The sequence below is a fragment of the Centropristis striata genome, chromosome 13 (genome assembly GCF_030273125.1).
Source record: "Centropristis striata isolate RG_2023a ecotype Rhode Island chromosome 13, C.striata_1.0, whole genome shotgun sequence".
Classification (NCBI taxonomy): Eukaryota; Metazoa; Chordata; class Actinopteri; order Perciformes; family Serranidae; genus Centropristis; species Centropristis striata.
In genome coordinates, this window is record NC_081529.1 from 36,762,732 (window position 1) to 36,834,820 (window position 72,089).

The following is a 72,089-nucleotide window of genomic DNA, read 5'->3' on the forward strand; positions in this document are numbered from 1 at the left end:
AAAAGCAGTGCGACAATAAATAAAATATATATAAAATATAAAAATATACAATATAAACATGAACATAAATAGGCAAGTAAATATAAAGGAAAAAAATGTATGATATAATGTAAACAGGTAAGAAAGGGAGGTGAGGTGCACAGTCTTCAATTCAATTCAGTTTTCCAGAAGCAGATATGATGCTCTGCAGTGTTCATAAATATATTGCACATTGAAGGACAATTTATTGCACAAATTATTGCACATTGCCAAGTATAGTATATTTAAACTAGAAAATTTCCTCTGGGGAAATTGTGAAAGGGCCACTACTGCCGGTGTGTGTACACTATGATGAGATTCTTCAGAGATTTATAACAATTAATACTAGTAATGTTATGATACTATATTATATACAAGGAGCACACCTACAACAAGCATTCCTTTACAAGTATTTATTTATACAGCAACCTATGACCTTTAACCTCAAAATGTGTGTGAGTGTGTGTGTGTATGAAACATGTGTATCTGGTGGAGTGTGCGCGCTTATGTGCACATTTGTGTGTGTGTGTGTAACTAAAATCACATAAAGTTACGTGTGTGTGCGTGTGTGTGCGTGTGTGTGTGTGTGTATCTGTAAGTGTCTTCACATCAAAGGATCAAAGGGGTGGGGTCGGAACAGTGACAGCAGAGGTGGACAGACTGGAATTTCTGGCCTCGAACAAAAAGCATTTTTGGCAAAACCATAATACCTATCATTGATCCGACTTCACTTTGAGCGTCCTGAGTTCTTCCTGAACATCTACATATGTGTTTTTGTGAAGAAAAGTGAAGAAATAGCTTTGTTAGAGCGATCTGAAAGCGATCACAGAAATCTTCCTGCGTTTTTAATATGGGACCCAATGAGGCTGTTGGTGGTGTTGGTGGATCATCTGTGCGTCCTACGCCCAAACTATAACTCTGACAGCTTTACCAGAGGATTGTGAGGGAGAAGACTAATTTTACTACGTTTCTATGTATAAATTATTTCTGTAGAGTGGAATTTGCGGCCTGGAGCGCAGTTTTCAAATTTATTTTTTGACAGTTTTTTCTCTCCCTCTACACTCTGGTGATGATGTCACACACTGTGACACGAACATTCCGTGCAATACACACCCATTATAATCTCAGAATTTCTCCAAAAATGATCATGGTCATTGAACAGGGATTGATAAAAAACTATATGACCTATCGAAACGTGGATTAATACACCGATACAAAAGACTTGTGTCTACTGTTTAAAGTTTAAATGGAGTCTCTAGGTGAAATTATGCCGGAGAAGTAGACGTTTGAAAATCTCCAATTATTGTTCTTTTTTGCTCATTTTTTTCTGCCGTCCCATTCATTTCAATGCAAAATTTTGGGCAGTTTTTTGCGATTTGCATCGCGAAAAATTCGTATTCCGTAGAGAAAAATAATAGCACACCGATCCCGATCAAACCGCACGTTTTGATATATAATTTGTAGCAGGACGAAATTGTGTCCGGAAGAATAAAGAAATATTGCACAGTAATAAAGTCCGTATGAAAATCAGTGCATATGAGAGTTGAGGGTTGTTATTGCTTTTGGGAAGAAACTGTTTTTGAAACGGTTTGTTTTTGACTTGATGCACCTGTAGCGCCTCCCTGAGGACAACAGGTCAAAGGTCACAGCCAGGCTGGAGTTGTCCTTAGTCTAGTATTTGATACAGGAGTTTTTGAGACCTCTTCATCAACAGCGTGAGATTTGTTTTACTGAAAAACCAGATGTATACAACCAGATTCATGCAGTATCTGATAATCCACCAGGGATCAATAATTAATACATCAGTCATTTTTGTCAACTTTGAAAAAGTTAAAATAAGAAAAACTTTCAAATTGTTACTGATGCTTCAATAGGAGCATTTAATGGACTGATATAATGTAATATTAATCAATATTTCATTACTTAATTTATAGTAAAACAGTGTTTATAATGTAATTGATAATATCAGATTCATGCAGTAGCTGATAATCCACCAGGGATCAGGAATTAAACAGGCTTCTGATTAATTTGTGACCATAGATATCTATGGGAGCTCTCATAGATCTCTATGGCAGCTATTCTCAACCTTGGGGTCGGGACCCCAATTTGGGTCGCAAGATGATTTCTGGGGGTCGCCAAATCATTTTGGAAGTCAGCTCTGTCTCCACTGTGTTAAAGTGTTCATGTGTTAATGTTTTAGTCTTTTTGGTCTTTTTTTTGGGTCATTTTGATCATTTGATCATTTTCTGGTCAATTTGTGTCTTTTTTGGTAATTTTGTGTCTTTTTTTAGTCTCTTTGTGTCTTTTTTGGTCATTTAGTGTCTTCTTGGTCATTTTGTGTCTTTTTTTGTCATTTTGTTGTCATTTTGAGTCTTTTTTGGTCATTTTGTTTCCTTTTTTTGGTCACTTTGTTTCTTTTTTGGGTGATCTGAACTGTGCGTGTGAGATTCTGTTCAGTGAGCGGGGGTCGCGGACAACATGCTCACTGAACAGAATCTCACAAGCACAGTTCAGATCACCCAAAAAAGAAACAAAGTGACCAAATAAGACACAAATTGACCACAAAACGATCAAAAAAGACACAAAATGGTCAAAAAACACACAAAATGACCAAAAAATACACAAAATGACTAAAAAAAGGAAACAAAATGACCAAAAAATACACAAATTGACCACAAAATGACCAAAAAAAAGACACTTTAACACAGTGGAGACAGAGCTGACTTCCAAAATGATTTGGCGACCCCCAGAAATCATCTCGCGACCCCAATTGGGGTCCCGACCCCAAGGTTGAGAATAGCTGCTCTATGGGATCCGAAGACGGAGCTCTCATAGATCTCTATGGGATCCGAGGACGGAGCTCTCATAGATCTCTATGGGATCCGAGGACGGAGCTCTCATAGATCTCTATGGGAGCTCTCATAGATCTCTATGGGATCCGAGGACGGAGCTCTCATAGATCTCTATGGGAGCTCTCATAGATCTCTATGGGAGCCGAGGACGGAGCTCTCATAGATATCTATGGGAGCAGTGGTGACCATAGATATCTATGGGAGCCGAGGACGGAGCCTCTATGGGAGCTCTCATAGACCTCTATGGGAGCTCTCATAGAGGCTCCGTCCTCAGCTCCCATAGATATCTATGGGAGCTCTCATAGACCTCTATGGGAGCCGAGGACGGAGTCTCATAGAGGTCTGTGGGAGCTCTCATAGACCTCTATGGGAGCTCTCATAGACCTCTATGGGAGGCGGTGACCAACTCTTTTCCCATCATGCTTTGTGTCCGGTGTGAGGGGAAAAGGAAGATGGCGGCCATTGATGGACTAGTGCTGCTGTTGCGCATTTAAAACGGCAAAAAACCCGAAAACAAGCCGTTGGTAGTGAGTTTAAACGGTTGATTAGATGCACGTGGAGGCGGCGGGTTGTGTCTGAGGCTGCAGATTAGCGGACTACAGGTAAATCTGACCGGTAGTTAACACCCAGGTAACCCTGGACGGTAGCTCCTGTTAGCTCCAGGAAGCTAACTGACGCTAGCTGACCAACACCTGAACAGGCTGTTTATCTTTTAATACAGCAAATACAATCAAACCAGGGAAATAATAACAATAAAGATAGTGTCAGCTATAGTTATAAGGGTGTTTAATTTGACAGACTGCGACGTTCCGTTAGCTGAAGCGTCACCAGTGAGCTAACAGAGGCTAACAGGCTAACAGTAAAACAAGACACCGGTGTTGTGTCCTGACCGGTTACCGAGCTATCTGGTGCCCGGAACAGCTGTTTTCTGCCTCATTTAGCAGATTCATCACATATTTAATAAACATATACAGTCATAGAACAAATTATTAGACCGCCCTGGTTTTCTCCTTGCTTTTCTTGTTTAATTTAATGACAAAAACCCCCCACAAAATGACAAAAAATAGATGCAAAAATGACAACAATTGATGCAAAAATGATCCAAAAGGACACAAAATGACCAGAAATGACTCAAAATGACCAAAAATAGATGCAAAAATGATCAAAAAGGATACTAAATTACCAAAAATGACACAAAATGACCAAAAATAGATGCAAAAATGATCAAAAAGGATACTAAATTACCAAAAAAAGACACATGACAAAAAATAGATGCAAAAATGACCAAAATTGATGCAAAAATGATCCAAAAGGACACTAAATTACCAAAAATGACGCAAAATGTCCAAAAATAGATGCAAAAATGATCAAAAAGGATACTAAATTACAAAAAAAGACACAACATGACCAAAAATGACCAAAAATATGCATAAATGACCAAAAAGGACACTAAATTACAAAAAAAGACACAAAATACATGCAATAATGACAAACATGTATGCATAAATTACCAAAAAAGACCAAAAATAGATGCAAAAATGTTGAAAAAATGACACTAAATTATCGAAATAGAAACAAATTGACCAGCAAATAAAATCAAACCAGGGAAATAATTACAATAAAGATAGTGTTAGCTATAGTTACAGAGGTGTTTAATTTGACAGACTGCGACGTTCCGTTAGCTGAAGCGTCACCAGTGAGCTAACAGAGGCTAACAGAGGCTAACAGTAAAACAAGACACCGGTGTTGTGTGCTGACCGGTTACCGAGCTATCTGGTGCCCGGAACAGCTGTTTTCTGCCTCATTTAGCAGATTCATCACATATTTAATAAACATATACAGTCATAGAACAAATTATTAGACCGCCCCGGTTTTCTCCTTGCTTTTCTTGTTTAATTTAATGTCAAAAACCCCACAAAATGACAAAAAATAGATGCAGAAATGACCAAAAAGGACACAAAATGACAAAAATAAATGCAGAAATGACCATAAAGGACACAAAATGACAAAAAATAGATGCAAAAATGACAACAATTGATGCAAAAATGACCAAAAAGGACACAAAATGACAAAAATAAATGCAGAAATGACCATAAAGGACACAAAATGACAAAAAATAGATGCAAAAATGACAACAATTGATGCAAAAATGACCAAAAAGGACACAAAATGACCGAAAAGGACACAAAATGACCAAAATCGATGCAAAAATGATCCAAAAGGACACTAAATTACCAAAAATGACGCAAAATGTCCAAAAATAGATGCAAAAATGATCAAAAAGGATACTAAATTACAAAAAAAAGACACAACATGACCAAAAATAGATGCAAAAATGACCAAAAATATGCATAAATGACCAAAAAGGACACTAAATTACAAAAAAAGACACAAAATACATGCAAAAATGGCAAACATGTATGCATAAATAACCAAAAAAGACCAAAAATAGATGCAAAAATGTTGAAAAAATTACACTAAATTATCGAAATAGAAACAAATTGACCAAAAATCGAAGTAAAAATGATCAAAAAAGACATAAAATGATCAAAAATACAGTCATGGAAAAAATTATTAGTTTTCTTCGATTTCTTGTTCATTTTAATGGCTGGTACAACTAAAAGTACATTTGTTTGGACAAATATAATGATAACAACAAAAATAGCTGGTAAGAGTTTAATTTAAGAGCTGATATCTAGACATTTAACATGGTTTTATTGATTATAACCACAATCATTATCCAGAAATCCATGTTAAATGTCTACATATCACCTCTCAAATTAAATTCTTATCAGCTATTTTTTATTATATACATAAAAACCCTTATGTTTTATTATATTCTGTTAAATTACACATTTTTAAACAAATGTATATTCATTTTTATAAAGTTTTTATTAAATATTTATTGTATATAAGTGTGGGGGAAACCATGACATTTTTATCTGGACACATTACAGTAATGAATTTGTGAATCAAAAATATGTTTAAAAAGCTTCATGAGAATCACCTGTATAATGTCATAGAAAAAAATCATTAGACCGCCCTTGTTTTCTTGTTGCTTTCTTTTATTTTAATGTCTGGTACAACTTAAGGTACATTTGTTTGGACAAATATAATGATAACAACAAAATTAGCTGATAAGAGTTTAATTTAAGAGCTGATATCTAGACATTTAACCACATTTAACATGTTTTATTGATAATAACCAAAATCATTAACCATTGTGTCTTTTTATTGGTCATTACATGTCTTTTTATTGGTCAATTTGTGTCTTTTATGGTCATTTAACGTCTTTTTTGGTAATTTTGTGTCTTTTTATTGGTCATTTAACGTCTTTTTTTTGGTCGATTTGTGTCTTTTTTTGGTCATTATACATCTTTTTTGTACGTTTTGTGTCTTTTATGGTCATTTTACGTCTTTTTTGGTCAATTTGTTGTTTTCTGCAATGCATTTTAATGGCTGGTACAACCAAAGGTAAATTTGTTTGGACAAATATAATAATAACAAAAGAAATAGCTGATAAGAGTTTAATTTAAGAGCTGACATCTAGACATTTAACATGGTTTTCTTGATAATGATTTTGGTTATAATAAAAAAAAAACATGGAAAATGTCTAGATATCAGCTCTTCAATTTAACTCCTATCAGTTATTTTTGTTGTTATCATTATATTTGTCCAAACAAATGGACCTTTAGTTGTACCAGGCATTAAAATGAACAAGAAAACTAATATTTTTTTCCATGACTGTATATTTGATCATTTTGTGTATTTTTTGATCAGTTTTACTTCGATTTTTGGTCAATTTGTTTCTATTTCGATAATTTAGTGTCATTTTTTCAACATTTTTGCATCTATTTTTGGTCTTCTTGTGTCCTTTTTGGTCATTTATGCATACATTTTTGTCATTTTTGCATGTATTTTGTCATTTTGTGTCTTTTTTGGTAATTTAGTGTTTAATTTAACTTTTATGAGCTATTTCTGTTATTATATTTGTCCAAACAAATGTACCTTTAGTTGTAGTTGGCATGAACATTTATAAGATGCTGTGTTGAATTTGGACAACTTATTGTATAGGTTGTTAGGTGTTCTTTGACAAAGAGCAGATGAGTGATAATGTTGAATATTCTCACATTCTTGAAATGTTCACAAATGTTACCACAGGCTTCTTTTGCGTCCGTGACCCCAATATTTCCACTAAGATTTTCATTTTAAGATAAAAATCTTAATGTGTCCCGTTCTTTCTACTAGGTTAACTCCTGGATTTTCCATCACCGCCAACCTTCAGGACCCGCTGTCTGACTCCTGCGCCACCAGTTCTCCTGGTCCATGGACTTGACTCCGTCATCAGGCTTCAAGAGGAGGCCTACTGCCTCCTTTTCCCCCAGTGGAGTTAGAGAGATCGCCAGGAGCCCTCCGCCCTGCTCCCCCTCCTTATCCGTGTCCTCTCCTTCGTCTGATCCGTCGTCTCCCTTGTCTACATCCTCCTCTGTCTGCATCAACTCATCAGGTTACCAGAACCATGTGAAAGGTCAGACCACGGGGACGGAGGTGGCCAGGGTGTCCTCCACTTCTGCCTCTCTAGCAACCCAGTCCACACCTCCACCCAACACCACCTCCTCCGAACCCTTCCCTCACACTTCAGCACAGACGCATGTTGATTGTGACGAAGTGGGCATGAAAAGGGAGATGTACGATCCTTTCCATCCCACCGAGGGAGTGAAGGACGAGGACTGGGAAGGGGAGAAGTACGACCCCTTCGATCCCACCGGTTCTCCGGCGTCAGACGCCGATGATGGAGGTTGTGAAAAAGTGAGAGTGGGGAAGAGAAACGCTGAGAGAGGAGATGATGAAAAAGAGGAAGAACCTCCAGATTCAACGGACACCTTAGCTGACCTGCCGAGCTCCTGTCTGGCCACCCAGCTCCCACTGAGGAGGAGAGTGGACTGTAGCACGGCCAAATCTGGCGAGGAGAGGGAGTGTGGCGACTCGGATCACTCTGAGATCGAGGAGGGGGAGATAGTGGCTGCTGCCGACAAAGATGGAAGCACTAAGAGACCAGTTGGAGACATCCTTCCCCTGAATTCTCCCAGCGTCTCTTTTTTTGGTTCAAAGCCGGAGCGGATCCTGCGGGTGCTGGACGGGGACGGCTTTGTGTCTGTGCGTGCAGAAAGCAACTGGGAGGTGGACCGGGAGCCTGAAGACGAACCCGTGGTCGGTTTGGAGGATCTGAGAAGGAAGCTGGTCAGCAAGCGGAAGGAAAGATATCTCTCCTTCCCTGCTTCTTCCTCCCTCTCTCCTCAGCCAACGCCTCCTCCCTCCCATCCTCCAGCTTCTACTCCCTCGTCCTCTCTCACACTCCCGGTAGAACAAGACAACAAGAACCCCGGCAAATCCTCCAAGAGTTCCAAGGACGGCAACGGCCAGAAGAGCAAGGAGAAGAAGTCTGGGGAGAAGGAGGAGAGAAGAAAAAAGAGCAGGAAGGACAAAGATAGAGGACGGGAGAGGAGCAAAGACAGGGAGCGAAGACACAAGAGTGGGAAAGAGGTGACGGGAAGGGGGAGCAGCAGGAGCAGTAGCCGGAAGAGGAAGAAAAGGCAGCCCAGCAGTCCAGAGGCCTCACGGTCCTACAACTCCTTAGGAAGAGGAGGGCAGGCGAGACACTCCTTTTCAAGCCTAACTGAAGAGAAACACAAAGAAAGAGATAAAGACAGAGAGAGGGACAGAGACAGAGGAAGAGAGAGAGACAGAGAACAATATCGGGCGAGCAGCAACAGAAGAGACGAAAGAGATCGAGATTCTAGCTCCAGAAAGGACGAGAGGGAACGGAAGGGGAGGCAGCATCAGAGCAGCAGAGAGCGAGGCTTTTCAAAGAGGTCGAAACGAAGCAGGGAGAAGCGGGAAGGTGATCGAGACCGGCATCGTGAGAGGGAACGGCGGCGTGATGGTCGTCCCGTTGTCCCGCCGTCTATCCAAGACCTCAATGGGTCCGACCTCTTCGCCATCAAGAGAACTATAACGGTAACCACCACCACGACCACCACCACAGTACCCGGCTCCCCGAGACTCGCCTCAACATCTCCCTGCCGGCCAACGCAGGACTCTGACAAACCCCACAAGAAGAAGAAGAAGAGGAAATGGCACTCAGGTGGAGACATGGAGGACCAGGGGAGTTGTCACAGCCGATCACAGTCACTCTCACCCCCGAGGTATCATAGTTACGAGTCTGATCGCTTTTCAGACAAACTGGAGATTGACGTGTTGTCTTTGGATGGCGAGGCTTTGGACTCGGACTACCCGTCTTTGGAGGATACACCTCCTGCTGCCCTGCTTCCAGAGCCACCAATCCCTAGCCCCAAAACTAAAACTACCCTCAAGACTGGACAGCATCACCCGAAAAAGAAATCTCGAACATTAAAGAAATTCGGCCAGTTTGATTCCTCGTCCTCAAATAGAACCAAAAACAAATGCCTTTCCTCACTGACGGTCACTACAGGCTCAGCCTCCACCTCATCTGGAATCCCCTCAGCAAAGCAGGAAAGGAAGATGGGGAAGGACAAAGTCCGGGACAAAGGCAGCAGGAAGGATTTGGGCCACTCTGGCAAATCCAAGAAAGAGAGCGGCGGCAGTCGGAAAGGCAAGCTGCAGTCCAAAGTGTCCGTGCTGGTGCGTGAAGGCGTGAGCAGCACTACGGGCGCTTCGGTCGGCTCTGGAAAGCTGGGCATGGACCTCCTAGGGCCAGGAGGTTCAGGAGGAGGTGCTGGGGGCTCTGTGGTCGGGGGCTCAATTGCAGTAGTCTTCTGCAGGGACAATGAGAGCAGGTCTCCGTTTCTCAAACCTTGCTCGGAGCCACTATCGCTGGGAAACCGCAACAAAGATCTGTCCAGTTTGGGGAAGCGAAGCAGCTTAGTTGCACCGCCATCTTCTCTAACCAGCCCTGCAGGACTGAAATCTAAGAAAACAAAACCAAGCTCCATCACGTCCACCTCCTCGTCTGCCTCCTCCCCGTCTTCATCTCTGGCTACCAAGCGGCGCCGTCGCCTCGCCAAGAAGACGAGAGATAAAGGTGGAGTTGTAGGATTGACGAAGGAAGATGGCGGCCAAGCGGAAGGCTTGTCTGAGTCCTGGGGCGGAGCTTCTTTAGACGCTCAGTCGGCCATTGGAGACGGGAACAAGTTAGTCAGTCCACATACGAGCCAAGCGGGCCCTACACACTGTTCTTCCTCCTCTTCCTCGTCCTCCTCCTCCTCCACCAGTGTGCTCCCACCCTCTTCCTCGCCGCCCCACACCCCCCCCGCCCTCCATGGCTCCTCTGCGGGACACTAGGGACTCGTCTCCGGACTCTCAGACTGTGGACAGCAGCTGTAAGACCCCAGACCCGTCTTTCCTAGCGGAGGACTGTCCCACTCAGACCAGCCCCCCCACGCCGCCAGCGTCCAGTCCGTCCAGCCTGTCGACCCCCCAGGGACCCGGCCTCAACATCTCCCTGTCTACACCCGCTGCCAAGCCGCCTCCTCCTGACGATGCTCCTAAATCCCTGGCCTCGCCTCCCTGCTCCTCCTCCTCGACGGGCTGTGGTCTCACCTCCTTGTCGATGCCTCTGACCTCGTCAGACCCTTCCTCGGTGTCTTCCTCGTCGGCCAGTAAGCCTCCTCCTCCTCCCCCTCCAGCAGCTCCTGCCCTCCCCTGGAGTCTGCAGACCGGAGTGGACTGCACCACCGGAGGAGTCCTTGCATGTGAGTTCCTTCAAAAGATGTACAGAAATCTGCTGTATAATGAGCTTGAGACCAAGGTTTTAATAGTTGAGGATTTTTCATTAGTTTTAATTTCGTTGTGATTTTTTTTTTTCAGATTCCGTTTGTTTTAGTTAATTTTTAGAGTGAGTTTGCTAGTTTTAATTGGTTTTTATTTTTGGGAAAATGCTTAGTTTTAGTTTAGTTTTTATTAGTTGTAGTTGTTTTGTAATGGGGTATTTGTTGGGTGCCAGATTTAATAAGGACACAATAAATGTTGCGTTTTTGTCAATTATTTTTCTGGTAAATTTGTCACTTTCCCCCATACATTTGTCACTTTTTCTCTTAAATTTGACAATTTTCTTCTTGAAATTTGTCAATTTTTGTCGTGAATTCGTCACTTTTTTCTTGTAAATTCGTCACTTTTTTTCTTGTAAATCTATGACTTCTTTCTTGTAAATTCGTCACTTTTTTCTCATAAATTTGTAACTTTTTTCTCATAAATTCGTCACTTTTTTCTCATAAATATGTGCCTTTTTTCTTGTAAATTTGTGACTTTCTTGTAAATTTGTGACTTTTTTCTCATAAATTCGTCACTTTTTTCTCATTAATTCGTCACTTTTTCTTGTAAATTAGTCACTTTTTTCTCATAAATTTGTGCTTTTTTTAAATTAGTTTTAGTTTTTATTAGTTGTAGTTGTTTTGTAATGGGGTATTTGTTGGGTGCCAGATTAAAAAAAGTCACAATAAATGTTTATAACAACGTGATCCTGCCACGCGCTACGTCTTACTGGGGGAAACTCGTCAAGTCTCGGAGGAAGCATGAGTCCAGTTCAGGGCTCTCCCCAGACCAACGGGGACGAGGTGGCTCCCAGGATCATGATACAGGAAAAACTGGGTGATAAATAAAAAATGGGTTACAAAATCGTGGGATAAAAATTATTTTAAAAAAAAGAAGCCATCACCAGCGTCATGTTACTTCCATATAATACTGTCGTTATCCACATTGTGCAAATCCAGTGTTGCTCCGTCTGTGAAGACTTCAGTAGATCAGAAAAGCTTTATAAATGTCCTTGTGCTGAACTAACAGTCTTCATCATTCTTCTTCTTCTCAGTGACTGCTCTGCTCTTCAAAATGGAGGAGGCCAACATAGCCAGCAGAGCGAAGGCCCAGGAGTTCATCCAGGCCACCAGCCAGGTCAGAAAGTGACTCTTCATTTGTAATAAAAACTGTGCAGATAATGATATTTTAAATAACCCTATTTCCATTTTCATTTTTGTATTGATTTTTAAAAAAATATATATCACTGGGTTTTATGGATAAAAAAAAGAAATGCATTAATTATTTGTGACAGTCAGATATGTGAAGTTCTTCAATTCCAGCCTTTAAACACTTACAGCGAGCTGTAAAAGGGCTTTCAACAATGTTTAACGTAGCATTTAGGATGTTATTTTGTTGGGCTTTCTGCTAAATGTTTAGCAGTCGGTGGGGTTGCTATCAAGAACTGTGCTAGCTAGCATGGCTAGTGGGCTAAACAGCAGTTCATACATTAATAAATTATACATCGTTTACCATCATAAGCCAATTATCCTGTGCTAACGGCATCCTGTCTTCTCTGTTGGTTAGATTACTTTGCTGTGTGTTTATTAGAGGAGCAGCGGTACAGTAACCCACAGTACTAGGGCTGCAACTAATGGTTATTGAAACGATTAATCAGTTAGTTGTTTGGTCAATAAAATGTATAAAAATGTCAATGAGTGTTTCCCAAACCACAAGATGACGTCCTCAAATCTCTTGTTTTGTCCACAAACCAGAGTCTTTTTTAGTCATATTGTGTCTTTTTTAGTCATTTTGTGTCTTTTTTGGTAATTTTGTATCTTTTGTTGTGTGTTTTTTAGTTATTTTGTGACTTTTTTGGTCATTTTGTGTCATTTGTGTCTTTTTTGTGTCTTTTGTTGTGTATTTTTTAGTCATGTTGTGTCTTTTTTGTGTATTTTTTAGTCATTTTGTGTCTTTTTTGTGTCTTTTATTGTGTATTCAGAGTATTCAAAGAGATATTCAGTTTAATGTCATAAAGGAACAAAGAAACCAGAAATATTCACATTGAAGAAGCTGAAATAAGAGAATTTGGACTTATTGTCCTTTAAAAAAAACTGCTCAAACTAATTATTGGATTATCAGAATAGTTGACGATTAATTTAATAATTGATTATTGTTCATGTGTCTGGTGCAGATCCTGTCCCAAGCCAATCAGAGCCAGTCCCAGCAGCTGGCTCCTCCCTCCTCAGCCTCCTCCTCACAGATCCCTCCCCCTCCCTCTCTCCCTCCTCCTCCTGGCCGAAGCCCCGCCCAGTTCATCCTCCACAACTCCCTCCCATTGGTCGGCTGCACCAAGACTCCCCCGTCCCTGCTGCACCCCTCCATGGGGGGTGGCTGTGCTCAGACCCCGCCCTCCATCATGCCCGTGGGGCTGTCGGGGGTCACTGGGAGCTCTGGGGACCCTGGATGGGACAACGGGAGCAAAGACCCTGATAAGGTAACGCTGAGCTTCATTATTTTATCTCTACCAGTCTCATCAGCATCCACCCATGGGGCCAGGATTTGTTTTTTAAATGTATTTTTATGAAGTCATGTATTTTTCAGTATACTTAGAAAGAGAGAAAGAAAGGAAAGAAAAGGCCCAGATGGAAAAAATATACATACGTATAAATATTATTACACAGGGAGAGGACACAATAAATGTTGCGTTTTGTCAATTATTTTTCTGGTAAATTTGTCACTTTCCCCCATACATTTGTCACTTTTTCTCTTAAATTTGACAATTTTCTTCTTGAAATTTGTCAATTTTTGTCGTAAATTTGTCACTTTTTTCTTGTAAATTCGTCACTTTTTTCTTGTACATTTTTCACTTTTTTCTCATAAATTCATCACTTTTTTCTCGTAAATTTGTGACTTTTTTCTCATAAATTCGTCACTTTTTTCTTGTAAATTTGTCACTTTTTTCTCATAAATTTGTGATTTTTTAAAATTAGTTTTAGTTTTTATTAGTTGTAGTTGTTTTGTAATGGGGTATTTGTTGGGTGCCAGAAGGGAGACATGCCACAGGGAGAGAAGAATCATAGTAACAATGTGGACATTTCAAGAGGAAGGTCCAGGGTTTAGACAGATTTCAGTCATTTTTGCTCCATTTGTCCAAAGTCTGAAGCTTTGAAGTTTTGTTTTATTTTGCACAAATAAGACAAAAGACAAGGATAAAGAGATAACAACAAAACTGTCTATGCACTTTGTGTTTTTTATGCACACTGTTCATTGCACCTTATTTGTTTCATAGCACCAACATTTTTATACTGTATATTCATATTTATTCTGCACTGGAATTCTATTCTACTCCTTATACATACTCCTTCTTTAGACACTTTATATTTTATTGTATTTTTATATTTTATTGCTTGAAGTATGCCTAGGTTGTTCTTTTTTTTTAATTGTGTTGTTATTGTCTCTGTGTGTAATGCTGCTGATACACTGGAATTTCCCAGCTTGGGATAAATAAAATCTATCTATCTATCTATCTATCCATCTATCCATCTATCCATCCATCCATCCATCCATCCATCCATCCATCTATCTATCTATCTATCTATCTATCTATCTATCTATCTATCTATCTATCTATCTATCTATCTATCTATCTATCTATCTATCTATCTATCTATCTATCTATCTATCTATCTATCCATCCATCCATCCATCCATCCATCCATCCATCCATCCATCTATCCATCTATCCATCTATCCACCCACCCATCCATCCATCCATCCATCCATCCATCCAAAACGAAGGTGCAAGGTAGCGGCAAGAAACCCAAAATGGCTTATACAGGCCTCTACCTATATTACAATTCACAAGTTAAATTAAAACAAATAACTATCAAATAGAAAAAAATAATGACACATAAAAATGAAGTCTATCCTTCATATCAAAACGGGACAGAAACATTCTCAAACAACACTGAGAGAGCTCATCATGTAGGACAGTAGGGGGCGCTGTACGCAAGCAAAAAATAAAAAAAAATGAAACGGAGCACATTATTAGTTGTTATTAACTGCCTCCTGTCCATTTCCTCCAGAACGTAGTTAATTTGTCCATGCACAAGTTCAAGGAAAAAGTCAGTTTTTCCATAAATTAAGTCATAAATTTCTTTCACAATTCCGATCCATTCCTCTTTAGAAGGGAACTCTTTCCATAGTCATCTCCTTCTAATAGCTTTTTTACTGGCTACCAACATTATTTTAATCAAATATTTATCAGTAATGATTGTGGGGGAAATATTACCAAGATAAATTGTGCAAAAATCGTCATTAATCTCAAAACATACTCTTGAATTAATTTTCATGGGTTCGATATTGTTCAACAATCTCAACCAAAATGATTTGAACCTCTTTTACTTTAACATCTTGATACGCGAATACCAAGAAAACATTAATACCATTTTTAAACATAAATTTCTTACAGAAGCTGTAACTCCAACGATTCACATATTCATTTGTTTGACTGATTTTGTTTAAGTCGGGCGATTAAAAGTTCATGCTTTGTGATTTTAAATTTGATTTAAGCCAATTACATGTATCAATATTTGCTGTCAGAACCATTTAAAACATTTCAGAGCCTCTGCTAACCCGCCTGCATTCTCTGTTTTAATCTTGTTTAGCGTTTAACCTGTTAGTGAAATCACTCCTACAGATACATTTGTTTAATTTTATATATTTGTATTATTATTGTACCATTAATTTAACATGTCTGCTCCTTTAATTGTCCAGTACCTAAAGAAGCTGCATACCCAGGAGCGTGCAGTGGAGGAGGTGAAGCTCGCCATCAAACCTTATTATCAGCGCAAAGACATCAACAAGGACGAATACAAAGACATCCTGAGGAAAGCTGTTCATAAGGTCAGTCAGCACACCTTAAAGCAGGGGTCTTAAGCTCAAATTACCTGGGGGCTGCTGGAGGCAGTATCAAAATGATCAAAAAAAGACACAAAATGACAGAAAAACAACTAAATTACTTAAAAAAGACACAAAATGATCAAAAAAAAGACACAAAAATACAAAAAAGACACAAAAATACAAAAAAGACACAAAATGACAAAAAAGACACAAAATGACCAAAAAAAGACACAAAATGACAAAAAAAGACACAAAATGACAAAAAAAGACACAAAATGACCAAAAAAAAGACACAAAAATACAAAAAAGACACAAAATGACAAAAAAAGACACAAAATGACCAAAAAAAGACACAAAATGACAAAAAAAGACACAAAATGACAAAAAAAGACACAAAATGACCAAAAAAAGGGACACAGAATTACCAAAAAATAAACAAAAAAAGACAAAAAAAAAGACAAAATGACCCAAAAAAAGACACAAAATGACAGAAAAAACTAAATTAATCAAAGAAGAAACAAAATGACCAAAAAAAAAACAATTAAAGGACCTTCCACACACAACACGGTAAAGTGCCATTCATATAAAGCTCACATTAAACTTTCATATCAAAGTGAGGGCCACAAAATATCATCACGAGGGCCACAATTGGCCTGCGGGCCGCGAGTTTGAGACCCATGCCTTAAAGGGACATAAAGCACATGTTTACATCTCAAACAGTAAGAATATCATGAAAAAGTTCAATATTTGTTGTCAGTTATTTCAGGAAGTGAAACTCAAACATTATATAGATTCATTACACATAGAGTGAAATATTTCAAGCCTGTTTTTCTTGTAATTTCGATGATTCTGGCTTAGAGAGAATGAAAACACAAAACTCAGAGTCTCAGAAAAGTTTTGGGTTTTCATTCTCTCTAAGCCAGAATTATCAAAATTACAAGAAAAAACGAACAAATTTACAATAAAAAAAAAAAATCTCTATTTTACGATAAAAAAATAATAATCATATACGCATAATAAACATAATCACAAATTTAAGAGAAAAAAATACAAAATTATGAAAAGAAAATCTAAAATTTATGAGAAAAAGACAAATGTAAAAGGAAGAAATGACATGGGATAATGAAAACATAAAACTCAGAAAATGAGAATATTGTGAAGAAGTTTGAGATTTTTTTTCCTCGTAAATCTGTATATTTCTCATTAATTTTTAGATATTTTTTATCACAAATTTTTTTTTTTTTTTGTCTTCAATTTTTTTATTTTTTTCTTGTACATTTATTTATTTGAATTGTTTTTTTTGTTTGTTAAACCTGTATTTCAAGATTTGCCAAGATTGGGCCTTTTTTGTAAGACCTTACATTTAAGTATTTTTAATAAATATGCTTATAATAAAACATAATAGTCATCGTTTCAAAATTCCTGTCAACTTTTAACATTTTTTTTTTTTATAAAAACACGGTGGACCGCCGGTGGGCTTCTCTACCACCAGGATCAGAGCACATGGATGTGTTAGCAGAACCCACCACAGAATTTACAAAAAGACTGTCAAAATAAGACGCCTTAAATAAAACATAGAAGAACCTTTATTCTCCTTTATAATAATTCATTAAAATATGAAATGATTCAGATGGAATAGTGGCATTAGAATGTGGGAGAGGCACCAAATTTAGACTTTTAGGGCAAAAATGAGAAAAATTACTCTGTTTGGGTCCCCCATCATAATCCCAGTAAATCCTGATGGGAACACTGGTTCTAAAGTCTTGACAGACTGGACAGACAAGAAATCACCTACTCTCCTTTATAATAATTCATTAAAATATGCTGGAGGGGAAAAAAGACGAGTGAAGCTCAGATAATAATGTTGTAAATGTTGTTCGTACAGCACCAAACCTGGCTCACAAAGCATCAACAGAATATAAACTGGTGTATTTAATATTATAATATTAGATATTTAATAAAAACAGGCCAACTAATGACTCTGTGTGGATGTTTCAGATCTGCCACAGTCGCACCGGAGAGATCAACCCGGTCAAAGTGTCCAACCTGGTGAAGCTCTACGTCCAGAGATATAAATACTTCCGGAAACATGGACGCCGAGTGGACGAGGAGGACGACAGGGAGCTGCATTCCTCCGTCTAATTGTCCATTTTTATTATTTTTTGACATTTTTTTTGACTATTGTTTCAATAGCCCACCTTGTTTGTGCTTTTATGTGACCTTCTGGAAGCCTCTCCCTTTGTATCTACGATCTCACTGTAAATATGTCTCTCTCAAAAAAACCCCAAAATGTATTATGTATCCAGCGTTGAAGAGGTTGATGCTCTCATGCTCATCCGTGTGATCTAATACAGTCCAGTACACCAACCCTGCAATAAATACTGCCTTTGTGAAGCTTAGACTTTAACATTTGTTGGCCGTGGCCATTAGAAACGTTGCATTGGTGGCATTATTTGCAGGGCTATTTATTCACTCGGTGTTCATGTTATTTTGTCTACCCCTATGTTACTATGTGTGTATAAAGACATGTCAGTTATATACACCAGACTATGATGAACACTAGTGTGAAGACAGGATGAAGGTCCAGTACGTTGACCTGCTCAGTCTGTTGATTCTGCTGTCTGTTTATGTGCATGTGTGACTCAGAAAGTTGATAAATCTCTTTTATAGAATGACTTGACCAACAAAATATAAACGTTGCTTGAAAACCAGAATCCAACACAAAGACCTTGTTCATTTAGCTTTTTTCTTTTAAAGTTTTTTTTGTTATTTAAAATGTTTCAAGTAAAAGCCAAATTGAAAAGATAAGTCTTACGTTTGCTCTTAAAAATATAAACTGAACAATAAGCACTGAAGTACAGAATACAGACAGTTAACACAGATGAAAGACAATAATTCAGACCCTGCGGCAACCTCTGGGTCTGAGCCAGATGGCAACCTCCGGGGCAAAGCCAGGCGGCAACCCCCGGGGCAAAGCCAGGCGGCAACCTCCGGGGCAAAGCCAGGCGGCAACCTCCGGGGCAAAGCCAGGCGGCAACCTCCGGGTATGAGCCAGGTGGCAACCTCTGGGTCTAAGCCCTACGGCAACCTCTGGGTCTGAGCCCTACAGCAACCTCCGGGTATGAGCCAGGTGGCAACCTCTGGGTCTAAGCCCTACGGCAACCTCTGGGTCTAAGCCCTACGGCAACCTCTGGGTCTGAGCCCTACGGCAACCTTTGGGTCTGAGCCCTACAGCAACCTCCGGGTCTGAGCCCTACAGCAACCTCTGGGTCTGAGCCAGGCGGCAACCTCCGGGTCTAAGCCCTACGGCAACCTCTGGGTCTGAGCCCTACGGCAACCTTTGGGTCTGAGCCCTACAGCAACCTCCGGGTCTGAGCCCTACGGCAACCTCCGGGTCTGAGCCCTACGGCAACCTTTGGGTCTGAGCCCTACAGCAACCTTTGGGTCTGAGCCCTACAGCAACCTCCGGGTCTGAGCCCTACAGCAACCTCTGGGTCTGAGCCAGGCGGCAACCTCCGGGTCTGAGCCGGGTCTCGAGTCAGGAGCAGGAACCCAAAAGAGGAGATGCACTGCAAAAACCAACTGACAAAAAATAAGGAATAAATATCTAGAATTAAGCATATACATGCTCGAAACAAGTACAATTATCTGCCAGCGCAGGAAGTAAATGTTTCTTTGTAAGAATTCTTTAAATGAGTAAAAAATATCTAGACCCTAGAAAAACCAATAATAGCTTGAAATAAATACAAATATTCTTATTTTGAGCAATTGTGGCTTGAATAGCTTGACTGTAGTAACATTAAAATAAGGCAGAAATACTTGAAACTAGCACGTTTTGGTGATAGAAAATGCTTTTCAAATAACATTTAAACTACATGCAGCTAAAACTCTCAACTGGAGCCAATATTTGAGGTAAAAACTCATCATATTCAACAGTTGAATAGATTGAAAAGCATGAAAAAGCTCACAAAGTCAATCCTAAAAACAAGCCTTTACACAATAAGATAATTAAATAAGCACATAAAGCTATGGTCAGTAGGTCAATTATACTCAGAACAATATAATTAAGATACTACTGATAGATATGAGAAGAAAATACTTCGCCCTACAGAGCTAATAAACCAGACACAGTCAAACATGAGCTGGTAGAATGTAAGACGTATGATGATGATGATGAAAGAAAGACTTCTAGATGAAACATAGTAAAACCCTGGAAAGTCTTCCTGGGAAAAATGCAAAGAAAATAAACCTCTATTAATTACCTGAGGGAACCAGGACTTATAGAGAGAATCTAGTTATGTATTTCATTATTTATTTATTTGTTTTGTAATGTGCTATTATTGATATTATTGTTCCCACTTTTCCTGTTAAATTATTTATTTATTTTGGATAATTAAATAGAATAGCCTACTGAATATAAAATTAATTTTATGAACGTATACTTATATTTTCCTAAAATATTTATTGAATAATCATTTTTAAAGGATTTTTGCATGGATGCTACTTTTTAAATGTATATTTTAAAATCTCACGAACCCCCATTTGAGAACCACTGGATCAACATATAATAATAGATAATGTCTGGTCTTGGGTGTCCAGTCTTCACTTCTTTTTAAAAAAAAACTTTATTAAAGCAACACAATGCAAGACAATACACCAACAAGACAACAACAATACAAAACGCCATCAGGGGCTCTCAACAATACAGAGGCAAGCCCTCATACAAAAACATTGTAAAGTGAACATAAATTCAAAGTTTTTACAGCTTTCAAGTTGGTAGATTTCTTAATAGACTCAATGTACTGCTTGGTTTCATTTTCAAAGACAAGAAAGAGGTTTTTGATTAACTTAACAACATTTATGGATATGCCATTTGGCTAACTGTATCATGAGATTGATGATGTCGTATTGTTTTTCTTTTGCAAAAGGAAAGTGAGTGAAACCAAACAGTATATTATGTTCAAAGCACAGGGACAAATGAGGTTCAATCGAAAAAGAAATCAGGTTACAAATATCTTCCCATAATCTAGTTGAGAAAGAGCAAAATAAATGAAAAAAATATCTTCAGTGTGTCCTTCACAGAAAGAGCAGTTTAAGTCTTTCTTAAATTGCTGTAAAAAAAACCTTTAGATGGGTAAATTCTGTGAATTATCTTAAAAGATACTTCTTTAACCTTGTTATTGATTATATATCTAGCAGGTAAATTCCAGATCTTTTTCCAGTTAAGGTTATTAATAAGGTTATTCCAATAGGTGGTTGCAGTCCTCACTTTTGTTGCGGGAAGAAGAAGAAGAAGAAGAAGAAGAAGAAGAAGAAGAAGAAGAAGAAGAAGAAGAAGAAGAAGAAGAAGAAGAAGAAGAAGAAGAAGAAGAAGAAGAAGAAGAAGAAGAAGAAGAAGAAGAAGAAGAAGAAGAAGAAGAAGAAGAAGAAGAAGAAGAAGAAGAAGAAGAAGAAGAAGAAGAAGAAGAAGAAGAAGAAGTCAGGCAGAGAAAACAAGCCCCTATTTAATTACCTGAGGGAAACAGGACTTATAGAGAACATTTTGATATGTATTTAAGTATTTATATTTGTATTGTAAAACGATATTATTTACACTATTGTTTTCCCCTTTTCCCTGTTAAATCATTGATTTATCTTAATATTAGTTTTATTTATTTATTTATTTATCAGTATTATTATTTATTTATCAGTATTATAATTTTTTCTCCCCTTATTTTCCTGTCAATCTGCTGCTCCACAATCAGTCCAGTAGGTGGCGGTAATGCAGCTGGGCGTTGGTCTGCCAACCGCCAAAAAAACTCACAGAAGAAGAAGGAGAAGAAGAAGAAGAAGAAGAAGAAGAAGAAGAAGAAGAATTCTATTTATTTTTGTATTTTATTTTACTTTATTTCAACTGCTCTGAATGTACAATATTGATGTGATTAGTATTATAAGTTTTACTGTTAATTGATGTTCAAACGTGCAAGAAATGTTTATTTTTGTAATTTTCAATAAAGCATTGGAGAAAAAAACAGAAGAAGAAGAAGAAGAAGAAGAAGAAGAAGAAGAAGTGTTTCCGGTTGAGTTGGGGGTCAGACTGAGAGACACCTGTGCTGTGTTCCAATACCCATACTTCCATGAGTACACTCAAATGCAGTACACTATCCGCACTCACAAGGTACACAGATTTCAGCAGGTGAGTGTTGTTCCAAATCTAATACTCCGTGGTGCACTTACCGGAAATGACGCTCGCGACGGCCGCCGCGGCTCGTCACCCGCGAAAAACTTCCGGCTTTAAACGGCGAAAAAATTATCCTTTGTGTTGTTTAATCTTTACTTCTACAATCCGGCAATATGGCTCCATTAACGCAGCAAATGTGGAAAATGCGCCGGCGTCGTCGGCCGCCATTACAAACATTTTTTCGAGCCGAGCGGCTCTGCCTGGCCCCGCCTCTTCCGCTACGTAGACAAGATGGCAGCCGTTGAGTGCGTATAGTGTACATCGTTCCACACTCAGCGTTTTGACCGTTATGAGTACAACATCCGGGTCCTTTAGGTACACTTCTTTTCACCGCGATCGGAATCGGAACACCCTGCGTACTCAAGCTAAGTACAGTGAGTACGGTAAGTATGGGTATTGGAACACAGCACTGGATCACTGATCATGCTGTTACAGGTCAGTACAGATAGACAGCAGGTTTATATTGATATATAGATATTATTCATACCGACACCGCTTTAACGGGTTATAATACCTTCCGTTGCCGTTAGTTACCGTTAATTAACTGTCTGCTGTTTACAGCCGCCGGAAGCTGAAGGAGTTAACGTTAGATAACTGTTATTATTATCACCTCTAACATCTCAACTCTCCTCAGGATAAACAACTCAACCTCCAGGTGCATTAACACCAATAAAGGAAGCTTTACTGTACATTTAAAACAATAAAAAGCTCTTAATGTTCAGTTGGTTTATATATTCCAGCTGTATGAAGACTTCAGACAGACAGCTCTGCCCTACAGAGTCTAACTGCAGTAACTACATTTTTGGTCGAAATTGAGTTATAACTAAAAATGAACTCCTCTATGTCTGTTTTATGTTGTGACAAAGTTTTAGATTTCAATTTTGCTTTATTTCAGAGAAATAATAATGTAAGAACTCAAAACTAAAGCTAAACTTTGACTGTGATACAGTGTAGTGAAGACAAAAACAATAGAAATTATAAGTTTATTTAATAGGGAAATTATTATCTAGATAGTGATTAAGAAAAAATGTGAGCTAAGATTATATAAAGACTAAAATTTAGCATTACTTTATTATATTAAGTGTAAAACACACAAATCTTTGAATAGAGCTGTTAAACACTTTTAAATAAACATTATAGTTACTGCATTGTGTTTGTGCATTACTATTTGAACCTTTTACAAAAAAAAACTGTGAGTGCTGTAACTAAATTTTTGGAGTCAAAGGTCAAATAAATCATCATGATTTTTGAGCATAAAAATTACATAATCGATACATGTAGAAAAAACTTTAAAGCAGTTTTTATCAGTTTTACTCTTTACGTAGTTACTGCAGTTAGACTTTGTAGGGCAGAGCTGATGCAACTAATGCTCCAGATACATCAGAAGACTTTAAAAGATTTAGAAAAGACTCGTGGAAACTATCTGCTCCCATCTAAAGACATCTAGTGTTTAGAGTCTCTAGTCTCACACTGAGGTTTAGACAGACTGTCAGTCTATTTACAGACTACAACTAGATTCTTTTAGCAGTTTTCCATCATGCTCTTAGTAAAAAGTGACTAAATGGAGGAGAAGCAGCTTTTGGCTCCAGCTGCTCTAGTGTGTGACTCAGTGGTTTGTGTTGAAAACAACAACAACAACAACAACAACAAAAAGAAGAGAAGACGCGACAAAATGCCCCTCACAAAGCTGAAGAAGGGTTTCTGTTTTTATCACATGAAAAGTTACTTATTTACAGTAAAACTAGATATAAGAAGAATAAAGGAAAGGAACATTTAGAAATGAATTCATGATAAACATTTATGTCCTATTTTTTGCCCAGAGTTCCAGGACACAATCAGTTGTAAAGGTGCTATATTCCATAAAACTACATGTATTCGATCATTTTCACTGACCTGCTGAGCAGGAACTCTTATATTACCTGTTGTTATAAAACTTCTCATCATATAATATTATAATATCTCTCCATGTGGAGCAGCCGTTTTCTACAGAAATTAATCTTTGTGTCCAGCATCGTTATTGGGACGAAAAGTGGTGGAAGAAGTAGTAAAGTTTTTCCTTAAATCACAGTAAATATTCTGGCACTACCAGTTGAATCATTGAGTAGAATGTGTGTTTTGTGTGTTTTCCAGAGAGCGCTGCGTATCGGAGGGCTGACGCTGAGACTCAGCAGGTCTCTGCACCACAGTCCGGTCTGGAGGAGTCCTCTGATCCCCATCGTGGTGGAGCAGACGGTGAGTCTCCCTGATGATCCAGACTCAGTAAACAGCGTTCTGCTGCTCTGAGCTGGATTACAAACATGTTGTGAGACTCAGGAGGGAGTTTAGTGTTTTATCTTCTCAGAACTCCTCATTCACACTGTTAGAAAAATTGCATGAGGAAACCTTGAAAATTGATAATAGAACAACAGAAAAAACCTCACCATTTTTCTGCGCATTCGTTGATGGGAAATGAAGAGCTGGAGACGTCCAAGTTTCTCAGTTTAACAAAAGTTTTATTACAATACGTCAAAAAATGTGCACTTTACAGAGATCTCCGGGTTCAAAATTAACTCATGTCCCTGAATACAAACAGACGTGTTTCAGTTTGTGAAGTCTGAACCACGACTCTCTCCCTGAACCCATTAAAATAACCTTACAATTGTTTACAAAACATGCTGGTCGATTTCCTCCAGGAAGTTCCGCCCTCTTGATCGCTGATTCGCCAGTTTTAATTAATACAACGGCACGTCAATGCCAGCTGGTTGCTTGCTGCCTCGGACAAGGCCATCCTGACCTCTTCTCCAGGACATTCAACAAAAAACATTCTGTCTTGTTATTGTCTCACAAAGATAGTATGTCTACAGAGCCAAAGGAATTTAACTGTGTCACATAGATTGTAAAAGTCTAAAAAATATGAACCAGACAATAAAATATATGTAGTCAAGTTTCTAAACCAAAATTAACACACAAACATAATCATTGTATCAAATCATATTGTCTGACTTAATATAAATGCATAGAGATATTTATTACACTCAAGGTTTAGTGAATTACGCATGCATAGTGACCTGTGATGACTGTTGGGAGAAAAATCACAAAGAGGAAAAAGAGAGGAAGACAGTAACATTTCATTTTCAACAAGTATAATATTCAAATTATTTTAACAACACACAGCAGGAACACTGTATGAAGTGGTGGAATGTAACTCAGTAGATTTACTACAAGTACTGTACTTAAGTACAGTTTTGAGGTACTTGTACTTTACTTGAGTATTTCCATTTTATGTAACTTTATACATCTCCTCTACTACATTTACAGGCAAATATTGAACTTTTTGCTGAAATTTCACATGATCGTTAATATCAATGCGCCACTAATGATTTCTACTCGCGCTATGTGAGCACAACAACACACGACGATATTTTCGACTTGTTTTGAGTTTCTTTTTAGTGACTTTTCAGCCCCCCCCAAGCGACTATTTTTCAAAAAAGCGACTTGCGACAAATCCTCTTTTTCTGGTGTTACTGGAGACTTTTGGAGACTCGTTCTTACTCTTGTTAACGAGCCGCCGACCCCCGAGGCTCGTTAACAAGAGTAAGAACGAGTTGAAGCGGAACAGTCCTCCTGCAGCAGTCTCTCCCAGCTGCAGAGCCGGAGGGGATGTTAACCCCTTAACCCTTGTGTGATGATCATATTGTTGTTACTCAGCCAGTGTTTGTGGGTCTGATGGACCCGTTGCATTTTGTGGCTTTAATGCCTCACAATCAAACACTTTTATGTTAAAATAGTGAACAGATGATGCACAACACAAGCTGAACACATGAACACAGAGTAAACATATCAGTCAAGACAGACTGAACATCAGTTTCCAGACTTCTATTAGCCCATATAACATCTTATATGTAATAGAAATGTGTAGGGGGGTGTATGGTGTGTGGTCATTAAATATGTATTCTGATATATGTTCTTCACAGAAAATGAGCCAAAGTCAGTGAGTCTCAGTTTGAAAAATGAATTAATTGTATCATTTTTCTTTTAATAAAAAATGAAAACGGGTCCCACAGACCCAAACACCACACAAGGGTTAATGTCAAGTCTCCACTGGCTGGTTTAGTCTCTTCTGGGTCACTTTAGTCCTGAAGCCGGATTAATGAGGAGGGTTGGGATTGTGACAGAAGACAGTAAGTTCTAAACATATTTAGGATGTTTTTTACTGACTTTTTGTCTTCCCCACAACATTATTCCTCTCTCCTACAGCGTCCATTACAAGTACAGGCACATGGTCAATTATGCAAATTAGGCGATGACGTCATTTAGCGACTTCTAGCGACTTTTTGGAGCCAATAGCTACTTTTCTAGGGGAAACACTGAATCCTTTCTGTGTGTTCAGGGGAGAGGAGAGAGAGCGTACGACATCTACTCTCGTCTGCTCAGAGAGAGAATCATCTGTGTGATGGGTCCTGTGAGTATCTCTCCACCTCATCAAACACAACTGTCTGTTTTTATTAAAAGTTTAATTGTGACATATGTCCTCTGTGTGTCCTCCTGTCAGATCGATGACTCTGTGGCCAGTCTGGTTATTGCTCAGCTTCTCTTCCTGCAGTCAGAAAGCAACAACAAACCCATCCACATGTACATCAACAGTCCTGGTGAGACCCACTCTCAGCAAAAACACATGCAAAACGCACTTCAGTTACTTTTTCACTGATAAAGGAACTTTAACATTTGCATCTATTATTATTTTATGGGAGGGAAAATCGACTTCTGCTTCCTACCAGACAGATAAACGTATAACTGTAACTGAGCCGTAGGATCTTTTGCAGATGTTTTTCTGTTAGAAGCTGCAGTTTGTTCAGTTTGAAGCCCTCGGTGTGTGGGCTGTTGGACTTTTGTTTTTTTCTTTCCGAGGCTCTAACTGAGCTTTAACCCATTGAGGCCTGAAAAACCGCTGGGCGATTTTAAAATAAGCCTCTAATTTTCTGGAAATTCTGGAAAAATTCTGGAAAAAAAAGTGTCAACTCTTCTACTAAATAATAGATTTTTCAGCCTCTGTAGCAGATAGAAATGAAATTCTAAAAGTATTTGAGAGCTTATACAAATACTACAAAACGACGTATCCGCTTTCCAGGCTTCAATGGGTTAAGGTAACAGAGAATATAATGATATCATACGAAACTATAAAAATAGACTAATAATTAATAGCAAATAAATGAAAGAGAAGATGTTGTAACATTAAGATGCATGAACAGAAAAATCTTTTAAAATGGTTGAAGTAAAAGCCAAATTAAAAAGAGAAGTCTTCAGTTTGATAAGTGATAGTTTCCTGTTTCAGTTCCCTTTGAGCGTCTCATTAAAGCTTCATTATCTAGAGTAGAATATGGAACACAACCTTTAACTGAATCCTGTGTGTGTGTGTGTGTGTGTGTGTGTGTGTGTGTGTGTGTGTGTGCCTGTCTACCAGGCGGTGTGGTGACCGCAGGTCTGGCCATCTACGACACCATGCAGTACATCCTGAACCCCATCTCCACCTGGTGTGTGGGTCAGGCAGCCAGCATGGGCAGCCTGCTCCTGGCAGCAGGAACCTCCGGGATGAGGCATTCACTGCCCAACGCTCGCATCATGGTCCACCAGCCGTCAGGGGGGGCCCGGGTACGCTGCTGGCCCCGAACGTCTCATTCTCACCTGTACAGTTGTGATGATAGTCTGGTCTCTTTCTAGTGATCCGGATCATTTATCTCAGCTCACCAAGAAGCTTTCGGCTCTTTTGGCTCCTAAACGGCTTTTCATTTTTACCACTTTTACCTTTTATATTTCAGCCAAATTTAGAGCTGTTTTAACTTGTGATTTGTATTTGAACACATATATCACAACAGACACAAAATTGTCCAAAAAGACAGAAAATGACACAAGAAAAGACACAAAATTACAAAAAAAGACACAAAATTGTCCAAAAAAGACACAAAAACGCCCCACAAATCCATATTTCCTGCTCACTTTTATTGTTTTTTAGGTTTATTTTCGTCTCACTGAGTCTCTGAACTAGTGATCTCTATCTTTTGTCTCAGTTCAGGGCAGATTGGCATTGAGGAAGACCAATTATATATATTATATTATATTATATTATATGATATTATTATTAAATCCATTAGGTGACTAATTATGTGGTGTGTGTGTGTGTGTGTGTGTGTGTGTGTGTGTGTGTGTGTGTGTGTGTGTGTGTGTGTGTGTGTGTGTGTGTGTGTGTGTGTGTGTTCAGGGTCAGGCTACAGACATCGCCATCCAGGCCGAAGAAATCCTGAAGCTGAAGAGACAGATCAATAATATCTACTCTAAACACACGGGACAGCTGCTGGAGACCATCGGTATGTACACACACACACACACACACACACACACACACACACACACACACATTCTTGTACTTCTATCTTTGTGAGGACCCTCATTGTAACAGTGAATTCCCTAGCAAGGTTATAATAGTTTTGGATTTTTCATCAGTTTTAGTTTTAATTTTGTTGTGATTTTTTTGTTTTTAAATTCAGTTTGTTTTTATGTGTTTTTAGACTGAGTTTAGCTAGTTTTAGTTGAGTTTTTATTAGTTGTAGTGTTTTGTAATGGGGTATTTGTCGGGTGGGAGATTAAAAGAGGTCTCAGTAAATGTTTCCTTTATTTCCTTTGTCTGATCCATCTTTATCATGTATGAAAAAAGTTGTCAAAGACAGAAAAGAAGGACATTTTCACTATAATTTTAGTTCGTTTCAGTTAGTTTTGTAACCACAAAATATAGCTTCAGTTAGTTATCTTTTTTTTTTTTAGAACTTAAAAACATTTTTAATTTTATTTCAGTTAACGAAAATGTTTTTTCAATTCTAGTTTCCGTTATTTCGTTTCGTTTTCATTAACTATAATATCCTTGTTCCCTAACCCTAACACATGGTTACCTTTACATAAACCTGATTGTAACCTTTAACCCTTAAAACAAAGTCTGAACTCTTAAACAAGCCTTTAAAGAAGTGAGGACCAGCCGAAATGTCCTCACTATGTTGGTTAAAAACATGTTCCGGCCCTCACTATGTAGGAAGTACAAGAACACACACACACACACACACCGGATGGTTCCAGTGCTAATACACTCTACACACTGCTAATCAATGTTTAGTTTCTGTGATCAGAGTCAGTTTCAACACAGTTTTAAAAAGGGGCTTATTATAGTTAGTTTGGCTCATTTCACTTGATTTAAACATAGTTGACAATAATTACTATGGCAACAACTTGAATAAAATTTTCTCTATAGAACACAATAAAGTGAATGAGACCAATTTAAATAAGCCTGATTTATTTTGTCTCATTTAATTTATGACACAGGACAAAATGGGGACTTGTAACTGCTAAAAGAATCTAGTTGTAGTCTCCAATAACACCATAAAAAAGTCCAAAAACACCATTAAAAAAGTCTTCAATAACACCAGAAAGTCTCCAATAACACCACAAAAAGTCTCCAATAACACCAGAAAAATGTCTCCAATAACACCATAAAAATGTCTCCAATAACACCATAAAAAGTCTCCAATAACACCAGAAAAAAGTCACCAATAACACCAGAAAAAAGTCACCAATAACACCAGAAAAAAGTCACCAATAACACCATAAAAAGTCTCCAATAACACCAGAAAAAAGTCTCCAATAACACCATAAAAAAGTCACCAATAACACCATAAAAAGTCACCAATAACGCCAGAAAAAGTCTCCAATAACACCAGAAAAAAGTCTCCAATAACACCAGAAAAAAGTCTCCAATAACACCAGAACAAGTCTACAATAACACCAGAAAAAGTCTACAATAACACCAGAAAAGTCTCTAATAACACCAGAAAAAGTCTCTAATAACACCAGAAAAAGTCTCTAATAACACCAGAAAAAAGTCTCCAATAACGCCATAAAAAGTCTCCAATAACACCAGAAAAAAGTCTTCAATAACACCAAAAAAAGTCTCCAATAACACCATAAAAAGTCTCCAATAACACCAGAAAAAAGTCTCCAATAACGCCATAAAAAGTCTCCAATAACACCAGAAAAAAATCTCCAATAACACCAGAAAAAAAGTCTCAAATAACACCTGAAAAAAGTCTAAATAGATTGACAGTCTATTATATTAGATTAAAAACACTTGTCTTTAGATGTGAGCTGATAGTTTTCAGTAGTCTTTTCCAAATCTTTTATAGTCTTCTGAAGTGTACGTAGCATTAGATGAAGCCAACATCTTCTCATTTCTTTCTTCCTCTTCCTCCTCCTCCCAGAGTCTGTGATGGAGAGAGACCGCTACATGAGTCCCATGGAGGCCCAGGACTTCGGCATCATCGACCGGGTCCTGGTCCACCCCCCCCAGGCCGGCCAGGACGAGCCTGAGCTGGTCCAGAAGGAGCCAGCACCAGCAGCCAGCTCCCCCTCCCAGCCAGAGTCCACGGGGCCGGACCAGAGCCTGTCTGGGACCAGCCCCCCCTCCTCGTATAAACCTGAACCATGAACCACATGGACCAGCCCCCCCTCCTCGTATAAACCTGAACCATGAACCACATGGACCTGGTTCTCCTCTCATAAACACTCTGCAGGCTCCAGGGTTCAGACACAGACCGGCCCCCCTTTTACCTTTTTAAATTACTTTAGACGTGATTCCTGATGAGATAAGTCCCAGAGCTGATGGCTTAAAGTCCCCCAGAGTTAGACCCCGACCCGTCTGAGGCAGATACTGAGGGATGATGATGATGATGAGGATACTGATGAAGATGAAGATGAGGTAACTGAGGGGTTAATGGAGCGTCTTCATCTGTAGCTTGTTGCTGCAGAGACGTCCTCTGACAGTGGACAGGACCTGTGCAACTTCTAACTCAATACTCATATTTGTAATAAATAAATATTGACCTCAATTCACAAAACATGAACTTGTTCTTGTTCTATATTTGTCTCATATTCACCCTGAGATCAAAGTAACTCAACTCTGTCATCTATAAAAGCAAGAAGTGTTTGTGTGTGTCAAGGTTATTATAGTTAACGAAAACTAGAATTGAAAAACATTTTCGTTAACTGATATAAAAATAAAAACGAGAGTTTTTAAAAAAAACGATAACTAACAAACTGTATTTTATGGTTACAAAACTAACTAAAACTAACTAAAATTATAGTGAAAATGTCCTTCATTTTCGTCTTTGTCAACTTTTTTCATCCGTAAACCTTTTTGGTTGATATGAAATCTATTTCATCTATCTGGTTTTATGACTTAATAAACTTATTGGGGCTGAGATGGATCAGACAAAGGAAATAAAGGAAACATTTATTGTGACCTTATTGAATCTGGACCCAACAAATACCCCATTACAACACAACTACAACTAATAAAAACTAAACTACAACTAATAAAAACTAAACTAAAACTAATAAAAACTAAACTACAACTAATAAAAACTAAACTACAACTAATAAAATGTGACCTTATTGAATCTGGACCCAACAAATACCCCATTACAAAACAACTACAACTAATAAAAACTAAACTACAACTACAAAAAAAAGTCACAAAATTGAGAAAAAAGTGACAAATTTACAAGAAAAAAGTGACAAAAAAAAAAGTAACAAATTTAAAGAGAAAAATTGACAAAAAGGAAACATTTATTGTGACCTTATTGAATCTGGCACCCAACAAATACCCCATTACAAAAAATTTAAAACTAAACTAAAACTAAGCATTTTCCAAAAAATAAATCTGTTAAAAACTAGCAAACACACTCTAAAAACTAATTTGAAAACAAAAAATCACAACAAAATTAAAACTAAAACTAATGAAAAATCCAAAACTATTATAACGTGTGTGTGTGCATATCTAGCTGACCAATATCAGCGAGATATCGAATATCGCTAATCAATACCTTCTAAAACGTGACAATGAAAATGAAACCACCACAATTAACAGAGGATTGTGTCTGAAAACAAAATTATTCCAACTTTATGGTCGACACTGTAGTGACAGTAAACAGCACTGAGGGTGTTAAACCAAGATGTTCCCTTTACATCCAAAGGTACCAAAAGTTAGTCTGAAATTGAATATTAAACATCATTCTGAAGGCCAAAAGTTAAGTAAAGCAACCATTATTCTTATAAGAGCTATACAAGGACAATTTGTCAAGACTAACATGAATTCATTTCTATTCTATAAAATCTATAAAAGCAAGAAGCGTGTGTGTGTGTGTGTGTCTAGTTCTTATCTCTCTGACCTCAGATTCTGTATGTGTCTTGCTCATGGCACGAAGGTGTGCATCCTCCATTTTGTCATTTTATTATTATTTACTAGTGATGGGACGATGATACCTCAAGGAGTGTATTGACACACTACACAAACTGTGTCATCACTGTATTGACACTGTGTTGGTCACTCCATAGTGCCCCCTGCAGTAGTTATAAAATTATTGGAGGTAAACAAAACGAAAATGAGATGGAAAAGCTAACATGCTGCAAACCCAACATCAGCCTGTGAAATATTTAATCGCCAGTCCTTTACTTAAAATATGATCCCATCATTGTATAATTTCATTTGTTGAGTTCAATTTGTTTGCTGAGTTAAGTTGTTCATGAGAAGAGTTTAAAAGTTGCTTAAAACCTTGTTTGTGTAAATGCTAAACTGAGTTGGTATGTAAAATATAGCGAATTAGTCTGTAATAAAATTCAGAGTTAAATTATTTCAGACTGGGGAAAACTTCTTGGAATGATCCATGAAGTCAGTGGAACAAGGTGAGGCCAAGCAGAAATCCAACAGCAAAACTGCATCCAACAAACCCACAACATGTCGATACAGTTTGTTCCCTTGTAAACACACTTTGGCGCAGCACTTCGAAAGGACACACCACCTGTATCAGTCACATGATTTTTTTTAAAGCGATACACGCACCAATACGGGGTTTCACTCTTGTGTGCTCGGCACAGTGGTGACGCACCAGTGTTGTTCGTCCCATCACTAATATTTACGTAGGAAGTGTTGCAGCATTACACTGTTTCCGATCGGACGCCTTTTAGGGGAACTCCGCCCCATTAAAGAGAGCCACACCCTCTTTTAGTGGAGCTCCGCCCCTTTGTGTGATAGGCCTCCACCTGGTCAGTAACACAGTAATTCACTCTGGATTTCCACCCTGACTCATCTCATCTGGAGTCTATTTATCCTACCTATCTTTAGGAGTTTTAAAGAGGCTACAAGGTTCCATTTAACAATAATATGAATGTTTTTGTTAAAGAACAGAACCTCTCAAAGAAATCGTTTAACATTAAAATTAGAATTTATTTTATTTACATAATTTTAGTGACACTCAAACATGTAAGAAAATAACCAAAACAATACAAAAGATTAACATTAAATAGGAAAACATATATATATATATATACCTGAAAAGTGTTGCAACAGGATTAAAATCAGACTAGATCAGTTAAACAGTCACAGAGCATTGATTGTGGAGCTCAGTGTGAAAAAAGACACGCACACACACACACATACACAGATTTTCCCTCCAGATTAAAAATGAATCATTAATACCATACATACATACAGAGACTTTCCCCAAACGTTCTCATTCACTCGCACGGAATAAAAAGCTGCAGCCAGCTGGATCACATGAGGGAGCAGCTGCTCTTGGCCGAGGTGCTCCAGCGCAGCCAGCTGAGTCTGGTCTGGGTGTACGGGGGGTAGCGCAGCCCGTTGAGCCTCTCCAGGGCCCAGCCCCGCAGCATGCAGGCCCGCCGGTGGCTCAGGGCCTCGAAGCCCCAGCGCCCATGATAACTGCCATAACCACTGGCCCCTGGAGGGAGGGGCCACAACAGGAGATCAGGAAAAAGAAAAGCAGTCAATGGTGGGGGCTCCGGACTTCCACGTCCCTCTTCATTACATTCACCCGTTTTGTTTAACTGAACTGGTTTGATTTTATTGCACTGCAGCAGAATAAAGACGCGTTTTCACTTCAGTCATTGGCAAAGTTTTTAATACTTTTCTATGAAAACAAACCCTTGTGTCGTCTTTCCTGAGATGCTCTGACTCATCCAGGCGGCAACCTCCGTCCTGCTAACAGGCTAACAGTTAGCTCTGTAGCAGTACAGTGTGTATGTGCTAACAGGCTAACAGTTAGCTCTGTAGCAGTACAGTGTGTATGTGCTAACAGGCTAACAGTTAGCTCTGTAGCAGTACAGTGTGTATGTGCCAACAGGCTAACAGTTAGCTCTGTAGCAGTACAGTGTGTATGTGCTAACAGGCTAACAGTTAGCTCTGTAGCAGTACAGTGTGTATGTGCTAACAGGCTAACAGTTAGCTCTGTAGCAGTACAGTGTGTATGTGCTAACAGGCTAACAGTTAGCTCTGTAGCAGTACAGTGTGTATGTGCTAACAGGCTAACAGTTAGCTCTGTAGCAGTACAGTGTGTATGTGCTAACAGGCTAACAGTTAGCTCTGTAGCAGTACAGTGTGAATGTGCTAACAGGCTAACAGTTAGCTCTGTAGCAGCACAGTGTGTATGTGCTAACAGGCTAACAGTTAGCTCTGTAGCAGTACAGTGTGTATGTGCTAACAGGCTAACAGTTAGCTCTGTAGCAGTACAGTGTGTATGTGCTGCTGCTGCAGGAGGTGTTCACTTAGTGATCTCTGTTTGTTTACAACAAGCACCAGACACTCTGTGCACAGTTAGCGATGCCGGTTAATTCACCATCACAATGTTTATGATCAGCAGAGACGCTGTGCATAATTAGCCATGCTGCTTTGTTTATGAACAGCTGACGTTGTGCACAGTTAGCGACGGCGGCCACAGTTGCTTCTCCTGTGTTGAATCTGTTGCTTATGTGGTCATATACATATCAATAATAATATTGATATAATATAATAATATGTAATTTAATATTAATATAATAATTGTATATATTCCAAATATATTTAGAATATATAAAACAATCTGAGTGGGTCCATTCTGCATAACGAGTACTTTTATTTTTAATACTTTAAGTTCATTTTGATGCTGATACTTTTGTACCTTTACTCCAGTAAGTTTTGAATGCAGGACTTTTACTGTAGTGGAGTCATTTCACAGTGTGTATTAGTACTTGTACTGCAGTAACGGAGCTGAATACTTGTTGTACACCTACCTACTCCTCCGAAGGGCAGGGTGGGCAGGGTCATGTGGAGGATCCCGTCGTTGGAGCAGAATCCTCCACTGCTGCTGTTCTGCAGCACCGTGTTCACCACCTTCAGAGAGGAAGAAACGGGGTGAAACACTGGAGTCTCCAGCTGTGAAGAAGTGTTCCTGTCTTTGTTCTTACTGAGGACTCGTCAGAGAAGACGTAGAGGGCCAGAGGCTTCTCCTGCCGGCCGATGAAGTCGATGCTCTCCTCCAGGGTCTCCACGGTGATGATGGGCAGGATGGGGCCGAAGATCTCCTCCTTCATCAGAGCATCGTCTTCCTCCACGTCCACCACCACCGTGGGAGCTGACACACACACACACACACACACACACACACACACACACACACACGAGCACAAATATTCAGTATTTATATATATGTATATATGTAATGTTCTTTATTCTTTTCTCATATAAATATAAACATTTCTGATACTCTAATATGTTCTAACAGACTATAAATGACCCATTTTAAGCATTTTTTAGACATTTTAAAATTTGACCATTTTTGACAAAAATCAACATGACTATTATTTTGAAAGGGTCACTTTTGACATCCCATAATATGGTGTTTTTACTGTCGTTTCTGGCCATATGATGCTCTAATATGTTTCAACAGACAATAATTGACCCATTTAAAGCATTTTTTTAGGCATTTTAAAATGTGATCATTTTTGACAAAAATCGACATGCTATAGTATGACTTTTATTTTGAAAGGGTCACTTTTGGACATCCCATAATATGGTGTTTTTCTGTCGTTTCTGGCCATATGATGCTCTAATATGTTTCAACAGACTATAATCAACCCATTTCGAGAATTTTTAGACATTTTAAAATTCGACCATTAGTGACAAAAATCGACATGCTATAGTATGACTTTTATTTTGAAAGGGTCACTTTTGTCAAATTTACCAGAAAAAGTTTAATTTTTAAAGACAAATTTATGATAAAAAATTGTCAAACATACGAGAAAAAAGTGACACATTTATGAGAAAAAACGTCACAAATTTACGAGAAAAATTTACAAATTTACGAGAAAAAAGTGACAAATTAACCAGAAAAAGTGAGACGTTTACGGGCAAAAATTGTCAAATTTACAAGAAAAAAGTGACAAATTTAAAAACTAAATTAAAACTAAGCATTTTCCAAAAAATAAAAACTAACCAAAACTAGCTAAACTCACTCTAGAAACTCATTAAAACTAACTGAATTTGAAAACAAAAAATCGCAAAGAAATTAGAAAACTAAAACTAATGAAGAATCCAGAACTATTACAGCCTCAGTGTGAACCCACCCATGTACTGGTCCTCCTGGTGGCTCTCTCCTCCGATCACCACCTTCCCTCTGGAGCGTCCCAGTAGTTCGGTCAGGCGGGTCCAGTGTCGGGGGGACACGATGCGGGACAGGTCCGGACTGCTCTGAGGGTCCTGGCTGTAGAACTCCTCCAGGGTTTGGCGTAGCGCCGGCAGCAGAGCGTCCCGGGTGTCTGGAGAACACAGGACGTAGTCCGGAGCCACGCAGCTCTGGCCCAGGTTAAAGTATTTAGCCCAGACCAGACGGCGAGCCGCCGCCTTGATGTCGATCCGACCGAATATTATACACGGAGACTTCCCGCCCAGCTCCAACGTGACGGGGGTCAGGTGGAGGGAGGCGGCCTGCAGGACCACACGGGCCACAGCTTGAGAACCTGCAAATAGAGAGGAGGAAAAATAGAGTCAGGAGGATTCATCCCTTAGAGCAGGGGTCTCAACCTTTTTGAGTTGCGACCCCCAATTTAACATGCATGTTGTCCGCTACCCCCACTCATTGAACACAATCTCACATGGACAGTTCAGATCACCCAAAAAAGAAACAAAACTACCAGAAAAGACACAAAATGACCAAAAAAAGACACAAAATGACCAAAAAAAGAAACAAAATTACCAAAAAGACAGAAAATGACTAAAAAAAAGAAACAAAATGACCAAAAAAAGGAAACAAAATGACCAAAAAAGACACAAATTGACCACAAAATGATCAAAAAAGACACAAAACTACCAGAAAAGACACAAAATGACCAAAACAGACACAAAATTTTCAAAAAAGAAACAAAATTACCAAAGAGACAGAAAATGACTAAAAAAAAGAAACAAAATGACCAAAAAAAGGAAACAAAATGACCAAAAAAGACACAAATTGACCACAAAATGATCAAAAAAGACACAAAACTACCAGAAAAGACACAAAATGACCAAAACAGACACAAAATTATCAAAAAAGAAACAAAATTACCAAAAAGACAGAAAATGACTAAAAAAAAGAAACAAAATGACCAAAAAAAGGAAACAAAATGACCAAAAAAGACACAAATTGACCACAAAATGATCAAAAAAAAGACACAATATGACAAAAAAAAGACACAATATGACAAAAAAAGACATTAAGTGACCAAAAAGACTAAAACACATTAACACATGAACACTTTAACACAGTGGAGACAGAGCTGACTTCCTAAATGATTTGGCGACCCCCAGAAATCATCTCGCGACCCCAATTGGGGTCCCGACCCCAAGGTTGAGAATAGCTGCCTTAGAGCAGGGGTCTCAAACTGGCGGCCCGCGGGCCAATTGTGGCCCTCGTGACGATATTTTGTGGCCCCCACCTTGATATGAAAGTTTAATGTGAGTTTTATATGAATGGCACTTTACCGTGTTGTGTGTGGAAGGTCCCTTTATTGCTCCAGCTGGAGCTTTGTTTCACTTGTTTCTATGACGACGTTTAAGAAAACAATAATAATAATAATAGTAATTTTGTGTCTTTTTTTTTTAATAGTAATTTTGTGTCTTTTTTTAAAGTAATTTTGTGTCTTTTATTTTTAGTAATTTTGTATCTCTTTTAGTAAGTTTGTATCTTTTTAAGTAATTTTGTGTCTTTTTTGGTAATTTTGTGTCTTTTTTAGTAATTTTGTATCTTTTTTAGTAAGTTTGTATCTTTAAGTAATTTTGTGTCTTTTTTAGTAATTTTGTGTCTTTTTTAAATAATTTTGTGTCTTTTTTAGTAATTGTGTGTATTTTTTGGTAATTTTGTGTCTTTTTTTGTAATTTTGTATCTTTTTTAGTAAGTTTGTATCTTTTTAAGTAATTTTGTGTCTTTTTTAGTAATTTTGTGTCTTTTTTAAATAATTTTGTGTCTTTTTTAGTACTTTTGTGTATTTTTTGGTAATTTTGTGTCTTTTTTTTGTAATTTTGTATCTTTTTTAGTAATTTTGTGTCTTTTTTTTGTAATTTTGTATCTTTTTTAGTAATTTTGTGTCTTTTTTTGGTAATTTTTTTTTTTTTTTGGGTCATTGTGATACTGCCTCCAGCGGCCCCCAGGTAATTTGAGTCTGAGACCCCTGATCTAGGGGGTCCGAGGGCTTATTTTGACAGTCTTCTTGTAAATTCTGTGGTGGATTTAACACACTGTGCTCTTATTTTGAAAGCTGCATTGTTTAGCGACAGGAAGTACTAGTAGCTTTTTGTGACTAACACAACTTTAATTGTTAGCTAATGTTAGCTTGTGGCTAACAAACGGCATAATGCAGCAGTGTGTTTGGACCGTTTGGACCTCTGACGGCCCGGAAACAGGTTGGTAGGATTTAGTATTTAATAATTAGACGCTCACAGAAAGATGATGTGGGGACGGGACTGAGACAGACAGAGATATTCAGTGTGTGTGTGTGTGTGTGTGTGTGTGCCTCATGTCTCTAGGAGGACGGAGAGGTGGGCGGGGCTTAGACTGACTGACAGGTGACACTCTGCTGAGCAGAGACACAACACTAAAAAACTTTATATGATGAATAGTGTAGATAAACCTTCAGTAGGTTAAACGTTAGTGCAGCACATGAGACTCATGTCACCAGTCTAGTCATTAATGGAAACCCTTAGTTACTACGGCAACAAGGAGGAATGTTGGGAATGTTAGGTAGGAATGTTTGCTGCCTCTTGGCCTGGAAGAAGAGGTTCTTAATCTCAATGGGATATTTCCTGGGTCAACTAAGGTTAAATAAAAAGGTTGACAGTATCATGATATGCATTTTTTTTACTCATAAAAAAATAAATACCGGTATAATCGTGAACGATATGATACGGCACACCTCTAGTGCCAGGATATACATGATTCTAGAAACTTCTTTGGATCTGAGCATTGATTTATTGTGTTCTTTGTTCCAGACCGTGTTTCCTTGGTGAGAACACTGAGACACACAGAGATCTGAGGAGGCTTTCACCTGTGTCTTTTTTTGGGTCATTTTGTGTCTTTTTTAAATAATTTTGTGTCTTTTTTTTTGTAATTTTGTGTATTTTTTGGGTCATTTTGTGTCTTTTTTTTAGTAATTTTGTGTATTTTTGGGGTCATTTTGTGTCTTTTTTTTTGTAATTTTGTGTCTTTTTTAATAATTTTGTGTCTTTTTTTAGTAATTTTGTGTATTTTTTGGGTCATTTTGTGTCTTTTTTTGTACTTTTGCGTGGGTTTTTTGGTATTTTTTGTGTCTTTTTAAAAGAATTTGTGTTTTATTTGGTAATTCTATGTTTTTTTTTAGTAAGTTTTCTGTATTTTTTTGGTCGTTTTGTGTCTCTTTTGGGTCATTTTGTGTCTTTTTAATAATTGTGTGTCTATTTTAGTAATTTTGTGTCTTTTTAATAGTAATTTTGTGTCTTTTTTTAGTAATCTTGTGTATTTTTGGGGTAATTTTGTGTCTTTTTGTGGTAATTTTGCGGGGGTTTTGGGTAATTTTTGTGTCTTTTTTAATAAATTTGTGTCTTTTTAAAATAATTTGTGTCGGTTTAAAATAATTTGTGTCTTTTTTGGTAATTCTATCTTTTTTTTTGTAAGTTTTCTGTATTTTTGGGGTCATTTTGTGTCTCTTTTAGGTCATTTTGGGTCTTTTTAATAATTGTGTGTCTTTTTTTGTAACTTTGTGTATTTTTTAAATAATTTTGTGTCTTCTTTAATAAATTTGTGTCTTTTTAAAATAATGTGTGTCTTTTTTTGGTCATTTTGTGTCTTTTTGATAATTTTGTGTCTTTTTGGTGATTCTGTGTATTTTTTTAAAATAATTTGTCTTTATTTGGTAATTTTGTGTCTTTTTTAGTAATTTTGTGTCTTTTTTGGGTCATTTTGGGTCTTTTTAATAATTGTGTGTCTTTTTTTGTAACTTTGTGTCTTTTTTTTTAGTAATTGTGTGTATTTTTTAAATAACTTTGTGTCTTCTTTAATAAATTTGTGTCTTTTTAAAATAATGTGTGTCTTTTTTTGGTCATTTTGTGTCTTTTTAATAATTTTGTGTCTTTTTGGTGATTCTGTGTATTTTTTTAAATAATTTGTCTTTATTTGGTAATTTTGTGTCTTTTTTTAGTAATTTTGTGTCTTTTTTAGTCATTTTGTGTGTTTTTTGGGTCATTTTGTGTGTTTTTTTGGAATTTTGTGGCAACATTTTGTTCTTGTTACTAGTGTAAAACAAAGTGTGTTTCCTTGGTGTGAACACTGAGACACACAGAGATCTGAGGAGGCTTCACCTGTGTAGAAGATGTGGTCAAATCTGTTCTGGAGAAGCATTTTGGTCTCTTCTGCTCCACCACGAACCACCGCATAACAGTCCTGGAACAGAGACACAGAACATGTCCACATAAAGGACTCAGGCCTCGGATGGTTCAGCCTTCTGTTCTTTTACACATGAAATCATGTTCCCACAAGTGGAACATGTGACAGTGGAACAGAAGCTGTCCAACCTGATAATGACATCACTAAATCATGAAAAATCTCATAAACTTGAGGACAAAATTGACAATAGTTCTGTACTTCTGAGTGTATTCAAGTGTTTTTGATAGTTTCTGGAAATGAACCACACATCAAAATCTGTAGTGTTTTTTTTTCAGTGTTAATAATTCTGAGTTAGTGGGTGTTGATTTTGGAGTTGTTTTAACACTTAAACACAAGTGAATTACATGTTAACACCTGAGTTCGATTCACTTCAGCTGGAGTTGGTTTTCAGGTTTAATGACTTGTATGTTCGGCTAAAGACAGAATGTTTCATAAAACAACACAATGAATGTTAATTATCACATGAGTGAAAGGAAATAACATGATTTTAGGGTTAAAAAATACACTTTAATGTGTCAAAGTAACACAATGAATGTTAAAAATGAACACTCACAGTGAAAGGGAATAACACGATTTTAGCGTTGAAAATACACTTTAATGTGTCATAAAATAACACGATGTGTGTTAAAAATTAACACTAATTAACACACGATTTGGAGTTAAAAGTGCACTTATGTGGTGTCATAAAACAACACCAAGGGTGTCGAATATTTAACACTATTAAAGAGTTAAAATATTAACACTTTTCAAAGTGTAATTTTAACTCAGAGTCCGTGAGAACTATATAAACTCAGAAAAAGTGTTAAATTTAACACTCTGTGAGTTGAATTAATGCTCCAGGTTTTGCTGTGTACCCACAAATATTATAAAACAAACTTTGGACTAATGTCATGTGTCAGTAGAAGAAGAACAGCAGAAACAAGGTGCTGTGGTTACCTGAGACAGGTATCTGGGGACGAGCTCCGCCATCAGACTCTCTGTAGCAGCGCTGACCTCTGAAGGCTTCAGAACCACACAGTTCCCTGGTAGAACCAACAACATCCAGTCAGGACACACACCAGCTGGGCTTTAACATGGTTCTAAGGTGCTTTAACATGGTTCTAAGGTGGTTCTAAGGTGGTTTTAACATGGTTCTAAGGTGGTTCTAAGGTGGTTTTAACATGGTTCTAAGGTGGTTCTAAGGTGCTTTAACATGGTTCTAAGGTGCTTTTGACATGGTTCAAAGGTGGTTTTAACATGGTTCTAAGGTGGTTTTAACATGGTTCTAAGGTGGTTTTAACATGGTTCTAAGGTGGTTTTAACATGGTTCTAAGGTGCTTTAACATGGTTCTAAGGTGGTTTAACATGGTTCTAAGGTGGTTTTAACATGGTTCTAAGGTGGTTTTAACATGGTTCTAAGGTGGTTTTAACATGGTTCTAAGGTGGTTTTAACATGGTTCTAAGGTGGTTCTAAGGTGGTTTTAACATGGTTCTAAGGTGGTTCTAAGGTGCTTTAACATGCTTCTAAGGTGCTTTAACATGGTTCTAAGGTGGTTTAACATGGTTCTAAGGTGGTTTTAACATGGTTCTAAGGTGGTTTTAACATGGTTCTAAGGTGGTTTTAACATGGTTCTAAGGTGGTTTTAACATGGTTCTAAGGTGCTTTAACATGGTTCTAAGGTGGTTTTAACATGGTTCTAAGGTGGTTTCAACATGGTTCTAAGGTGCTTTAACACGGTTCTAAGGTGGTTTCAACATGGTTCTAAGGTGCTTTAACACGGTTCTAAGGTGGTTTCAACATGGTTCTAAGGTGCTTTAACACGGTTCTAAGGTGGTTTCAACATGGTTCTAAGGTGGTTTAACATGGTTCTAAGGTGGTTTAACATGGTTCTAAGGTGGTTTAACATGGTTCTAAGGTGCTTTAACATGGTTCTAAGGTGGTTTAACATGGTTCTAAGGTGGTTTTAACATGGTTCTAAGGTGGTTTTAACATGGTTCTAAGGTGGTTTTAACATGGTTCTAAGGTGGTTTTAACATGGTTCTAAGGTGGTTCTAAGGTGGTTTTAACATGGTTCTAAGGTGGTTCTAAGGTGCTTTAACATGCTTCTAAGGTGCTTTAACATGGTTCTAAGGTGCTTTAACATGGTTCTAAGGTGGTTTAACATGGTTCTAAGGTGGTTTTAACATGGTTCTAAGGTGGTTTTAACATGGTTCTAAGGTGGTTTTAACATGGTTCTAAGGTGCTTTAACATGGTTCTAAGGTGGTTTTAACATGGTTCTAAGGTGGTTTCAACATGGTTCTAAGGTGCTTTAAAACGGTTCTAAGGTGGTTTCAACATGGTTCTAAGGTGCTTTAACACGGTTCTAAGGTGGTTTCAACATGGTTCTAAGGTGGTTTAACATGGTTCTAAGGTGGTTTAACATGGTTCTAAGGTGGTTTAACATGGTTCTAAGGTGGTTTTAAGCCCAAACTGAACCAAACTGTTGGATAAAAGCAACATTTAGTGGAGACAGCCTGAAGACTACACTGTAAAAAAGGTGTTTAGTCTAAAAACCAGATCAAACAGTAAATCTAAAGGTCTAAAACCAGATCAAACAGTAAATCTAAAGGTCTAAAACCAGATCAAACAGTAAATCTAAAGGTCTAAAACCAGATCAAACAGTAAATCTAAAGGTCTAAAACCAGATCAAACAGTAAATCTAAAGGTCTAAAACCAGATCAAACAGTAAATCTAAAGGTCTAAAACCAGATCAAACAGTAAATCTAAAGGTCTAAAACCAGATCAAACAGTAAATCTAAAGGTCTAAAACCAGATCAAACAGTAAATCTGAGGGAAATGATCTTGCTGCATGTACAGATAATTTACCTTGACAAGATTTATTAAATTAAGATTATTACATTTAAGTCTTTTGTGTCTTTTTTGGTGATTTGATGTGTATTTGTGTCTTTTTGTGTCTTTTTTTGGTGATTTTACGTGTTTTTGTGTCTTTTTGTGTCTTTTTTTGGTCATTTTGTGTCTTTTTTGGTGTTTTTTTGTCTTTTTTGTGATTTTATGTCTTTTGTTTCTTTTTTGGTCATATTAAGTCTTTTTGTGTCTTTTTTAGTGTCTTTTTTTGGTCACAAAATGACCAAAATAGACAAAAGATGTATAAAGGAGATAAAGTAAAGCTGCCAGCAGTGATGAACTGGCCCGAGCAGAGTGACCTGATGATTATTTGGTTCTTACCAAGATAAAAAAAACTTTAGATTTAGAAGTGTTCATCATCATTCATTTATCTGGTTTTAAGAGTTAATTTATTATTTTAATTGTTCAACATGCTTATTTCTAGATTTAATAATCTTAATTTAATAAATCTTGTCAAGGTAAATTATCTGTCCATGCAGCAAGATCATTTCCCTCAGATTTACTGTTTGATCTGGTTTTAGACCTTTAGATTTACTGTTTGATCTGGTTTTAGACCTTTAGATTTACTGTTTGATCTGGTTTTAGACCTTTAGATTTACTGTTTGATCTGGTTTTAGACCTTTAGATTTACTGTTTGATCTGGTTTTAGACCTTTAGATTTACTGTTTGATCTGGTTTTAGACCTTTAGATTTACTGTTTGATCTGGTTTTAGACCTTTAGATTTACTGTTTGATCTGGTTTTAGACCTTTAGATTTACCTTTTGATCTGGTTTTAGACCTTTAGATTTACTGTTTGATCTGGTTTTAGACCTTTAGATTTACTGTTTGATCTGGTTTTAGACCTTTAGATTTACTGTTTGATCTGGTTTTAGACCTTTAGATTTACTGTTTGATCTGGTTTTAGACCTTTAGATTTACTGTTTGATCTGGTTTTAGACCTTTAGATTTACTGTTTGATCTGGTTTTAGACCTTTAGATTTACTGTTTGATCTGGTTTTTAGACCTTTAGATTTACTGTTTGATCTGGTTTTAGACCTTTAGATTTACTGTTTGATCTGGTTTTAGACCTTTAGATTTACTGTTTGATCTGGTTTTAGACCTTTAGATTTACTGTTTGATCTGGTTTTAGACCTTTAGATTTACTGTTTGATCTGGTTTTAGACCTTTAGATTTACTGTTTGATCTGGTTTTAGACCTTTAGATTTACTGTTTGATCTGGTTTTAGACTAAACACCTTTGTTACAGTGTAAGTAAACACGTGATGGAGTACACCATGTAAAGACGTTGTAATGTCCTGACAACACCTGAATGTTTCAACAAGTCTCATCAAGATAATGAATATGATAGACGAGTCACCTGCATAACGACATGATTCATCACACGAGAAGCTGCAGGTTCACATTCCACCACTGACATGTTGATGATCATATACAATGTAGCTGTGAGCAGTTGGTGCTGTTTGAAAATTATAATTCAGTTTGTTTTATTTGTAATGCACTTTACATTGAAGGAAATTTCAAGGTTAAAAGCATAACAGTCTAATTATAAAAAGGATAAAACAGCTAAAAACAGAAGAAAAAGTATCATATACACACTACAGGCCAAAAGTCTGGAAGCAAGAAAAAAAAAGAGTTTCATTGTTAAACTTTGCAACAAAATAAACCTGATTATTGTATAAAGAGTCTCTTATTAGAACACATGTTGACTCTAATTATCAGCTCTTTGGGTTTTTATTGCTTAGACTTTGTGTTTCCTTCTTTCCTTAATGTATAAATCTGAACTCTTGTTTCTTTTGTCAGAGATATGAACACAGTTGAGATTTATTGGCATTTTTGGATCCAAACTCTCAAAAGACAAAGAGATAAAGTGAATAATGTTCCTCTCCTGTCTCCTTGTCTCCTCTCCTGTCTCCTCTCTCATCTCCTCTCTCCTCCACTGTCTCCTTGTCTCCTCTCTCGTCGCCTTGTCTCCTCTCCTGTCTCCTTGTCTCCTCTCCTGTCTCCTGTCTCCTCTCCTGTCTCCTTGTCTCCTCTCCTGCCTCCTTGTCTCCTCCCCTTGTCTCCTCTCTCATCTCCTCTCCTGTCTCCTTGTCTCCTCTCCTTTCTCCTCCACTGTCTCCTTGTCTCCTCTCTCATCTCCTCTCCTTTCTCCTCGTCTCCTCTCTCGTCTCCTCTCCTTTCTCCTCATCTCCTCTCCTGTCTCCTCGTCTCCTTGTCTCCTCTCTCATCTCCTCTCCTGTCTCCTCTCCTGTCTCCTCTTCTCCTCTCCTGTCTCCTCTCCTGTCTCCTCTTCTCCTCTCCTGTCTCCTCTCCTGTCTCCTGTCTCCTCTCCTGTCTCCTTGTCTCCTCTCCTGCCTCCTTGTCTCCTCCCCTTGTCTCCTCTCTCATCTCCTCTCCTGTCTCCTTGTCTCCTCTCCTTTCTCCTCCACTGTCTCCTTGTCTCCTCTCTCATCTCCTCTCCTTTCTCCTCGTCTCCTCTCTCGTCTCCTCTCCTTTCTCCTCATCTCCTCTCCTGTCTCCTCGTCTCCTTGTCTCCTCTCTCATCTCCTCTCCTGTCTCCTCTCCTGTCTCCTCTTCTCCTCTCCTGTCTCCTCTCCTGTCTCCCTGTCTCCTCTCCTGTCTCCTTGTCTCCTTGTCTCCTCTCTCATCTCCTCTCCTGTCTCCTCTCCTGTCTCCTCTTCTCCTCTCCTGTCTCCTCTCCTGTCTCCTTGTCTCCTCTCCTTCCTGTTGAACTGAAGTTGTGACTCTTCCTAATCTCCTCCACCCTAAAACTAAGCCCTTCTTTTCTGTTGGTAACATTTATTCACCAATGGTCTGATAACATCAATGTTTACCTAAAGGTCAATGGAGGAAAATGGTTCAATTCAATAAAGGTAAAGTCTGATCATGTAGTAAACACATCCAGAAATAACCCTGACCAAAATAGACAAAAAATGTACAAAAGAGACAAAGTAAAGCTGCCAGCAGTGATGAACTGGCCCGAGCAGAGTGACCTGATGATTATTTGGTTCTTACCAAGATAAAAAAAACTTTAGATTTAGAAGTGTTAGATCATTTATCTGGTTTTAAGAGTTAATTTATTATTTTAAGTGTCCAACATGCTTATTTCTAGATTTAATAATCTTAATTTAATAAATCTTGTCAAGGTAAATTATCTGTCCATGCAGCAAGATCATTTCCCTCAGATTTACTGTTTGATCTGGTTTTAGACCTTTAGATTTACTGTTTGATCTGGTTTTAGACCTTTAGATTTACTGTTTGATCTGGTTTTAGACCTTTAGATTTACTGTTTGATCTGGTTTTAGACCTTTAGATTTACTGTTTGATCTGGTTTTAGACCTTTAGATTTACTGTTTGATCTGGTTTTAGACCTTTAGATTTACTGTTTGATCTGGTTTTAGACCTTTAGATTTACTGTTTGATCTGGTTTTTAGACTAAACACCTTTTTATCAGTGTGCTAAATGCCAAGTAAACACGTGATCACACTCTTTCACAGTGTTGTTGTTGTTGCTGTTGTTGTTTAAGTTGAACATGAGGAGATACTGAGTGGTGTAGTGTTTACACACTGCTCAAAAGAATAAAGGGAACACTTTAACAACACAATGTAACTCCAAGTCAGTCACACTTCTGTGAAATCAAACTGTCACTTAAGAAGCAACGCTGATTGACAATCAATGTCACATGCTGTTGTGCAGACGGAATAAACAACAGGTGGAAATTATAGACAATTAGCAAGACACTCCCAATGAAGGAGTGGTCCTGCATCAACGTTGGATCAGCCTCTAGTGGGTTTTTCCACTTTAATTTGGAGTGTGACTCCAAATCCAGACCTCCATGGGTTAATACAATATATTTCCATTGATCATTTTTGTGATTTTGTTGTCAGCCATTGGTGGACTCAGACTGTTTGATGGGCGAAAAAATAAAAAGGGCCCATTCTGCACAACATGGAGCCCCACCAGCAGCAACAAGCTCTGATGCTTCATGTATGATGAAATAATCCTCAACCTTGACTACAATTAGCATTAAGTTAAAGGAGATTCAGATCAAAGTAATTAATGATCTGGTATTGACAATTAAAGCCATCGAATCAAACCATCTAGGGGGGTTCAGGGGCCCCTCCGGGAGAAAATTTGTACATTTTTAAGTAAAATGCATCAATCTAATCCACTTTGAGAGCTAAATGAGAGCAAACACCTCACATAACATTTTTCACAGTTGGGTGATATTGTATTATAGAATCTTTATTGATATCCTACTGTGACATTTTTTTAAATCACTGCAGATCATTTTCTTCACTGGGATTCTTTTTCTCTCTCTATTCCAAGGGCACCTTATCGTGTTTTTTTAAACTTGGCATCTAATTGCGCTTTTCTATTACAGGTACATGCATCTAAGTATGAATCTGCTTTTTGCTTCGTTATCCATTGCTGATTTTAGTACGACTCGATGTAGCTGTTCGTCATAGCGACGCCACATGAAAGCAACGCCTCTTTTGCTTTCCCCGTTCGTCGGCTACCAAAGAGAGGCACCATGGCACCAGAAGGGCACTAAAAGGGCACTAATTAAGGCACATTATCAAGTTTTTTTGCTCTAGAGGGCACATAATCATAATGTTTTGTATGAAGGGGCACCCTAGAGGGCACCCAACCATTTTTCTGCATGTGTAAAGGGCAGCCAATAAGGCACTTCCTCTCGTTTTCACCACTTTAGAGGCACTTTAGAGGCACTTTAGAGGCACTTTAGCGCTTTTTCATCCACGGAGGCACGAGGGGGGACTCCCCCCTCTGAGTCCGCCACTGTTGAACAAAGTATTTAACAAGAATATTTCATTCATTCAGATCTAGGATGTGTTATTTTCAGTGTTCCCTGTGTTTATTGTTGTGAGCAGTGTATATGTAGTGGTGGTGTTGGTACCTGCAGCGATGGCTGCCACCAGCGGCAGCAGCAGGAGCTGCAGCGGGTAGTTCCACGGTCCGATGATCAACACAACTCCCAGCGGTTCCCTCCGCACAAAACAGTCATCGAACTTAGTGGCCTGAAGGTAGAAAAAGTTTAAAATGTATTAGACAGTACATCAGTATCAACTTGGTTTTACTTTCGAAATGCAATTTATTCAACACTTATTACACTGATTTATACAGGAAGTGAAGGCGTCCTACTCATCCTGAAGAGTTTTTCTGGGATTCATGAAAGATAAAAGTCCAGATATTTTAATTATAGATATGTAGTTCCCATTGAACAGTTGCTAACAGTCTTTCTCCTGACTGCCAAGGATTCAACTTCAAAGTTTTGTCTTTGGTTTTTTGTGGTGTTGGTCACACAAATCAACATGTACCTATACCAGCCTGGGAGCACAGTGAGAGTCATGTTTTTATATTTCTCCAGTGCTTTAACATGATACAGCCTGCACTTCTTGGGGAGAAGCTGGAGAAAACAGGGACGGACCTGCACCTCACCTGCTGGATCCTGGACTGAGTATGTGAGGACCTGGGACTGTGTCTCGGACATGCTTGTCTGCAGTACGGGGTCCCACAGGGAACGGTCCTGGCTCCCTTCCTCTTTACCTTCTACACTGCAGACTTCACCCACAACACAAACACCTGCAGAAGTTCTCTGATGACTCTGCCACCGTCGGCCTCAACACAGATGGAGACGACAGGGAGCACCCGCCCATAGAGACATTGAGATCTTATAAGTACCTGTACAATAAACTGGACTGGACACACAACACTACTGCATGAACACCAGCATCCTCTCACATTCGGGTTTACCAGCTGATGAAAATGTGTGGCGTGAAAACTTCCACATGGCCAAAGATGCTCTTATGGCTTTAAGTGATGCCGCCTGGCTGCATACAATCACATTCACACACTTTAGATCACCGTATCAGCAGATTTCCTACTGGAAACACTCGAATAAACGAGGAACCGTCACCATGGAAACGGAGCCTGAATTTACTGTGCAATATTCTCTGTGCAATGGTCCATATCCAACTGCTGACTCTGTCTACATTGTATACAGGAGCATCTCAATACATTAGAATATGATGAAAAGTGCATTTCCAGTAGTTCTTTCATCCCGGTCTCCCTGTCCTGTCCACCTCTTTGTTATATTATATGTATGTTACGTATATATGTTTGGACGGGTTGATAGCTAATTTCGTTGTCCTAGTACTTGTTACTCTGTGCAATGACAATAAAGGCGATTCTGATTCTGATTTCCATATTAAACATACTTTTTAAAATTGATCTTTTGTAATATTCAATTTTTTTTGAGACACTGAATTTTAGGTCTTCATTAAATGTAAGCCATAATCATTATAATTAGAAGAAATTAAATAAATAAAGACAGGAAATGTTTTTTATTCTGTGTGTAATGGATCTATATAATGTGTTATTTCCACTTTCTGAACTGAATTACTGACATAAATCAACTTTTCTATGATTTATGTTTAATTTATGTTAAATTTATTGAGATGCAACTGTATAATGTTCTTACATTTTATTTATTTTATTTTTTAAATTGTCAATACTTTTTATATTTCTACTTGTTTAAATTGTAAATTGTTAATACTTTTTAATATTGTTTACTTGTTTATTTGCTAATACCTTTCTTATATTTCTTGTTTATACACTTGTTGAATATTTATTGTTGTTTTGCCATCCACTTGCTGCTGTAAAACTGGAAATTTCCCCGTTGTGGGACGAATAAAGGAAATCTTAATCTTAATCTTAGAGAAATAGAAATATTTTGGTAATCCTAACTGACCAAAAACAAGAATAGTTTAGTCTGATTTAAGGTTATGTGTCTTTTTATAGAGTGTATGTAAACATCTGGCTTCAACTGTACATGAAACTCAGTTAAAACACAGTTGTAAATCTTTTTTTTTTTTTTTTAATTACCAGGTTTTTGCTGACGTACTCGGGCTGCATCCAGCTTTTGAGGTTGGAGATGGCGAAGTGCAGCTCATTAGTGACGATAACAACCTCGGACATGATGGCCTCAAACTTTGGCTGATTGGAGGAAGAGAGAGGAACGTTAGTTAGGGTTTAAACTTATCACATAAATATATAAGAAACTGGATCCTACAGACAAACATTCACCACTCAGTTCTACCTGAAAGGAAAAATAAATGAGTGAAAATACTTTTTAAAGAACATGTTGAGGAACTTTTACTGTCAGAAAGTTTTGTTTAATTTCACCAATCACCAGAACAGTCTGTTAGTGTCAGGCTGGTTTTAAATGTGTAGTTGTGTGTATGAATTAATGTGTGTGTTGGTGTGTGTTCATATATGAGGCGCCAAATGTTACATTTAATGCGCATTTTTTCCGCTGGTATAAATGAAATATTTGGCCCACTTTCTTCACATTTAGCAAATTTTCCACACATTTAAGACATCATCCTTAGCCGCTTATCTGAACTGGGGTCACAAGAAATGTACGTATTTCCTTAATATTTAGCTTTACATTTAGATTTTACAGTTAGATTTAACATTTAGCGTATAGATAACATTTAATATTCATCTTATATGTGATATGAATTTCTGTCTTAAATGTGTGAAAATTAGCTAAATATTTGATTTATATCAGCGAAAAAACTGAATGAAATTTTACATTTGCCACCCCGTGTGTGTGTGTGTGTGTGTGTGTGTGTGTGTTGCACCTTTGCCAGGTCTTTGTGCAGTGCATTTAAAATCTGTTGCTCGTTTTCTTCGACCAAGGACAGAAGTTTGGTCAGCTGAGTTAGACGGAACTGCTCCGGTACTGTGATTCCTGACCGGAAGGAAGACCGCAGTCTGTCCAGGACCACCACCTGGCTCTGGGGGTCCATCCTGTCCTGGACCTGGCTCTGGGGGTCCATCCTGTCCTGGACCTGGCTCTGGGGGTCCATCCTGTCCAGGACCTGGCTCTGGGGGTCCATCCTGTCCTGTCCGTCCACCACCTGGCTCTGGGGGTCCATCCTGTCCTGTCCGTCCACCACCTGGCTCTGAGGGTCCTTCCTGTCCAGGACCTGGCTCTGGGGGTCCATCCTGTCCTGTCCGTCCACCACCTGGCTCTGGGGGTCCATCCTGTCCTGTCCGTCCACCACCTGGCTCTGGGGGTCCATCCTGTCACTGGGAAGACAGAAACAACAATGAAAGGAGTGCTTCTGACACTAGTTGAATAATAAATGTTGTATATTGTTGCATATATGAAGTCTTCTGTTATACATTTCCCAGGATAATTGATGGATCACCTGTTGCAGCTGAAATTAATTTGACCTTTATAAACATAAGACCTTTTCAAAAAAAGTGTGACGTCAATACGATTTTATCCCGATACTTGAATCGCAATACGACTTTATCCCAATACGATTTTATCCCGATTCTTGAATCGCCATACTTCTTTATCCCGATACATGAATCGCGATACGACTTTATCCCGATACATGAATCGCGGTACGACTTTATCCCGATTCTTGAATCGCCACACGACTTTATCCCGATTCTTGAATCGCCACACGACTTTATCCCGATTCTTGAATCGCCACACGACTTTATCCCGATTCTTGAATCGCCAAACGACTTTATCCCGATTCTTGAATCGCCATACGACTTTATCCCGATTCTTGAATCGCCATACGACTTTATCCCGATTCTTGAATCGCCATACGATTTTATCCCGATTCTTGAATCGCCATACGACTTTATCCCGATACTTGAATCGCGATGCGATTTTATCCCGATACTAAGCTTACTTTTATCTGACAGCTTTAGTTACTTTTCAGGGGGTTTAACATTTAAAAAAATAGATAAATTTAAAGTGATTAGACTTCATTTTTTAAGCACATAGCATTATATTAAGTAGTTAAAATGAGCCTTACTTTAAGAAAACGTAAATGCTGCTGATATAAATGCATCAATAGTAATATTTAGAATATATAAAACGATCTGAGTGGGTCCATTCTGCACAATGAGTACTTTTACTTTTGATACTTTAAGTACATTTTGATGCTGATACTTTTGTACTTTTACTTCAGTAAAACCAAAATTTACCAAAGATGAGGTAAAATAACCAAAAAACAAAATTACCTTTAAAAAAAGCCATAAAAGTTCCAAAAAATACGTAAAAAGACACAAAATTACAGGCAAAAACTCACAAAATTTTCAAAAAAAGAAACGAAATTCCAAAAAATAATTCAAATGACCAAAATAAGACACAAAATTACCAAAAAATACAAAAAAATTACTTACAATTACCAAAAAAGAGACATTTTTAAAAAAAAGACACACAATTACCCAAAAATTATGTAGATTTAGAATATATAAAACATTCTGCATAACAAGTAGCCTACGTTTACTTTTTATACTCTAAGTACATTTTGATGCTGATACTTTTGTACTTTTACTTCAGTAAAACCAAAATTTACCAAGAATGACCAAAGACGAGGTAAAAAACCCGAAAAAAATAAACAAAATTACCTTAAAAAAAAGCTATAAAAGTACCAAAAAATCATGTAAAAAGATACATTTTCAAAAAAGAAACAAAGTTACAAAAATAATTAAAATGACCAAAAAAGACACAAAATTACAAAAAAAAAATCAAAATGACCAAAAAAGACACAAAATTACAAAAAAGATTTACAATTACCAAAGAAGCAACAACATTTAAAAAAGACACAAAATTACCAAAGATGTATATATATTTACAATATATAAAACAATCTGAGTGGGTCCATTCTGCATAAAAAGTACTTTTACTTTTGATACTTTAAGTACATATTGATGCTGATACTTTTGTACTTTTACTTCAGTAAGTTTTGAATGCAGGACTTTTACTGTAGTGGAGTTATTTCACAGTGTGTATTAGTACTTTTACTGCAGTAAAGGAGCTGGATACTTGTTCTGCCGGTAGCTGTGTGACAGAGATATGAAGACAAACAATCGGCAGGTGATGTTAGATAATATTTAGCAACATGTGGGTAAATAACGTTAGTGGAACAATAAATCTATTAGTTTAGTCTTCAGTGTGTCAACACGTGAAGCACCGCTGGTTTTATACAAACAGAGAAGAGAAACATGAACTTTACCTGTGAGAGTCCTGCAGCAGGTAATCACGTGGCGTGTTTCCGGGTGTTGTCCTTTCACTGACTACCGGTTCATGTCGGAGGAGGAGAGGAGGAGGAGGAGGAGGAGGAGGAGGAGAGGAGGAGGAGGAGGAGGAGAGGAGAAGAGGAGGAGGAGGTTTTGGTTGATCCTGAAAAACGAGCCGTCAAACTAGTCAGACGAGTCAGCTGAGACCTTCAGTCTGCTGTCTGTGATCCGGATCATCTGGCTCAGAGCCGGAGTTGTGTCCTTACTGGTTTCTGCACTAACTGGTTCCCAGTGTATTTTGCATTTTTTTGTGATTTTTGTGCGTTTTTATGTGTTTTTCTGTTTTTCGTTTTGTGTGTGTGTGTGTTTTGTGTTATTTTCTGCGTTTTTCTGTTTTTCTTTTTCTTTTTCTTTTTTTTGCGTGTTTTTTGTGTTATTTCTGTGGTTTTCTGTGTGGTTTTTTGTGTGCAATTTTTTGTGATTTTTGTGCGTTTTTATGTGTTTTTCTGTTTTTCGTTTGTGTGTGTGTGTGTGTGTGTGTGTGTGTGTGTGTGTGTGTGGGTGGTTTTTTGGTGTTATTTTCTGCGTTTTTCTTTTTCTTTTTTTGCGTGTTTTTTGTGTTATTTCTGTGGTTTTCTGTGTGTGTTTTTTTGTTGCAGTTTTTAGCGATTTTTGTGCGTTTTTGTTTTTTGTGTGTTTTTTTGTATTTTTTGTGTGATCTTTGTGTTTTTGTGTGCTTTTATGTGTTTTTTGTAATTGTATTGTGTTGTTGTTTTTTTATGTTTTTTGTGTGTGTTTTTTGTATTTTTTGTGTGATTTCTGTGTTTTTGTGTGCTTTTATGTTTTTTCTTCGAATTGTATTGTGTGTGTTTTTTAAATGTTTTTTGTGTGTTTTTTTGTGTTGAAAATGTTGATCCAGTAAGTGAAAATGAAAAATAATAATCGGGTCATATAATGTCTTAACTGGTTCCCAGTTTTGTTCTGCCTCAGTCAGCAGATTCGTCACATATTTAATGAACATTTAACTGACATGTGACATAATGTCCTGAGGAAAACCCTTGAGAACTATCAGTAGAACTATATAACAGTATTTGACTATATAATTTAAGTGAGTGTATATATATATATATATATAACAAGATAAAAACTAAATCTGAGGGAAATGACCTTGCAATCTTGAAATTTCAGTAGTTCAAGTCGACCAAATTGGTCTTTTGTAATATTAACATTTTTTGGAGACACTGAATTTTAGGTCTTCATTAAATGTAAGAAATAATCATTATAATTACAAGAAATTAGATAAATGAAGACATGAAATGTTTCATTCTGTGTGTAATGGATCCATATGTGTTATTTCACCTTTTTAAATTGAATTACTGACATAAATAAACGTTTCTATGATATTCTTGTTTATTGAGATGCACCTGTAGACAAAAAATCATTGAAAAGAGCTTCTGTAGCTTTAAAAAGCCCTCGATACTGAACAAAGCTGTACATATACATAAACCATTTGGTTTGTATGTAAATGTGAAGCGTTGTGGACTTTAATGCAGCAGTGACACCTTCAGCTGTTCCACACCAACTACCTGTGTGACAGCTCCCCCTGCTGCTAGCTCTGAGATATTACATGCATATTTATTTATTTACAAATATGTTCTTCTTTCCCACTTGCTGCCCAAATCTTCCTTTTTGTCGCACTACACACACTCAGTTTTCTTTTGCTTACAGAGGATCCATACAGCAGGAATTCTCATATTCATGTAGTTAAATTATCTTCATCCCTCAATGATTTTAAGTGAAGACTGAAAGCTGTTAAACCTGTTAAATCAAGACTCCGTAGAGTTTATTTTCCAGTCTAGTTTTCATTGGATCATTATCTCTTATTGCTCAAACACTCAAATACAATTATTTTACCTTTAAACACACCATGTTTTTAGTTCTGACTTATTATTTTTGATTGTTTTGTATATTTCTTGGGGAGGAGCTTTTTATAAGATCAAATAGGTTTTTTTTTAACCTCTGTCGCACTTACTGTTCTTGTTTCATTTTTGTTTTTTGTAATTGTCTTTTCTTATGGTACAAATAGGGTGAATTCGGGTAACGTGGGCCACTTTTTGCAATTTTGACTTTGTTATATTTTTTAAATTTAAAAATATGTTATGTAATTTCAGTCACATGACACCCATGGCAGACCAATAGTAAAGGTTTTGATGACTATATTTACTTTACAGTTTTTTACAACCGCTATGAGCCGTTTGTCAGAACCTTAAAAACTTTTTCAAAACTGTTAACACACATCACACCTGATACACACAATCCCCCAAACAGTTAATTTCATGGTCAAAATCACCCAGTGTAACTAAACACAGACACACACTTCCAAAATACAATAATACACTGAGACAGTTCACCAGATCTACCAAAACACAGAAACATTTAGTCAGTCACAGCACCGTGTCATAAAAAACACTGACAACTGATGGAAGAACACAAACTGAATCACTTTGCATGTGTCAAATCGCCTTTTTTCCTTTTTCTTTTACAATCAACAGATTATTGTATTGATCATACATGTAAATTAACCCTCTTGAGTCTCCAAAAGCTCCAAATCCAGACTTCTTCATCATCCAGACTAGAAAACAAAGCAGCGTGGAGCCCTACTGTACATTTACCTCTAAAGTTCTGGCTGTAAACTCCATGAGGCCAGTTTCAGTTTGATGATGATATACCAAGTAAAACTGGAGACAAGCTCAAATAGATTTAGTATCAAATGATAGAACTGGATGGAACCCTCTTATATGGTAGATTTGACACCTTTGGTCACATTTGACACATTTAACATTCTTTATTGAGCATGATAGTGTTTTGAAAGTAAAAAAAGATTAAAAATCACATTTTATGTTGGACTGAAGGACTAAAAAAGACACAAAATGACTTACAAAGACATGAAAAGACATGAAAATGATTCAAAAATGGACAAAATAGCCCAAGACTCAATGGAGACAATGTTTGTGATGATGTTCTTCATTTTTCATTTGTTGGTCATGAATTTTGTTCCTTTTTTTGTCCAACACTCAGTACAGAAAGTGAGCGATCCATGTCAGAGCAGCTTTACACAATGTTTATAAAGAAGAAGACAGTAAATGATTTGCAGTAAACACTTTACTGTATTAAATGAAAATGACTTACAGTAAAGAGGAAAACAATCAGCTGTCATTGATTACTGTATTGTCAAATAGACAAAAAGAAAAAGCAGCAGAAGCTGATCAATGTAATCTTCAATCCATTAGTTTTGAACATGAGGTTTTCTGTTTTGACAAACTGTGAAAGTTAAAAATTCACCAGTTAACATCTACTGTTTTGGTCTTGATTGAGCTTGTGTGTAAAAGGAGTTAAAACTAATTTTAAATGTGTAAAATGTGTGTATTTTGTGTCAAAAGAAGAAGAATTGTGTTAATTGTTTCGCCCACACAGGCTGATGTTGGTAACTGTGTGAAGAGTTTTGAAAAAGCGTTAAAAGTAATGAACAACGGGTCATAGCGGTTGGAAAAACTGTAAGAAACATGCAAAGTGATTCGGTTTGTGTTCTTCCATCAGTTGTCAGTGTTTTTTATGACACGGTGCTGTGACTGACTAAATGTTTCTGTTGAAGACAACGTGTGTCAGTGTTTTGGTAGATTTGGTGAACTGTGTTAGTGTATTATTGTATTTTGGAAGTGTGTGTCTGTGTTTAGTTACACTGGGTGATTTTGACCATGAAATTAACTGTTTGGGGAATTGTGTGTATCAGGTGTGATGTGCGTTAACAGTTTTGAAAAAGTTTTTAAGGTTCTGACAAACGGCTCATAGCGGTTGTAAAAAACTGTAAAAGGCCCAGTTTTTCACATGCAAGGCTGCAAGGAGCAAATAATCCAAAAGCTATGAATAACATTAATAATAGCCATCATTCATCAATATCTTCTTTGTCCTTAAGAAAGTTGAGGTCTATGTTCATGAAGTGTTCTTAAAAAAATCTGTTAAAAAATCTGTTAAAAAATCTTCACCGTGCCATGTTGGTGTCAGTGTTTTCAGCGTTACCTCTCCTTTATGTCCTGATAATTAACTTTTAACTTTGACTTTCTTCATCAAAATTTTGAACCCAAAAGAAACAAAGGAAAACATCAAATCTGATCTTGAAAATTATGTTTCAAAACACAGAATTTTAAATGTTGCAACTATGAATACAGGTTGCAAATATTACATATAACAGGTAAAATGAGGATAATATCTAGTTCTACATTTTATATAAAGTTTACTAATTTAACTCGTTTTAGAGGAGGAGAGTTGTTAAAATGAGGGCCGTGGAGCTTTTTGTGGAATTGTACTTCAGAATAGGTTTCACCAACAAGGAGATACTTCATCTTTTGGCACATCAACCAGCATCACATTGTCAGAAGTATCAGGACTCTGGGTGTCCTGGTGGCTCACACTGGTAGAACGTTACCATTAAGGCCCAGTCCTGCTGCGGTGGAGCTGGGTTCAAATCCAGCCTGAGCTCCCTTTGCTGCATGTCCTCCCCTCTGTCACCCCCTTTCTATCTGTCACTTTTAATAAAGCATGAAAAATACCAATAAAATCATCTTAAAAAAAGAAGTATCAGGACTTTAAAAAGATGCAAGACAATACATCTTCTCCGCAGAAAGAATCAGTCTCATAAATTTATGACTTTTGTTGTCTTCCTCAGTGTGGCCCTAAAACTCGGTCGTATAAAATACACATCCCATATAAATAAATATATACACAAAGTGTAACATTATGTTCCTTTATTGAATAAGGATAAATCAAAACAGGTAAACCATCAGCTCCTTTCAAAACTGAAGTCACAGTGACTCTTCAAGATAGAAAGCACAGAATCAAAGTATATTATACAACACAAGGATAAATACACATTCAAAGGCCTGAATATAATAATATAATAATATATAATACACCCTGCATGTCTGCACACTGAAATAAATGTAGGACAAATCCATACACATGGAATGAACAGAGGAATGATGCAGTAGCCTCCCTGCAAGCTTCTATACACACAGTATACAGCACAATCATCATAAGAGGACAAATCAATTAAAAAAATAAAAAAAAACACAAATTCCTCTGCCACTGCAGGACATATTTAACTTAAATTTAAAGCATGCATATTAACTAAAATAATTTAACACATATTGGTCCCTCACCATCCGACCACTGTCGTCACCAGGTGAAACCTGTCCTGGATCAGTGCGCGCTCGCGGCTCCCTCAGGTAGACCCCGCCACCGATCACAGATTCACTGATTCACCATGGCGAGTAGAGCGGCTTACTTTACCCCGTCGGAGGGAGAAATCCTGATGGAGGCATACGAGGAGCTGAAAGACATTATTAAAAAGAAATGAGAAAACACGTGGCAAAGTACTGCTGAGCGCCTGAATGTGTAAGTAAACACAACTACACACTGAAACATCACAATTACAATCCAGATAGTTCATTCACATCTCCAAAAACGCAGTTGTACTCTGATTATGAATGAGTTGAATTTTTAATTTAAATGGACTGCAGATATGACTGAAATTGTGTAAATATAACTCCACCAGACTGTATTATTCTTTGATAAATAGACGAGCTAATAAAAGTAATAACTTTAATTTATATAGCGCCTTTCAAAGGACCCACGGTCACTTACTGACTTCATTGGATTTCCTTTTGGAATAGATACATTTTCTCTTGTCTTATATTTAGGGTGTATGTGTCCAGGGCCAGGGAAGGACACTAATAAATTATTCTGTAGTCATTTCATTTTACTTTATATATTTGATCAAGTGTATTAAATATAAATGCGTCCTTGATTTTTCAAATCAAATCAAATCAAAATTGATTTGATTTGATTTTGAGGCAGTTGTTAAAGTTACTTTAATATAAAATGTTTGAGATAGAATCTTCTTATTTTGATCACATTAAATATAATCTTCATGTGTCTGTAATTCTAAATCAAGAGAATTTTGAATGAATCCAACACAATAGAATTAGTCCGTTTTTAATTGACAGGCTGTTAAGTTATTATTAACTCAGCTTGTAATGTAGTTAGATTGAATTAATAATATTGCATCCAATCTGTTGCCTCAATTTTATTGAGTAGCTATTGTTTATCTTTTTTACAGATGAAGACACATACACCCTAAATATAAGACAAGAGAAAATGTATCTATTCCAAAAGGAAATCCAATGAAGTCAGTAAGTGACCGTGGGTCCTTTGAAAGGCGCTATATAAATTAAAGTTATTACTTTTATTAGCTCGTCTATTTATCAAAGAATAATACAGTCTGGTGGAGTTATATTTACACAATTTCAGTCATATCTGCAGTCCATTTCAATAAAAAATTCAACTCATTCATAATCAGAGTACAACTGCGTTTTTGGAGATGTGAATGAACTATCTGGATTGTAATTGTGATGTTTCAGTGTGTAGTTGTGTTTACTTACACATTCAGGCGCTCAGCAGTACTTTGCCACGTGTTTTCTCATTTCTTTTTAATAATGTCTTTCAGCTCCTCGTATGCCTCCATCAGGATTTCTCCCTCCGACGGGGTAAAGTAAGCCGCTCTACTCGCCATGGTGAATCAGTGAATCTGTGATCGGTGGCGGGGTCTACCTGAGGGAGCCGCGAGCGCGCACTGATCCAGGACAGGTTTCACCTGGCTTGATGAATCCGTGTCTGTTCATCCTGGATTGGGCTTTGTGCAACCAACTGAGCCTGGACGCTCTTGTTCTGGATTCTTTGAGTCCGGCTCAGTCACTGATCCTGGAGGTCTTAATCCTAGTTTTGTGCAGCGGGCCCCTGGTGAACTGTCTCAGTGTATTATTGTATTTAGAAGTGTGTGTCTGTGTTTAGTTACACTGTGTGACATGAAATTAACTGTTTGGGGAATTGTGTGTTTCAGGTGTGATGTGTGTTAACAGTTTTGAAAAAGTTTTTAAGGTTCTGACAAACAGGTCATAGCGGTTGTAAAAAACTGTAAATCAAGACTATTATATACATATTATATATATGCAGATATGACTGAAATTGTGTAAATATAACTCCACCAGACTGTATTATTCTTTGATAAATAGATGAGCTAATAAAAGTAATAACTTTAATTTATATAGCGCCTTTCAAAGGACCCACGGTCACTTACTGACTTCATTGGATTTCCTTTTGGAATAGATACATTTTCTCTTGTCTTATATTTAGGGTGTATGTGTCTTCATCTGTAAGAAAAGATAAACAATAGCTACTCAATAAAATTGAGGCAACAGATTGCAGATCGCAATATTATTAATTCAATCTATAATATATATATAATATATATATATATATATATATATATATATATATATATATATATATATATATATAATATATATATTATATATAGTTTCTCTTCCTGTCTAGTTTTCATTGGATCATTATCTTATACATGCTCATACAAGCAAACACTCAAATACAATTATTTTACCTTTATACACACCATGTTTTTAGTTCTGACTTTTGTGTGTGTGTGTGTGTGTGTGTGTGTGTGTGTGTGCTATAAAATGACACTCTTGGGGAGGAGCTTTTTATAAGCTTTATATAAGCTTTTTATAAGTGAGATGAGTTTTCTATAAAGGAAGCTCCACCTCTCCTTATTCACACAGAGACCGACAGCAGACAGCTCCAGACTAACAGGTCAGCTTTCTTCTTCTCTCATTATCCTTTTTGTTGTGATGCTATTCCAGATGATTCATGAAGCATTTAGAGTTTCTTTGTCAAGTCAAGTCAAAGTTTATTAATAGACATTAAAATACTAAAAACAATAAAATAGTGATAAAAACTCAATCTAAAAACAGAGTTAGAGTTAAAAAAGCCATGTATTCTTGGCTGTCTGAGACTGAACACCAAGGAGAATAAATAGGTTTTTAATAATGTTTTAATAATGTTTTAATAATGTTTTAATAATGTTTAATAATGTTTTAATAATGTTTAATAATGTTTAATAATGTTTAATAATGTTTTAATAATGTTTAATAATGTTTTAATAATGTTTAATAATGTTTAATAATGTTTAATAATGTTTTAATAATGTTTTAATAATGTTTAATAATGCTTTGTGAGTCTTCTTTGTGTTTCTGTCCCTCCATGAAGGGACAATAAACAAGGAAACGCTGTATAAACAAACGTAAACAGGAAGTTTCTACTAAATAGACTGTAATGATACTAACTGTTTAGATGAACTTATACTATGTAAAATGTGAATCAAATAGAATGGGATCATTTTTTTGTGATCCATTTGAATATAGATTTATTTAAAAACTGTACAAAGACATCATATTTTACCTGTTACCTTATCAACTTCATGGATTGAGGAAAAAGATATGCTAATGTTAAATCTGATTCCAGCTACACAGGACCAACACAAGATGGGAAACTAGTGGGATGCTAAAAAATAAAAAATAAAAAAGCATATCATGGAGCTTCACTACAGTTTTTTCCAACCGCTATGACCCGTTGTTCGATACTTTTACCGCTTTTTCTAAACTCTTCACTCAGTTACCAACATCAGCCTGTGTGGGCGATACAATTAACACAATTCTTCTTCTTCTGACACAAAATACACACATTTTATATGTTTAAAATTAGTTTTAACTCCTTTTACACACAAGCTCAATCAAGACCAAAACACTAGATGTTAACTGGTGAATTTTTAACTTTCACAGTTTGTCAAAACAGAAAACCTCATGTTCAAAACTAATGGATTGAAGATTACATTGATCTGCTTCTGCTGCTTTTTCTTTTTGTCTATTTGACAATACAGTAATCAATGACAGCTAAATGCTGATTTTTTTCTACTGTAAGTCATTTTCATTTGCAATACAGTAAAGTGTTTATCCTGTCATTTACTGTCTTCTTCTTTATAAACATTGTGTAAAGCTGCTCTGACATGGATCGCTCACTTTCTCTACTGAGTGTTGGACAAAAAAAGGAACAAAATTCATGGCCAACAAATGAAAAATGAAGAACATCATCACAAACATTGATTTACATGTATGATTAATACAATAATCTGTTGATTGTAAAAGAAAAAGGAACAAAAAGTAGATTTGACTCATGCAAAGTGAAAATTAACTGTTTGGGGAATTGTGTGTTTCAGGTGTGATGTGTGTTAACAGTTTTGAAAAAGTTTCAAAGGTTCTGACAAACTCATAGCGTTTGTAAAAAACTGTAAATCAAGACTATTATATATATAATATATATATTATATATAGTTTCTCTTCCTGTCTAGTTTTCATTGGATCATTATCTTATACATGCTCATACAAGCAAACACTCAAATACAATTATTTTACCTTTATACACACCATGTTTTTAGTTCTGACTTTTTTGTGTGTGTGTGTGTGTGCTATAAAATGACACTTGTGTTTTGTATATATCTTGGGGAGGAGCTTTTTATAAGCCCAAATATGGTTTTTAACCTCTCTTCCCTAATTTTATTTCCCCTTAGAGAAACAGAGTTTTCTATAAAGGAAGCTCCACCTCTCCTTATTCACACAGAGATCAGACAGCAGACAGCTCCAGACTAACAGGTCAGCTTTCTTCTTCTCTCATTATACTTTTTGTTGTGATGCTATTCCAGATGATTCATGAAGCATTTAAAGTTTCTTTGTCAAGTCAAAGTTTATTCATAGACATTAAAATACTAAAAACAATAAAATCGTGATAAAAACTCAATCTAGAAACAGAGTTAGAGTTAAAAAAGCCATGTATTCTTGGCTGTCTGAGACTGAACACCAAGGAGAATAAATAGGTTTTTAATAATGTTTTAATAATGTTTTAATAATGTTTAATAATGTTTAATAATGTTTAAATAATGTTGAATAATGTTTAAATAATGTTTTAATAATGTTTTAATAATGTTTAATACTGTTTTAATAATGTTTAATAATGTTTAATAATGTTTAATAATGTTTAAATAATGTTTTAATAATGTTTTAATAATGTTTAATACTGTTTTAATAATGTTTTAATAATGTTTAATAATGTTTAATAATGTTTAATAATGCCTTGTGAGTCTTCTTTGTGTTTCTGTCCCTCCATGAAGGGACAGTAAACAAGGAAACGCTGTATAAACAAACGTAAACAGGAAGTTTCTACTAAATAGACTGTAATGATACTAACTGTTTAGATGAACTTATACTATGTAAAATGTGAATCAAATAGAATGGGATTGAGAGTATTGATCCTGTCAGTTGTCTAGTATTCTACTGATGTAATTGTGAGTTGATATGGAAATATTCACTGAAAGCTTTAGGAATGGAATTTGGACTATACATATACTCATAGATAACATAATGTGTGCTCAAATAACATAAATGATGTTGTTTATTAAAGTTAATATAATATTCAGTACTGAGCAAAAGTCTGAGGCAGGTGTGAAGAAATGCCTCAAAGAATTGATGCTGGTTTGAAGACAGAAGGTGGTCTCACTAAATATTGATTTGACTTTGCATTTTGTTAACTGATAAATATAATTGACATTTCTAGTTTTGAAAGCATTCTTATTTCACACCTGCCTAAAACTTTCCTCACAGAACTGTACATAATGAAAAACTTGTTTTAAAAAACTTGTTTAGCATTACATTTAAACAGTATTTAATTGACTATATGTCAAAAATGATTTAGCATTTGCATCATTTTAGACAGCATCCCAATTCATAGTAAAACCTGTTTTAATGTTCAATGTTTAGTGTTTGCTGTATAAATATTTTGAGTCATCATAAACTTAAGGTGTTAATAAGTTATACATCAAAACAAAATATATTCAAGTAAAAAAAATCATAAGTTGCATCTGTAGTTGAATTGAAAGTGTACATAATGGGTGAATAAGGCAAAAAATAACTTTTTTTCTGTGTCTACACAGGACGATGAAGCTGTCCGGAGGAGTCATGAGGGCCTGTGTGGTTCTGATCTTTGCTCTGACTTCTGTCTCCGTCGGACAGAGAATGCCCGATGAACCGACAACGCCCGTTGAACAGAGAACGGGCGTTGAACAGACATCGGGCGTTGAACAGAGAACGGGCGTTGAACAGACAACGGGCGTTGAACAGAGAACGGGCGTTGAACAGAGAACGGGCGTTGAACAGACAACGGGCGTTGAACAGAGAACGGGCGTTGAACAGAGAACGGGCGTTGAACAGACAACGGGCGTTGAACAGAGAACGGGCGTTGAACAGAGAACGGGCGTTGAACAGACATCGGGTGTTGAACAGAGAACGGGCGTTGAACAGACATCGGGTGTTGAACAGAGAACGGGCGTTGAACAGAGAACGGGCGTTGAACAGACATCGGGTGTTGAACAGAGAACGGGCGTTGAACAGACATCGGGTGTTGAACAGAGAACGGGCGTTGAACAGACAATGGGCGTTGTCTGTTCATCGGGCGTTGAACAGACATCGGGCGTTGAACAGACATCGGGCGTTGAACAGACAATGGGCGTTGTCTGTTCAACGGGCGTTCTCTGTTCAACGCCCGATGTCTGTCGGGCGTTGAACAGACAACGGGCGTTGAACAGAGAACGCCCGTTGAACCGAGAAGGCTCGATTCAATCAATGATTTGGTGGAAGTACTCAACGACCCATCTGTGCCCGAGCACAGTGTTGTGCTGCTCTACTGGTTTGCTGGTACCGTTGACATGGACAACAACAATAACATATGGCTGTCCTTTGACCCAGAGAGACATTACGGCTCACATTATTATGGCAACCGTGAGAATCTGTTGGACCCACCGCCTACGGGACACCGACACTACACTATTGGCAACCTCAATATAAATAATAATGGAAGGCAACTTCCAGGTTATCTTGTTGATCATCAAGGACTGTCTGTTGTCCAACCCCCAAGGAGGGCTAATGTGGGAAGAAACAGGGCCAGGATCATATTCAGCACCCCCGACTGGAACTTGATCAGATATTGGCAGCAAATGTTGGTAGAAGAAGTGTATTTCACACAGCATTATATCTTGACTGAAAATAGTAGCACAGCTTATGATCCACGTCATACCTATCAGATCACTCCCAACCTCCTGAGGCAGATCAGAGAGTTTTCTGTTGCAAATAACCGAGAAGCACTGAGGAGTCTCAGAGATCGCTATCGCAGTAACGCTAATGTTTCCCAGATCAGACACACACCGGACAACCCTGCTGGCCTTAGACTGCTGTGGTTAATTCTCCAGGAACTTCACCAGGCACTGTACCATCGTTGTGCTGCATAAATAAAGCAGCTGAGTGAATAATCTCCAGTCTGTTACACTGCTAGTGTGTCTGTATTAGCAAACAGGAGAGCATTTCATTCCTCTTTGTATTCTTCATGTAGTATTTAGAGCTGTGTTTATTAAACAATAATGGATTCATCAGTTTACCCCATGTCAGTGTCTTTATTTTAGGAAACTGGACAAAATAAATGTGCAAAATAATGAAGACAACTTTAACTATTTCTTCTTCTTATCGTTTTTTACTCTTGTTGACCTGCCATTTTGTAATGTAATATTAATATTAAATGTCTTAAAAAAGCGGCCTTTTTAACCATTTCGTACCATAATTTTTTCTAAAAAGGAATTAAAATCTCACCTTTACAGATGGTCAAATGAAATCAAACTGTCCCTGAATGTGTCGTATCACTAAAATGATTTCCAATTTACTTGATTCATGTTAAAGCATTGGCACATTTAATTTAATTAAAATGAAAAGAAAAATGAAATAAATAAATAAATAAATAACTACATAAATATGACGGACATTTCACTGTAATGTATTTTATTGAACTTAACAAAAGAAGACAACATGTCAGCACTGAAACGTGCTTTAACTCTCTGGAGTCTTGGACTATTTTGTCCATTTTTGAATCCTTTTCATGTCTTTTCATGTCTTTTTTGTGTCTTTTATTGTGTCTTTATTTTGTCATTTTGTCTCTTTTTTTGTCATTTTGTGTCTTTTATTGTCATTTTGTGTCTTTTTGTGTTTTTTTTGGTCATTTTTGTGTCTTTTTGTAGCCTGGCTAACACCAGACCAAATCTCATTGGAGATTAGGTCTGGACACCTGCTGTTTATTTCTCCGTAGAGGAGGTGTGGTTTACGATCCTCCGGAGCCGTTTATTGGACGCTTAGAATGTCTATCAAAGCGTCTGTAGGTAGCTCTTAGCCAATCAGATCAGTTATACCAGATGACGTAGTAGAGCAACAGAGATGGATGTTTGTTGTGTGTGTGTCTGTGAGAGAGTGTTGCTGCTGCTTTGCTTCTCCAGTTCTCGCTTTCTGCAAGATTATTTATTTTCACGCTTTATTCCCCCTCATGTCATTCAGCCACACATCCACTGATTTTATGGGCAATAAACAAGCTGCTGCGGGTCTCTGGGGGCTCCGCTGTCCGCGGTAGCGGGGCTATTAGCCGCTAGCGACGCTAATAGCCGCTAGCGACGCTATTAGCCGCTAGCGACGCTATTAGCCGCTAGCGACGCTATTAGCCGCTAGCGACGCTATTAGCCGCTAGCCATAATGGGTGTGTATTGCACGGAATAAGACATCATCGCCAGAGTGTAGAGGGAGAGAAAAAACTGTCAAAAAATAAATTTGAAAACTGCGCTCCAGGCCGCAAATTCCACTCTACAGAAATAATTTATACATAGAAACGTAGGAAAATTAGTCTTCTCACCCACAATCCTCTGGTAAAGCTGTCAGAGTTATAGTTTGGGCGTAGGACGCACAGATGATCCACCAACACCACCAACAGCCTCATTGGCTCCCATATTAAAAACGCAGGAAGATTTCGGAAAAAGGGAGATGGAACAGTTTTTTTAGATCGCTCTAACAAAGCTATTTTTTCATTTTTCTTAAAAAAAACCCATATATAGACATTCAGGAAGAACTCAGGACGCTCAAAGTGAAGTCGGATCAATGATAGGTATTATGGTTTTGCAAAAAATGCTTTCTGTTCGAGGCCAGAAATTCCAGTCTGTCCACCTCTGTTACAGAACCTTGGCAGTTGGTGGCAGTTAATTCAGTTGATTGATCTGATTGCCTTTGATCTTTGCTGTGATAACAGTTACAGATACACACACACACACACACACATGCGCGTAAGCACGCACACTCCTCAAGATACACATGCTTCAAACACACACTCTCTGCAAAAAAAAGTAAAAATAATGTTACTACACTTGGTCAAGGTGGGTTTTTTTTTACCATTGCTGAAAAAGGGTTGATGCATTAAATTGGACATGGAAACTTGTGGAAAAGCCACCGTAAGCTCATTTTAAGAAGGTTTACTGAGGTCACAAATCAAGTCAGAAGTAGATTCACTTTCCTATTGACAGACTTCTTCCTGCAGCCAGTGAGTCAGGTTGCCGTCAGTTCCAGTAAACGGGGCAGTTTATCACTTATAAAAACAGTAAATAAATCCCTCTTTTGCAGGAAATCTGTGAGCAGCACAACACCTCGTCACGTACACACTCCTCATCCATGGAAACTACATGAAGGAAAGTTTTTTTAACCGTTTATTTTTGGGGCGTGGAGCTAAATTTGGTCACAGCAGCACATGTTAACAAGCTCTTCCTGCTCCTTTACCTGCTGACAGTCTTATAAGTTTAACTTTATGGAGTTTTGGGTTATTTTGTCCATGTCTGACTCCTTCCATCCTGCCTGTATTCACCACTTAAACATGTTTAAATACCATGTTGGTTTATATTTTTTCTCCTATATGACCTGATAATAATAATTGATGTTTTATTCTGACTTACTGGATCAACATTTAGAACCAAAAAGAAACAAAGAAAAACCAACATAAATGTGATCTAGTGATTGTGTGTGATCCTGTCATCAACTCTGGTTTTTATTCTAGTGGGACTAGTGGGTCATTTTATGTATTTTTTAGTCATGTTGTTTCTTCTTTGTCATTTTGTGTCTTTTTTTAAAATAATGTTGTGTCTTTTTTTGGGTCATTTTGTGTCTTTGTTTAAGTAATTTTGTGTCTTTTTTTTGGTCATTTTGTGCCTTTTTTGGTCATTTTGTGTCTTTTTTGGTCCTTTTGTGTCTTTTTGTGTCTTTTTTGTGTCTTTTGTTGTGTCTTTTTTAGTTATTTTGTGTCTTTTTTGGTCCTTTTGTGTCTTTTTGTGTCTTTTGTTGTGTCTTTTTTAGTTATTTTGTGTCTTTTTTTCGTCATTTTGTGTCTTTTTTTGGGCATTTTGTGTCTTTTTGTGTCATTTTGTGTCTGTTTTTTGTCATGTTGTGTCTTTGTAAGTCATTTTGTGTCTTTTTTGGTCCTTTTGTGTCTTTTTTAGTTATTTTGTGTCTTTTTTTGCTCATTTTGTGTCTTTTTTAGTCCTTTAGTCCAACATTAAATGTGAGTCTTTTTTTCTACTTTTCAAAACACTATCATGCTCAATAAAGAATTTTAAATGTGTCAAATGTGAGCAAAGGTGTCAAATCTACCATATAAGAGGGTTCCATCCAGTTCTATCATTTGATACTAAATCTATTTGAGCTTGTCTCCAGTTTTACTTGGTATATCATCATCAAACTGAAACTGGCCTCATGGAGTTTACAGCCAGAACTTTAGAGGTAAATGTACAGTAGGGCTCCACGCTGCTTTGTTTTCTAGTCTGATGGAGGCAACAAGTCTTCTGGAGACTCCACAGGGTTAAAAATGCTGCACATTGAAACATTTCCACCTCTGTTTCCTCTGATTCTGTCTCCTGTGAGCTGAAAGTGGATGATGATAGTGAGCCTTTTGAATCAGGGAAGACAGGGCGCTTCACACAGATTTTTTTTAATGCATTACATCATTTCAAGTGTGTAAAAAAAGGGATTTTTGGATGCAGGATGGGTGGTGAGAGAGAGAAGATGAAGGGAAGGAGGGCGAGGTGGTTTCCAGGGAACACTGCCTCCTTATGCCTGCAGCACAGACGGGCTTCTCATGTCCTGCTGCAGGACGGAGAGAGAGAGCCAGACTCCCAGCAGCCCCAGGGGGCCGCCTGGCAGCCAGCAGCGGCGCTCCGAGGCTGGGAAAAGGCTCGACGGAAGCGAAGGGAACTGTGAGATTATGGAGATGTTATGAAATATGTACAGGTTGTAAAATTGCTTTTAATACACTGTTACAACATGTCTAAAATACACATAGGTCCCTGTACACCAGGGGTCTCAAACTCGTGACGATATTTTGTGGCCCCCACCTTGATATGAAAGTTTAATGTGAGTTTTATATGAATGGCACTTTACCGTGTTGTGTGTGGAAGGTCCCTTTAATTACTGTTTTTTGGTAATTTTGTGTCTTTTTTAAATAACTTTGTGTCTTTTTTTGGTAATTTTGTGTCTTTTTTATTTTATTTTGTGTCTTGTTTTGGTAATTTTGTGTCTTTGTAAAAATAATTTTGTGTCTTTTTTTGGTAATTTTGTGTCTTTTTTTGGTAATTTTGTGTCTTTTTTAATAATTTTGTGTATTTTTTTGGTCATGTTGTCTCTGTTTTTGGTCATTTTGTATCTTTTTTAAGTAATATAGTTTGTTTCTGGCATTTTTTGTCTTTTTTGGTAATTTTGTGTCTTTTTTTAATAATTCTGTGTCTTTTTTTGTCATTTTGTGTCTTTTTTGGTCATTTTGTGTCTTTTTTTGGTCATTTTGATACTGTCTCCAGCGGCCCCCAGCTAATTTGAGTTTGAGACCCCTGATGTACACTGTTCCCACACTGCAAAAAACCTGAAGCCTACTAAGTATTTTCTTCTTATATCTAGCAATAGTATCTTAATTACACCAGATAACATGGGTGACGGTTGAAAAGTGCCACGAGCGAACGTAGCGGACGCCTGTGTGCACGCTCGTCTCAATGTTCAAATAATGATTTACTTTATGATGACGAATTTTGAGTTTAACAGCTGCTTCGCTTCATAATTAAAGCAGTTCATGTATCACCAAGAGAGACCGATGAGACAGTTTAGGCTATTTCAAGTCTACATGTGCACACGTTAAGGCGTCTGAAGCGTTGGCTTTAGGACAATAACACACACGCGTTAACACCTATAACGCGTGTACGCCTATAAGGAACAAACTGAGGAAGAGGCTGTGCACATTTACGCACGAGGTCCACTGGATCATCAGGACCTGACAGTTATTAATTTTCTATGTTCTGCAGCATATATACACTGTTCAGCTGTTACACACAGTCTCAGGTTCATACGGGATTGTTTATAAGAAAGCAGAACTTATAGATAAACTCCAAGCCCCAACAGAGCTGTCAGGATATTTCTATTATTTTCAGGCCCATTTTTATTTTCTTGATAACGAAATCTCTCTCTCTCTCTCTCTCTCTGAGTGCGTGCTGAGAGTGGCTGGGTGAGTGTGTCGGAGAGCGATTGTAGCGTGTGTAAGTTTTTCAAACTCTTTTTGCTTGTTTTTCCTCCACTGGGAGTTTTTTTATGTGTTTGTGCATCACTTCTCTTTCATTGAATCTGTTGCTGTGGTGTTTTTGAGCCGTTGTTTGTTTGTTTGTTTGTTTGTTTGTTTGTGTGGCGGCTGTTGCCGCAGCCATGCCCGGCATGACTGTGCGTGGAGTCTCCGGTTTGGAGAAGTTGACTCGCCGGCACGCAGTCAAAATTTCTCCGGCTGCTGGTGTTTCAGTGGAGGAGTGTAGTTTGGCTGTGGGAGCTGTTGTTCAAATCAAATCAAATCAAATCAATTTTATTTATATAGCCCAAAATCACAAATCACAGATTTGCCTCAAAGGGCTTCACAGACTGTACATGGTACGACATCCTCTGTCCTTAGACCCTCACATCGGCCAGGGAAAAACTCCTCAAAAAACACTTTTAGCAGGGGAAAAAGAAGAAGAAACCTCAGGGAGAGCGACAGAGGAGGGATCCATCTCCCAGGACGGACAGACGTGCAATAGATGTCGTTGTACAGGGCAGGTCAACAGAGTAGAGTAGAGTAGATAGAGGCACAGCAGCAGGTGATGATGCGCCACCATTGGCCAGTAGTGATGGTGAGTGTAGAGTGGACCAGGAGAGGAACATTCCCATCTGGGGCCGGACCAGATCCACAGCAGTGAGACCAGCAGGGGTGATGGACTGGACCACAGTTCCACCCCCTGTGAAGAGAGAGCAGAGAAAAGTGCGAGTATTCTGGGAAAATAAAAGCTTGTGTCATGTATTATTGGGACAGAGAGAAAGAGGGCCCCGGTGTATCGTGTCCCCCGACACATTGGGCCTATAGCGGCATAACTAGGACCTGGTCCAAGGCAGGCCTAACTATAGGCTTTGTCAAAGAGGAAAGTTTTAAGTTTACTCTTGAATAAAGAGAGGGTGTCTGCCTCCCGAACTGAGACTGGGAGATGATTCCATAAGAGAGGAGCTTGATAACTGAAGGCTCTGGCTCCCAATCTAGTTTTAAGGACTTTAGGAACCACAAGTAACATAGAATTTTGGGAGCATAGTGCTCTAGAAGGGTAATATGGCATTATGAGGTCTTTAAGATATGATGGTGCCTGACCATT

General features: G+C 37.6%; 3 protein-coding genes across 5 annotated transcripts; 2 read left to right on the plus strand and 1 right to left on the minus strand.

Moving 5' to 3' along the window:
• Positions 1–3,291: 3,291 nt before the first annotated feature.
• Positions 3,292–18,259, plus strand: scaf1 (SR-related CTD-associated factor 1). Its single transcript, XM_059348476.1, is given in 7 exon segments — positions 3,292–3,472; positions 7,119–10,157; positions 10,159–10,603; positions 11,716–11,798; positions 12,835–13,137; positions 15,420–15,548; positions 17,544–18,259. Coding segments are annotated over 6 exon segments (4,065 nt in total). The 5' UTR covers positions 3,292–3,472; positions 7,119–7,196; the 3' UTR covers positions 17,688–18,259.
• A 3,139-nt stretch (positions 18,260–21,398) lies between these two features.
• Positions 21,399–30,816, plus strand: clpp (caseinolytic mitochondrial matrix peptidase proteolytic subunit). Its single transcript, XM_059347106.1, has 8 exons — positions 21,399–21,632; positions 22,175–22,200; positions 23,896–23,997; positions 26,135–26,206; positions 26,297–26,393; positions 27,206–27,393; positions 28,001–28,106; positions 30,042–30,816. The coding sequence occupies exons 2-8, from the start codon at positions 22,189–22,191 to the stop codon at positions 30,266–30,268; spliced, it is 804 nt and encodes a 267-aa protein (XP_059203089.1). The 5' UTR covers positions 21,399–21,632; positions 22,175–22,188; the 3' UTR covers positions 30,269–30,816.
• A 2,213-nt stretch (positions 30,817–33,029) lies between these two features.
• Positions 33,030–51,404, minus strand: aldh3b1 (aldehyde dehydrogenase 3 family, member B1). 3 transcript variants are annotated; one of them, XM_059347065.1, is made up of 10 exons: positions 51,295–51,404; positions 51,115–51,264; positions 50,354–50,464; positions 48,366–48,486; positions 41,499–41,584; positions 40,478–40,559; positions 36,238–36,630; positions 35,080–35,246; positions 34,906–35,005; positions 33,030–33,578 (listed from the first exon to the last, which is right to left on the minus strand). In XM_059347065.1, exons 1-10 carry the CDS (start codon positions 51,370–51,372, stop codon positions 33,391–33,393), a joined length of 1,476 nt encoding a protein of 491 aa, XP_059203048.1. In that variant the 5' UTR covers positions 51,373–51,404; the 3' UTR covers positions 33,030–33,390. The 3 variants fall into 3 exon arrangements, with proteins under 3 accessions (XP_059203048.1, XP_059203049.1, XP_059203046.1); XM_059347066.1 differs by having other exon boundaries at positions 51,325–51,390; XM_059347063.1 differs by having other exon boundaries at positions 51,115–51,376.
• Positions 51,405–72,089: the final 20,685 nt, after the last annotated feature.

Excerpts from the sequence above, each read along its gene's own strand:
- clpp (XM_059347106.1), top strand. Across the intron at positions 23,998-26,134 it reads CCATCGTGGTGGAGCAGACG|GGGAGAGGAGAGAGAGCGTA; the intron begins GTGAGTCTCCCT and ends CTGTGTGTTCAG. Across the intron at positions 26,207-26,296 it reads TCATCTGTGTGATGGGTCCT|ATCGATGACTCTGTGGCCAG; the intron begins GTGAGTATCTCT and ends TCCTCCTGTCAG.
- aldh3b1 (XM_059347063.1), bottom strand. The coding sequence starts at position 51,372 with ATGGACCCCCAGAGCCAGGTCCTGGACAGGATGGACCCCCAGAGCCAG. Across the intron at positions 35,247-36,237 it reads CCAGGAGGACCAGTACATGG|CTCCCACGGTGGTGGTGGAC; the intron begins GTGGGTTCACAC and ends TGTGTGTGTCAG. Across the intron at positions 35,006-35,079 it reads TCTTCTCTGACGAGTCCTCA|GTGGTGAACACGGTGCTGCA; the intron begins GTAAGAACAAAG and ends TCCTCTCTGAAG.